The following is a 72089-nucleotide window of genomic DNA, read 5'->3' as shown; positions in this document are numbered from 1 at the left end:
AAAAATCAGCGAAAATTCTAAGCTAGTTAGAATTAGAATTTAAAGATGTTACACTACTGGTGAACAAAGTGGCCAAAATTTTGAAATGGCTTTCCTTCGTTAATTTGGGTTTTCAAAATTTTTCTTGTTAGTACAAAAATGTACAAAAATTGACAAAAATCCGAGCTAATTAAAATTCGAATTTGGAAATGTTACACTACAGGTGATCGAAGTAGCCAAATTTTAAAATGGCCTTCCTCGTTTATTTGGATGGTACAAAATATTTTGTTTGTGGTACAAGGATTGGACAAAATTTTAAGCTTAATAAAACTAGAATTTGAGCATATCACACAGATCGATGTGGCCAAAATTTCGAATGGCTCTCTCTCGTTTATTTCAATTTTACATATTTTTTTTGGTGGTACAAAAATGTACTAAAATCGAACAAAATTATGAGCTGTTTAAAATTCAGATTTTGAACATGTCTCACTACAGGTAACTGAAGTGGCCAAATCTTGAAGTAGGTCTTCCTCGTTTATTTGAATGGTACGAAAAATTTCTTGGTTGAAAAATATAGAATTGGATAAAATTGTGAGCTAGTTAAATTTCGAATTTGAAGATCTCGTACTACAGGTCATCAATGTGGCCAAATGTTTAAATGGCCCTCCCTTGTTTACTTGAATTTTACAAAAAAAATTCTTGGGTAGACAAAAATGAACAAAATTCTGAAATAGTTAAACTTCAAATTCGAAGATGTCGTACTACAGGTATTCAAAGTGGTGCAAGTTTTGAATTGTTCTCCCTTTATTAATTTGAATCGTGCAGAATTTGTTCTAGGTTGGACAAAAATGGACAAAAAGTGGACAAAATTCCGAGCTAGTTAAAATTTAGTATGAAAATGCACTACAACTTAATGGACCCTGTTTCAGGAGACAATTTCTAGATTTTTCTTTCAGTATTTTTGTCCTGCCACAGGACCACGCAATTTCAAATCCACACACAGACAACGGTAGCACTTTTAACTTTTTGTAGGTGAAAATTTTGTTGTATGTGATTTGACACCGTTATTTATATTTTCTATTTTAAAAAGGTGTCAATCATGTGACTGCTGGGAGGATCAATCATTCACCCTTTTCTTATTTTCCTTTTACGTGACCTTGGAAGATATTCGAAACCGACAACAATGAACCATTTCAAGGTTTTGAGTCTATTTATATTAGAATTTTGGAATTCCATTTATGAGGAAAGTTATTGCACATTAAAAGTTATCAATTTGGTCGTTTCTTTAAATATGCATTTACATGCAATAACAACATAAACATGCACTAACATCCGAAATATGCAAATATGTGCTCTCTAAAACTATACTGTTTTTTTCCCGAAAACAGCTGAAACAAATTTCTGTTTAAAGAGCATATCAGTAGCACATTAGGACAAAACATGCAAACATGCAAAAATCCGAAGTCTAGTAATAACCGGGAGATAATGCGGCTCTGCGAACATCTTCCTGGCCCCCAAAATAGAATTTGTCTGCTAGATATTTATTTAAACATGTTTACCGTAGCAAATGCATAACGTGTATAACAAAGCAATTTGAAGTGTCGGTTTTTCTCACAGGAAGAATAAAGTTTAATAAATATAAAACCAAAGCTTCGAATATTGGAGAAATTGCCCCTACGTTCAGTTTTCAAGTAGAATTTCTAAATCCTGCAATACATGATTACCTATTGTTAATTATATGTTTATTTACCGAATTTTATACCTCCAGCTCAAGGAAATCCTCACATTGGTCATTTTTGATAAAGAAACAATTTATTTAACACTAGAAATCGTCTCTTGTGGAGCCGATTTCTTAAAAACGCTGAAATATGTTTTCGGATGGTTTCAATTAGAAGTTTATATACGTAATTCCTCAAATTTAAGAGAATGTTGATATTTAATTTTTGTATACAAAAAATTGGAATTTTCCAAAACGTCGAAACAAGCATTCTCTTCTTTTTAATTAAGAGTTTAAATAACGAATTTTATATATCTAGCTTGAGTAAGTCATCACACTTGACAGTTTCACAATAAAGATTCGAAAATCGTAATATAGAAATTGCTTACTTTCCCATATTTAAGAATGGAGTTTTTTTAAAAAAATGCTAAACACATAATGAGTTACTTCTATTTTTATTGGGAAGGTCATATGCGGAGTTTCATCCTCATCACCTGAGATAGTTTATTTTCAAGAAAAGATATTTGAATTCCCTTTAAACTCTACTAAGATATGTATTGAAAAACTTTCTTATCTCTTGTTTTCATAATAAAAAGATTTTCCTGCCCAAATTGTATTTCTAGCTATAGTTGTACGCATGTGCGCTCACCCTGGATGAGATCGGTAAGAGGGCAATTGCTCTGCTAGATTTTGACATAGATTCGGTTTTTCGAGATACATGTCACAGCACATTAGATTTGGTTAGGTGTTTACTTTGTTTGTGCCGTTCTTTTGTTCCCCCGTTTTTCTTCGAAAAACCGGCTGGTGTTTCGGATAATATGATCTTTATGTTGATAAGTGAGTCACTTTTACTGCTTTATGTAATAGTATACATAGGAAAGAAAAATTCTAAACCACGTCAACTTATGATAATAAGTAGGAACTTATCAAGTACAATAATATAATTAATGCAATACTGGATAATGACATAGCCAGAAGCACATCATAGAGACCGGTTATAATTGCCTTACGAGGAGGAAAACTTGAACATACACATACACACCAACCAATATGTGGAGTCATCGGCTGAAATGTGAGCCATATGGTCGGCAAAATCTTCGTCGACTGCTGTGACACGAAGTTTAGTAATTTTTTTCTTTCAATAGGAAGAAGTAGGGAGAATTGCAATAGAGACAGATAGGAAGTATATTACATTTTTCATTCTTCAGTTATACAGATTTGAAATACAGACGATTTTTGAAATTAATATTAAATTGAACTTCATGGTGCAAAGGGTTTGTTACCAGCTGACCCACGTTCAACTAAGTGCTACGTGGGCAGCGCATCGGTTCCCAGCGCCATTATTTCTAGCTTTCTGGACTGGACCTTGTTACCTCATAATTTAGGCAGCACCCCAATTACCTCATGATGCTACGTCAATACTGGAGAACGTTAGTGCTCTCACAGAGAATAGAATAGGGATCATGCACACCGAGGTCGCGCACGCTGACAATTTGGTTAAACAGACGAATAATAATAGTAATAACTTTGAACATTCGCTTTGTAATCTCCACTCGCATGTGGTAAATGTTGATGGCTATGGTAGCAATAATAGTTGAAAAATATTAAAAATATTGTTTATTACTAATCTCCTGTAATCGTGTGAAGTTAAAGACTGAGTGGCGAGCCAGACTTCTTCCTACGCCACTGATTGATTAATCATCTACTTTGTTATTCTCATTTACCTAACTTCAGGTAAAGTTGCGAGTTTATTACCAAATTATTGCGTAAGACTTTCTGATACTGATTTTATTTTTTCATCGTATTCTTCGATTTTGTTCAACTTATACAAACCGGAGGTTCAACAAATGAACATACTAAAATTTTTCTTATGAATAGTTTATTGACACATTCCCTACAACTTATGACTAAGTTTTTACAATGTAAAATCAATCTTTCAACTGCAAATAATAATATATAGTTTCTAAGTTATTAATACTTTCACTCCTGATGCAGAGTGAGTTAATTAACGCTTCCGCATTCTGAAACAAGACTTTCGACTTTCCGAAACAAGACTTTCGCTTTTAGTTTGTAAATATCTGGACTCATGAAAAGATCATGGGGTCCCCCGAAGAAAAACTTGCTGGGCATATCCATGTGATATAAATACTCCTTATTGAAGTATTTTGTTCTATTTAATTTAATGTGTTATAATGTGCTGCTTTTCTTTCCGAAACAGGGATAGTGTAATGATTACTAAGTTTAAAAATATCACAAACACTGCTATAAGAATGGTTGTTCTTAAACACAATAAAATTTTAACAATCTCCGTTATCTTAATATGGACTAAAATAGAAGATAGTGTTCATATTTTCTTGCTTTTATCTCTTCACCTTTTTCTTTAATTCTGTATAAAATTAAGTAGTCTCCCCAATATTCATTTTTTAAGTGATCCTACTCATGATCCTGTCGGTGATCGGAAAAAATTTATTATTTCCCGAAAAGGAATTTTCGAAACATAACTATAAATTATTTTCATAAATTTTATTCATTGAAGTATCTTTTAGTGGCACGTGATGTTATTATTATTATTATTGTGCGATGCATTTCACTCTACTCTGCGCGTGAATTTCCTTTTGAAATATATTTTAGAATTATTGAGTAAATAACTTATTTAGCTAAGTAGCTATTTAACGTTCATTAAACTAGATAGTTTTTTTTCTCTGTTTCCTAACTCACTTTGTTAGTTTCTAGTTAAGTGCATCCTACACTGTTTGTTGACGATGATAAATTAATTATCGACTCCGTTCGAAACTATTCGCATAATTTAACGTATATCTTATTTTTATTATATTTCCATAATCTAATGCATTCCTTATTGTTGGTACTTAATTTAAATTTATAAATCAGAATTTTCAATTGTATATGCTCAGTGGCTCAGTGGCAAAGCCTTTCCTCTGGTGGGCCAAGGATGTTTCTGGTGGACAAGACCGTATCCGTGGGTTTTTGTAAGGGTATTTCCGCTTCTTCCCACTCTTCATTCCACCAATTCTACTAGTATCATTCACTCTCTTCAATCATTGGGCGCAGTAGCTCATTGGTATTAAGAATTGGTGGGACATTTAAGTTTGTGGTGTACGAGATCGTATCCTTGGGGTTTGACAGGGTACTCCCGTTTCTATACAAACATCATTTCACCAATTCTTCTATTATCATTCACTTTCTTCAATCCTTAGGCGCAGTGGCTCAGTGGTAAACCCTTTCCTCTGGTGGGCGAAGGAAGTTTGAGGTGGACAAGATTGTATACGTGGGTTTTGTAAGGGTACTCCCGCTTCTTCCCACATTTCATTCCAACAATTCCTCTATTTTTATTCACTTGTTTCAGTCCTTGGGCGCAGTGGTTCAGTGGAAAAGTTTTTCCTCTGGTAGGCCAAGTAAGTCTGAGGTGGTCAAGAATGTATCCGTGGATTTTGTCAGGGTACTCCCGCTTCCCCCCACATTTCATTCAACCAATTCTTCTATTATTATAGTCCTGATTCAATCCTTTTGCGCAGTGACTCAGTGGTAAAGCATTTCCTCTGGTGGGCCAAGTAAGTTTGTGGTGGACAAGATCGTATCCGTGGGTTTACTCAGGGTACTCCCGTTTCTTCCCACTTTTCTTTCCACCAATTCTTCTAGTATTATTGGCTTACTTCAATCATTGGGCGCAATGTTTCAATGGTACAGCGCTTCTCTTGTTGGCCAAGTAAGTTTGTGGTGGACAAGATCGTACCCGTGGCTTTTGTCAGGGTACTCCCGCTTCCTCCGACATTTCATTCCACAAATTCTTCTATTATTATTGATTTGCTTCAATACTTGGACGAAGTGGTTCAGTGGTAAAGCCTTTCCAGGGGTGGTCCAAGTAAGTGTGTGGTGAACAAGATCGTATCCGTGGATTTCTCAGGGTGCTCCAGCTTCCTCCCAAATTTTGTTTCACTTTTCCTCTATTATTGTTGACTTGCTTCAATTCTTGGGCGCAGTGGCTTACTGGTAAAACCTTTCCTCTGGAGAGCTTAGTAAGTTTGTGGTGGACAAGATCGTATCAATGGGTTTTTCAGGGTACTCAAGCATGTTCCCACGTTGTGGATCAGCAGTAAAGCCTTTCCTCTGGTGTGCCAAGTAAGTTTGTGGTGGACAAGCTTGCATCCCTAGGTTTATTCAGTTTACTCCCGTTTCTTCCCAATTTTCATTCCACCAATTCTTCTATTATTATTGGCTTACTTCAATCATTTGTTGCAGTGCGTCAGTGATACAGCGCTCTTCTGGTTGGCCAAGTAAGTTTGTGGTATACAAGATTGTATTCGTGGGTTTCTCAGCGTGCACCCGCTTCCTCCCACATTTCGTTACACTTTTCCCGTATTATTATTGTCTTGCTTGAATCCTTGGGCGCAGTGACTCAGTGGTAAAGCTTTTCTTCTAGTGGGCTAAGTAAGTTTGTGGTGGACAAGAACGTATCCGTGGGTATTTTCCAGGGTACTCCTGCTCTCTCCCACATTTCATTCCACAAATTCTTCTATTATCATTCAATCTCTTCAATCATTGGGCGCAGTGGCTTAGTGGGAAAACCTTTCATCTGGTGGGCGAAGGAAGTTTGAGGTAGACTAGATCGTATACGTGGGTTTTGTCAGGGTACTCCCGCTTCTTCCCACATTTCATTCCAACAACTCCTCTATTTTTATTCACTTGTTTCAATCCTTGGGCGCAGTGGTTCAGTGGAAAAGTCTTTCCTCTGGTGGGCCAAGTAAGTCTGTGGTGGTCAAGAATGTATCCGTGGCTTTTGTCAGGGTACTCGCGCTTCCTCCGACATTTCATTCCACAAATTCTTCTATTATTATTGATTTGCTTCAATACTTGGACGAAGTGGCTCAGTGCTACAGCCCTTCCACTGGTGGTCCAAGTAAGTTTGTGGTGGACAAGATCGTATCCGTGGGTTTGTCACGGGGCTCCCGCTTCCTCCCACACTTTGTTCCACTTTTCCTCTATTATTATTGACTTTCTTCAATCCTTGGGCGCAGTGGCTTACTGGTAAAGACTTTTCTCTGGAGGGCCAAGTAAGTTTGTGGTGGACAATATCGTATCCGTGGGTTTCTTCAGGGTACTCCCGCTTATTCCCACATTTCATTCCACCAATTCTACTATTATCAAAGACTTGCTTCAATGATTCTGCGCATTGCCTCGGTGGTACAGAGCTTGCTCTGGTAAACCAAGTATGTTTGCGGTGGACGAGATCGTATCATTGGATTTTGACAGCGCACCCCGCTTCCTCGCACATTCATTCCACCAATTCTTCTAGTGTCATTCATTCTCATCAATCATAGGGCGCGACGGCTCAGTGTAGAGCGCTTCCTCGTGTGGGCCAAGTCAGTTAGTCGTATAGGAGATTGTATCCGTCAGTTTTTTGGGGTACACCCGCATCCTCGCACATTACGTTCCACCAATTCTTCTATTATCATTCACTTTCTTCAATCAGTGGGCGTATTCGATCAGTGGTAGAGGCCTTCCTCTGGTGGGCCAAAGGAAGATTGTGGTTTAGAAGATCGTATCCGTGAGTTTTCTCAGGGTACTCCCGCTTCTTCCCAAATTTCATTCCACCAACTTCTTTATTATTATTGAATTGCTTCAATCATTGCGAGCAGTGGCTAAGTGGCAAAGCCTTTCCTCTGTTGAGCAAAGGATGTTTGTGGTGGACAAGACCTTATCCGTGAGTTTTTGTCAGGGTATTTCCGCTGCTTCCCACAATTCATTCCACCAATTCTTCTATCATTCACTCTGTTCAATCCTTGGTCGCAGTGGATCAGTAGTAAAGCGTTTCCTCTGGTGGGCCAAGTAAGCTTGTGGTGGACAATATTGCATCCGTGTTTTTACTCACAATACTCCCGTTTCTTCCCAATTATCATTCCACCAATTCTTCTATTATTTTGGCTTACTTCAATCATTGGGTGCACAGCGTCAGTGGTACAGCGCTTTACTGGTTGGCCAAGTAAGTTTGTTGTGGACAAGATCGCATCCGTGAGTTTTGTCAGGGTACTCGTTCTTCCTCCCATATTTCATTCTACTAATTCTTTTATTATTAATAATTTGCTTCAGTACTTGGACGCAGTGGCTCAGTGGTACAGCCTTTCCACTGGTGATCCAAGTAAGTTTGTGGTGGACAAGATCGTATCCGTGGGTTTCTCAGCGTGCACCCACTTCATCCCACATTTCGTTCCACTTTTCCCGTATTATTATTGACTTGCTTGAATCCTTGGCCGCAGTGACTCAGTGGTAAAGCCTTTCCTCTGGTGGGCGAAGGACGTTTGTGTTGGACAAGACTGCATCCGAGGGTTTTTGTCAGGTATTTTCGTTTCTTCCCACAGTTCATTCCACTAATACTACTAGTATCATTCACTCTCCTCAATCGCTGGGCGCAGTAGCTCAGTGGTAGAGTGTTTCTTCTGGCGGGTAAGCTTGTGGTAGACCAGATCGCTTCGTTGCCTTTGGTCAGGATACTCCCACTTCCCCCCACATTTCAGTACACCAATTCCTTTATTATTATTGAATTGCTTCAATCATTGCGCGCAGTGGCTTAGTGGCAAAGCCTTTCCTCTGTTGAGCAAAGGATGTTTGTGGTGGACAAGACCGTATCCGTGGGTATTTTCCAGGGTACTCCTGGTTTCTCCCACATTTCATTCCACAAATTCTTCTATTATCATTCACTCTCTTCAATCATTCGGCGCAGTGGCTTAGTGGTAAAACCTTTCCTCTGGTGGGCGAAGGAAGTTTGAGGTGGACAAGATCGTATACGTGGGTTTTGTCGGGGTACTCCCGCTTCTTCCCACATTTCATTCCAACAACTCCTCTATTTTTATTCTCTTGTTTCAATCCTTGGGAGCAGTGGTTCAGTGGAAAAGCCTTTCCACTGGCGGTCGAAATAAGTTTGTGGTGAACGAGATCGTATCCATGGATTTGTCAGGGTGCTCCAGATTCCTCCCACACTTTGTTCCACTTTTCCTCTATTTTTATTGACTTGCTTCAATTCTTGGGCGCAGTGGCTTACTGGTAAAGCCTTTCCTCTGGAGAGCCAAGTAAGTTTGTGTAGGACACGATCGTATCCTTGGGTTCTGTCAGTTTACTCCTGCTTCCTCCCATATTTCATTCCACTAATTCTTTTATCATTATTGATTTGCTTCAGTACTTGGACGCAGTGGCTCAGAGGTACAGCCTTTCCACTGGTGATCCAAGTAAGTTTGTGGTGGACAAGGTCGTATCCGTGGGTTTCTCAGCGTGCACCCGCTTCCTCCCACATTTCGTTCCACTTTTCCCGTATTATTATTGTCTTGCTTGAATCCTTGATCGCAGTGACTCAGTGGTTGAGTGTTTCTTCTGGCGGGTCAAGTAAGATTGTGATGGACGGGATTGTATCCGCAGGTTTTGACAGAGCACTTCCGCTTCCTTGCACATTTCATTCCACTAATTCTTATATTATCATTCACTCTCTTCAGTCATTGGGCGCAGTGGCTCAGAGGTACAGCCTTTCCTCTGGTGGCCCAAGTAAGTTTGTGGTGGACAAGATCGTATCCGTGGCTTTTGTCAGGGTACTCCCGATTCCTCCGACATTTCATTCCACAAATTCTTCTATTACTATTGATTTGCTTCAATACTTGGACGAAGTGGCTCAGTGCTATAGACCTTCCACTGGTGGTCCAAGTAAGTTTGTGGTGGACAAGATCGTATTCGTGGGTTTGTCACGGTGCTCCCGCTTCCTCCCACAGTTTGTTCTACTTTTCCTCTATTATTATTGACTTGCTTCAATCCTTGGGCGCAGTGGCTTACTGGTAAAGACTTTTCTCTGGAGGGCCAAGTAAGTTTGTGGTGGACAATATCGTATCCGTGGGTTTCTTCAGGGTACTCCCGCTTATTCCCACATTTTATTCCACCAATTCTACTATTATCAAGGACTTGCTTCAATGATTCTTCGCATTGCCTCGGTGGTACAGAGCTTGCTCTGGTAAACCAAGTATGTTTGCGGTGGACGAGATCGTATCATTGGATTTTTACAGAGCACCCCGCTTCCTCGCACATTCATTCAACCAATTCTTCTTGTGTCATTCATTCTCATCAATCATTGGGCGCGACGGCTCAGTGTAGAGCGCTTCCTCGTGTGGGCCAAGTCAGTTAGTCGTATAGGAGATTGTATCCGTCAGTTTTGTTGGGGTACACCCGCATCCTCGCACATTACATTCCACCAATTCTTCTATTATCATTCACTTTCTTCAATCAGTGGGCGTATTCGATCAGTGGTAGAGGCCTTCCTCTGGTGGGCCCAAATAAGATTGTGGTTTAGAAGATCGTATCCGTGAGTTTTCTCAGGGTACTCCAGCTTCCTCCCAAATTTCATTGCACCAACTTCTTTATTATTATTGACTTGCTTCAATCATTTTGCACAGTGGCTCAGTGGTAAAGCCTTTCCTCTGGTAGGCCAAATATTTGTGGTGGACAAGATCGTATCCGTTGGTTTGTCAGTGTTGTTCCGCTTCCTCCCACATTTGATTCCACCAATTCCTCTATTAGTGTTGACTTGTTTCAGTAATTTTGCGCAGTGGCTCAGTGGTAGAGCGTTTCTTCTGGTGGGCCAAGTAAGCTTGTGGTAGATCAGATCGCTTCGTTGGCTTTTGTCAGGATACTCCCACTTCCCCCCACATTTCAGTACACCAATTCCTCTATTATTATTGAATTGCTTCAATCATTGCGCGCAGTGGCTCAGAGGCAAAGCCTTTCCTCTGTTGAGCAAAGGATGTTTTCGGTAGACAAGACCGTATCCGTGGGTATTTGCCAGGTCACTCCTGCTTTCTCCCACATTTTATTCCACAAATTCTTCTATTATCATTCACTCTCTTCAATCATTGAGCGCAATGGATTAGTGGTAAAACCTTTCCTCTGGTGGGCGAAGGAAGTTTGAGGTGGAAAAGATCGTATACGTGGGTTTTTTAAGGGTACTCCCGCTTCTTCCCAAATTTCATTCCAACAACTCCTCTATTTTTATTCACTTGTTTCAATCCTTGGCCGCAGTGGTTCAGTGGAAAAGTCTTTCCTCTGGTGGCCCAAGTAAGTTTGTGGTGGACAAGATCGTATCCTTGGGTTTTGTCAGGGTACTCCCGCTTCCTCCGACATTTCATTCCACTAATTCTTTTATCATTATTGATTTGCTTCAGTACTCTGACGCAGTGGCTCAGAGGTACAGCCTTTCCACTGGTGATCCAAGTAAGTTTGTGGTGGACAAGGTCGTATCCGTGGGTTTCTCTGCGAGCACCCGCTCCCTCCCACATTTCGTTCCAATTTTCCTCTATTATTATAGCCTTACTTCAATCCTTGGGCGCAGTGGCTTACTGGTAAAGACTTTTCTCTGGAGGGCCAAGTAAGTTTGTGGTGGACAATATCGTATCCCTGGGTTTCTTCAGGGTACTCCCGCTTGTTCCCACATTTCATTCCACCAATTCTACTATTATCAAAGACTTGCTTCAATGATTCTGCGCATTGCCTCGTTGGTACAGCGCTTGCTCTGGTAAACCAAGTATGTTTGCGGTGGATGAGATCGTATCATTGGATTTTGACAGCGCACCCCGCTTCCTCGCACATTCATTCCACCAATTCTTCTAGTGTGATTCATTCTCATCAATCATTGGGCGCGACGGCTCAGTGTAGAGCGCTTCCTCGTGTGGACCAAGTCAGTTAGTCGTATAGGAGATTGTATCCGTCAGTTTTGTTTGGGTACACCCGCGTCCTCGCACATTACATTCCACTAATTCTTCTATTATCATTCACTTTCTTCAATCAGTGGGCGTATTCGATCAGTGGTAGAGGCCTTTCTCGGATGGGCCAAAGGAAGATTGTGGTTTAGAAGATCGTATCCGTGAGTTTTCTCAGGGGACTCCCGCTTCCACCAATTTCTTTATTATTATTGACTAGCTTCAATCATTTTGCGCAGTGGCTCAGTGGTAAAGCCTTTCCTCTGGTTGGCCAAATATTTGTGGAGAACAAGATCGTATCCGTTGGTTTGTTAGTGTTGTTCCGCTTCCTCCCACATTTGATTCCACCAATTCCTCTATTATTATTGACTTGTTTCAATAGTTTTGCGCAATGGCTCTGTGCTGAAGCCTTTCTTCTGGTGGGCCAAGTATGTTTGTAGTGCACAAGGTCGTATCCGTTTGTTCTTTCAGGGTACTCCCGCTTAGTCTCACATTTCATTCCATAAATTCCTATATTATTGTTGATTTGCTTCAATCCTGGGGCGCAGTGAATCACTGGTAAAGCCTTTCCTCTGGCGGGCCAAGGAAGTTTGACGTGTGGAAGATCGTATCCGTGGGTTTTGTCAGGGCATTCCTGCTTCCTCCGACTCCTCCACCAATTCTTCTAATGTTACTGACTTACCTCAATCATTGGGCGCAGTTTCTCAGTGGTAAAGCCTTTTCTCTGTTGTTCCAAGTAAGTTTGTGTGGACGAGATCCTGTCCGTGGGTTTTGACAGGGCACTCCCGCTTCTAGGCACATTACATTCTACCAGGTTTTCTATTATCATTCACTCTCTTCAATCATTTTGCGCAGTGGCTCAGTTGTAAACCCTTTCTTCTGGTATGCCAAATAAGTTTGTAGTGTACAAGATTGCATCTGTGTTTTTACTCTCGGTACTCCCGTTTCTTCCCAATTTTCACTCCACCAATTCTTCTATTATTATCGGCTTACTGCAATCATTGGGTGCAGTGCGGCAGTGGTACAGCGCTTTTCTGGTTGGCCAAGTAGGTTTGTGGTGGACAAGATTGTATCCTTCGGTTTTGTCAGGGTACTCCTGCTTCCTCCCTCAATTCATTCCACCAATTCTTCTATCATTCACTTTCTTCAATCCTTGGTCGCAGTGGATCAGTGGTAAAGCCTTTCCTCTGGTGGGCCAAGTAAGTTTGTGGTGGACAAGATTGCATCTGTGTTTTTACTCTCGGTACTCCCGTTTCTTCCCAATTTTCACTCCACCAATTCTTCTATTATTATCGGCTTACTGCAATCATTGGGTGCAGTGCGGCAGTGGTACAGCGCTTTTCTGGTTGGTCAAGTAGGTTTGTGGTGGACAAGATTGTATCCTTGGGTTTTGTCAGGGTACTCCTGCTTCCTCCCATATTTCATTACACTAATTCTTTTATTATTATTTGTTCCACTTTTCCTCTATTATTATTGACTTGCTTCAATTCTTGGGCACAGTGGCTTACTGGTAAAGCCTTTCCTCTAGAGAGCCAAGTAAGTTTGTGGTGGACAAGATCGTATCCTTGGGTTTTGTCACAGTACTCTGGCTTCCTCCCACATTTCATTCAACCAATTCTATTAATATTACTAACTTTCTTCAATCATTGCGCGCAGTGGCTCAGTGGCAAAGCCTTTCCTCTGGTGGGCCAAGGATGTTTGTGGTGGACAAGACTGCATCCGAGGGTTTTTGTCAGGTATTTTCATTTCTTCCCACAGTTCATTCCACTAATACTACTAGTATCATTCACTCTCCTCAATCGTTGGGCGCAGTAGCTCAGTGGTAGTGTGTTTTTTCTTGCGGGTCAAGTAAGTTTGTGGTGGACGATATCGTATCCGCAGGTTTCGACAGAGCACTCCCGCTTCCTCGAACATTTCAATACACCAATTCCTCTATTATTATAAATTTTCTTCTATCATTGCGCGCAGTGGCTCAATGGCAAAGACTTTCCTCTGGTGCGCGAAGGCAGTTTGAGGTGGACAAGATCGTATACGTGGGTTTTGTCAGGGTACTCCCGCTTCTTCCCACATTTCATTTCAACAATTCCTCTTTTTTTATTCATTTGTTTCAATCCTTGGGCGCAGTGGTTCAGTGGAAAAGTCTTTCCTCTGGTGGGTGAAGTAAGACTGTGGTGGACAGGAATGTATGCGTGGGTTTTTGTCAGCGAACTCCCGCTTCCTCGCACATTTCATTCAAACAAATTTTCTATTATTATTGTGCTGATTCAATCCTTTTGCGCAGTGACTCAGTGGTAAAGCCTTTCCCCTGGTGGCCCAAGTAAGTTTGTGGTGGACAAGATCGTATCCGTGGCTTTTGTCAGGGTACTCCCGCTTCCTCCGACATTTCATTCCACAAATTCTTCTATTACTATTGATTTGCTTCAATACTTGGACGAAGTGGCTCAGTGCTATAGACCTTCCACTGGTGGTCCAAGTAAGTTTGTGGTGGACAAGATCGTATTCGTGGGTTTGTCACGGTGCTCCCGCTTCCTCCCACAGTTTGTTCTACTTTTCCTCTATTATTATTGACTTGCTTCAATCCTTGGGCGCAGTGGCTTACTGGTAAAGACTTTTCTCTGGAGGGCCAAGTAAGTTTGTGGTGGACAATATCGTATCCCTGGGTTTCTTCAGGGTACTCCCGCTTGTTCCCACATTTCATTCCACCAATTCTACTATTATCAAAGACTTGCTTCAATGATTCTGCGCATTGCCTCGTTGGTAAAGCGCTTGCTCTGGTAAACCAAGTATGTTTGCGGTGGATGAGATCGTATCATTGGATTTTGACAGCGCACCCCGCTTCCTCGCACATTCATTCCACCAATTCTTCTAGTGTGATTCATTCTCATCAATCATTGGGCGCGACGGCTCAGTGTAGAGCGCTTCCTCGTGTGGACCAAGTCAGTTAGTCGTATAGGAGATTGTATCCGTCAGTTTTGTTTGGGTACACCCGCGTCCTCGCACATTACATTCCACTAATTCTTCTATTATCATTCACTTTCTTCAATCAGTGGGCGTATTCGATCAGTGGTAGAGGCCTTTCTCGGATGGGCCAAAGGAAGATTGTGGTTTAGAAGATCGTATCCGTGAGTTTTCTCAGGGTACTCCAGCTTCCTCCCAAATTTCATTCCACCAACTTCTTTATTATTATTGACTAGCTTCAATCATTTTGCACAGTGGCTCAGTGGTAAAGCCTTTCCTCTGGTAGGCCAAATATTTGTGGTGGACAAGATCGTATCCGTTGGTTTGTCAGTGTTGTTCCGCTTCCTCCCACATTTGATTCCACCAATTCCTCTATTATTGTTGACTTGTTTCAGTAATTTTGCGCAGTGGCTCAGTGGTAGAGCGTTTCTTCTGGTGGGCCAAGTAAGCTTGTGGTAGATCAGATCGCTTCGTTGGCTTTTGTCAGGATACTCCCACTTCCCCCCACATTTCAGTACACCAATTCCTCTATTATTATTGAATTGCTTCAATCATTGCGCGCAGTGGCTCAGAGGCAAAGCCTTTCCTCTGTTGAGCAAAGGATGTTTTTGGTAGACAAGACCGTATCCGTGGGTATTTGCCAGGTTACTTCTGCTTTCTCCCACATTTTATTCCACAAATTCTTCTATTATCATTCACTCTCTTCAATCATTGAGCGCAATGGATTAGTGGTAAAACCTTTCCTCTGGTGGGCGAAGGAAGTTTGAGGTGGAAAAGATCGTATACGTGGGTTTTTTCGGGGTACTCCCGCTTCTTCCCACATTTCATTCCAACAACTCCTCTATTTTTATTCACTTGTTTCAATCCTTGGCCGCAGTGGTTCAGTGGAAAAGTCTTTCCTCTGGTGGCCCAAGTAAGTTTGTGGTGGACAAGATCGTATCCTTGGGTTTTGTCAGGGTACTCCCGCTTCCTCCGACATTTCATTCCACAAATTCTTCTATTACTATTGATTTGCTTCAATACTTGGACGAAGTGGCTCAGTGCTATAGACCTTCCACTGGTGGTCCAAGTAAGTTTGTGGTGGACAAGATCGTATTCGTGGGTTTGTCACGGTGCTCCCGCTTCCTCCCACAGTTTGTTCTACTTTTCCTCTATTATTATTGACTTGCTTCAATCCTTGGGCGCAGTGGCTTACTGGTAAAGACTTTTCTCTGGAGGGCCAAGTAAGTTTGTGGTGGACAATATCGTATCCGTGGGTTTCTTCAGGGTACTCCCGCTTGTTCCCACATTTCATTCCACCAATTCTACTATTATCAAAGACTTGCTTCAATGATTCTGCGCATTGCCTCGTTGGTACAGCGCTTGCTCTGGTAAACCAAGTATGTTTGCGGTGGATGAGATCGTATCATTTGATTTTGACAGCGCACCCCGCTTCCTCGCACATTCATTCCACCAATTCTTCTAGTGTGATTCATTCTCATCAATCATTGGGCGCGACGGCTCAGTGTAGAGCGCTTCCTCGTGTGGACCAAGTCAGTTAGTCGTATAGGAGATTGTATCCGTCAGTTTTGTTTGGGTACACCCGCGTCCTCGCACATTACATTCCACTAATTCTTCTATTATCATTCACTTTCTTCAATCAGTGGGCGTATTCGATCAGTGATAGAGGCCTTTCTCGGATGGGCCAAAGGAAGATTGTGGTTTAGAAGATCGTATCCGTGAGTTTTCTCAGGGGACTCCCGCTTCCACCAATTTCTTTATTATTATTGACTAGCTTCAATCATTTTGCGCAGTGGCTCAGTGGTAAAGCCTTTCCTCTGGTTGGCCAAATATTTGTGGAGAACAAGATCGTATCCGTTGGTTTGTTAGTGTTGTTCCGCTTCCTCCCACATTTGATTCCACCAATTCCTCTATTATTATTGACTTGTTTCAATAGTTTTGCGCAATGGCTCTGTGCTGAAGCCTTTCTTCTGGTGGGCCAAGTATGTTTGTAGTGCACAAGGTCGTATCCGTTTGTTCTTTCAGGGTACTCCCGCTTAGTCTCACATTTCATTCCATAAATTCCTATATTATTGTTGATTTGCTTCAATCCTGGGGCGCAGTGAATCACTGGTATAGCCTTTCCTCTGGCGGGCCAAGGAAGTTTGACGTGTGGAAGATCGTATCCGTGGGTTTTGTCAGGGCACTCCTGCTTCCTCCGACTCCTCCACCAATTCTTCTAATGTTACTGACTTACCTCAATCATTGGGCGCAGTTTCTCAGTGGTAAAGCCTTTTCTCTGTTGTTCCAAGTAAGTTTGTGTGGACGAGATCGTGTCCGTGGGTTTTGACAGGGCACTCCCGCTTCTAGGCACATTACATTCTACCAGGTTTTCTATTATCATTCACTCTCTTCAATCATTTTGCGCAGTGGCTCAGTTGTAAACCCTTTCTTCTGGTATGCCAAATAAGTTTGTAGTGTACAAGACCGCAGCTGTGGGTTTTTGTCAGAGTACTCCCGCTTCCTCCCACATTTCATTCCATAAATTCCTCTATTATTGTTGGTTTGCTTCAATCCTTGGGCGCAGTGAATCACTGGTAAAGCCTTTCCTCTGACAGGCCAAGGAAGTTTGACGTGTGGAAGATCGTATCCGTGGGTTTTGTCAGGGTACTCCTGCTTCCTCCCACATTTCATTCGACCTATTCTACTATTATCATTGACTTGCTGCAATCATTTAGCGCATTGGCTCAGTTGTACAGCGCTTCCTCTGGTAGACCAAGTAAGTTTTTGGTGGATGAGATCGTCTCCATAGGTTTTGAGAGGGCACTCCTGCTTCCTCGCACATTTCAATACACCAACTCTTCTATTATCATTCACTCTCTTCAATCATTGGGCGCGGTGGTTCAGTGGGAAAGAGTTTCTTCCGGTGGGCCAAGTAAGTTTGTGGTGGACAAGACCGTATCCCTTGGTCTTGTCAGGGTAATCCCGCTTCCCCCCACATTTGGTTCAACCAGTTCAACTATTATCAGTGAATTGCTTAAATAATTGTGCGCATTCGCGCAGTGGTAAAGTCTGTCCTCTGGTGGGCGAAGTAAGTTTGTGGTGGACAAGATTGTATACGTGGGTTTTGTCAGGGTACTTCTGCTTCCTCCCACATTTCATTCTTCCAATTCTTCTATTTTTATTGTCCTGATTCAATCTTTTTGCGCATTGGATCAGTGGTAAAGTTTTTCCTCTGGTGGGCCAAGTAAGTTTGTGGTGGACAAGATTGCATCCGTGGGTTTACTCAGGGTACTCCCGTGTCTTCCCAATTTTCATTCCACTAATTCATCTATTATTATTGGCTTACTTCAATCGTTCGGTGCAGTGCCTCAGTGATACAGCGCTTTTCTGGTTGGTCAAGTAAGAAGGTGGTGGTCAAGATCGTATACTGGGTTTTGTCAATGTACTCCCGCTTCTTCCCATATTTCGTTCCACGAATTCTTCTGTTGTTATTGACTTGCTTCAATCATTGCGTGCAGTGCCTCTGTGGTAAAGCCCTTCCTCTGGTGGGCCAAGTAAGTTTATATTAGATCATATTCATGAGTTTTTTCAGGGTACTTTCGCCTCCTCCCACATTTCATTCCAGCAGTTCTTCTATTATCAATCGCTCTCTTCTATCATTGGGCGCATTGGCTCAGTTGCGGAGCGTTCTTTCTGGTGACCAAGTAAGTTTCTGGTGTACAAGATCGTATCCGTGGATTTTTTTAGGGTACTCCCGCTTGTTCCCACATTTCGTTCCACCAATTCTTCCATTATCAATGACTTGCTTCAATCATTCTGCGCTTTGGCTCGGTAGTACAGAGCTTCTTCTGGTACACGAAGTGTTTGTGGTGGACGAGATCGTATCATTGGATTTTGACAGCGCACCCCGCTTCCTCGCACATTCATTCCACCAATTCTTCTAGTGTCATTCACTTTCTTCAATCATTGGGCGCGGCGGCTCAGTGTAGAGCGCTTCCTCATCTGGGCCAAGTCAGTTAGTCATATAGGAGAATGTATCCGTCAGTTTTGTTGGGGTACACCCGCATCCTCGCACATTTCATTCCACGAATTCTTCTATTATCATTCATTTTCTTCAATCATTGGGCGTGTTGGCTCAGTGGTAGAGGCCTTCCTCTGGTGGGCCAAAGGAAGATCGTCGTGTAGAAGATCGTATCCGTTGGTTTTTCAGAGTACTCCCGCTTCCTCCCACATTTGATTCCACCAATTCCTATATTATTATTGACTTGCTTCAATAGTGTTGCGCAATGGCTCAGTGCTAAAGCCTTTCCTCTGGTGTGCCAAGTACGTTTCTGGTGCACAAGATCGTATCCGTGGATTCTCTCAGGGTACTCCCGCGAGGACCCTGATAAAACCCACGGATACGATCATGTCCACCACAAACTTACTTGCCCCACCAAACTAAACGCTCTACAGCTGAGCGACTGCACCAAATGATTGAAGCAAGTCAACAATAATATATAAATTGGTGTAATGAAATGTTTTAGGAAGCGGTAGTGCACTGTCATAACTGACGGATTCGATCTTGTCCATCACAAACTTACTTGGCCAACAAGAGGAAGCGCTGTACCACTGAGCCACTGAGCCAAATGATTGAAGCAGGTCAATGATAATAGTAGAATTTGTGGAATTAACTTTGAGAGGGAGCGGGAGTACCCTGACAAAAATCACGGATACGATCTTGCCCATTACAAACTTACTTGGCATACCAGAGGAAGCGCTCTACTACGGAGTCGCCGTGCCCAATGATTAAACTAATTTAATGATAATAGATGAATTTTTTCTAATGAAATGTTGGAAGAAACGGGAGTACACTGAGATATCTCAAGACACGATCTTGTCCACCGCAAGCTTAATAAGCTCAGAAGAGGAAGCGCTCTACCACTCAGCCACTGCGCCCAATGATTGAAACAAGTCATCGATAATAAAAGAATTGGTGGAATGAAATTTGGAAGGAAGGGAGAGTGCCCTGAAAAAAAACATGGATACGATCTTGTCCACTTCAAACAAATAGTACCCCACGCACGAGACGGGACGCTCTACCAATGACACACCGCGCCCAATAATTACAACAAGTGAATGATAATAGGATAATTGATGGAATGAATAGTGGGAAGAAGCGGGAGTACCCTGAGAAAACCCACGGATACGATCTTGTCCATCGCAAACTTATTAGCCAAATAGAAAAACCACAATACCTCTGAGCCACTGCGCCCAATGATTGAAGCAAGTAAATGATAATAGAGGAATTGGTGGAATGAAAAGTGGGAAGAAGCGGGATTACCTTCAGAAAACCCATGTATACGATCTTGTCTATCTGAGCCACTGCGTCAATGATTGACGGAGGTCAATGATAATAGAAAAATTAGTGGAATGTTATGTGGGAAGAAGCGGGAGTACTCTGACAAAACCCACAGATTCAATCTTGTCCAATTCAATCTTACTTGGCCCACCAGAGGAAGCGCTCTTCCACTAAGCCCCTGCGCCCAATGATTGAAGCAAGTCAATAATAATAGAAGAATTGGTGCAATGAAATGTGTGGGAAGAAGCAGAAGTACCCTGACAAAACCCATGGATAAAAACTTGTAAACCAAAAATTTACTTGTTGCACCAGAGGAAGCGCTCTACCACTTAGACACAGCGCCCAATGACAGACGAAAGTTAGTAATAGTAATAGAATTGGTGGAATGAAGTGTGGAAGGAAGCCGTAGTACTATGACAAAACCCAAGTGTACGATCTTGTCCCCCACAAACGTACTTGACCCAGAATCGAAACAATAAAGACCAGACACACAAGACGAAGCGAGCTACCACCGATCCACCGTGCCCAATGATTAGAGTAAGTCAGTGATAATAGAGGGGTTGGTGGAATGAAATGTGAAATTAACCGTGTTATCCTGAGAAAACACTCGGATGCAATAATGTCGACCACAAAACTTACTTGGCTGGAGATGGAAACAAATGGTACCACACGCAAGAGACGGAGCGCTTTACTAATGACACACCGCGCCCAATGATTACAACAATTGAATGATAATAGAAGAATTGATGGAATGAATAGTGGGAAGAAGCGGGAGTACCCTGAGAAAACCCACGGTTACGATCTTGTCCATCGCAAACTTATTGGCCAACCCGAAAAACCACAATACCTCTGAGCCACTGCGCCCAATGATTGAAGCAAGTCAATTATAATATAGGAATTGGTGGAATGAAGTGCGGAAGGAAGAGGGAGTACCCTGGCAAAACCCACGGATACTTTCTTGCCCAACACACACTTACTTTGCCCACCAGAGGATGCGGTCTACCACTGAACCATTGCGCCCAAGGATTGAAGTACGTCAATGACAATAGTCATTGGTGGAATGAAATGTGGGAGGAAGGGGGAGTAAATTGACAAAACCCACGTATAAGATCTAAGCCACTGCGCCAAATGATTGAAGCAAGTCAATAATAATAGGTGAATTGCTGAAATGAAATGTGGGAAGAAGCGGGAGTACCCTGGCAAAACCCACAGCTAGAAACTTGTAAACCAAAATGTTACTTGTCTCAGTAGAGGAAGCGCTCTACCACCTAGCCACAGCGCCCAATGACTGAAGAAAGTTAGTAGTAGTAATAGAATTGGTGGAATGAAATGTGGGAGGAAACCAGAGTACTCTGACAAAACCCAAGGATACGATCTTGTTCACCAGAAACGTACTTGGCCCGGAATCGAAACAATGAGGACCACACGCACAAGACGAAGCGAGCTACCACGGATCCACCGTGCCCTATGATTAGAGTAAGTCAGTGATAATAGAGGGATTGGTGGAGTGAAATGTGAGAGGAACCGGGAGTACCCTGAAAAAACACACGGATAAGATCCTGTCTTCCACAAAACTTACTTGGCTGGAGATGGAAACAAATAGTACCCCACGCACGAGACGGAACGCTCGACCAATGTCATACCGCGCCCAATGATTACAACAAGTGAATGATAATAGAAGAATTGATGGAATGAATAGTGGGAAGAAGCGGGAGTACGCTGAGAAAACCCACGGATACCATCTTGTCCATCGCAAACTTTTTGGCCATCCAGAAAAGCCACAATACCTCTGAGCCACTGCGCCCAATGATTGAAGCAAATCAATGATAATTTGAGGAATTGGTGGAATGAAGTGCGGGAGGAAGAGGAAGTACTCTGACAAAATCCACCGATACGTTCTTGTCCAACACACATATACTTGGTCCACCAGAAGAAGCGTTCTACCACTGAATCATAGCGCCCTATGATTAAAGTCAATTGTGATAGAGGAATTGGTTGAATGAAACGTGGGAAAAAGCGGAACCACCCTGAGAAAAAACACGGATACGAACTTGTCCACCATAAACTTACTTGGCCCACCAGAGGAATCGCTCTGCCACTGACACACTGCGCCCAATGATTGAACCAGGTCAATGATAATAAAAGAATTAGTGGACTGGAATCTGGGAACTTACGGATACTATTTTGTGGACCACAAACTTACTATCCCGGTAATCGAAACAGTAAGAACCCCACGCACCAAATGAAGCGTTCTACCATTGAGCAGCCGCCCCATGACTAAAGCTACTCATAAGATAATAGATGAATTAGTGGAATGGAAAGTAGGAGGAAGCAAGATTACTCTGACAAAACACACTGATACGATCTTGTCCAGCACAAACTTACTTGGCACACCAGAGGAAGCGCTCTAACACTGAGTCATCGCGCGCAATGATTGAAACAAGTCAATAATAATAGTTGAAATGTTGGAACGAAATATGGGAGGAAGCGAGAGTACCCTGACAAAATACACGGTTACAATCTTGTTAACCCGAAACTTACTTGGCCCACAGAGGAATGAGAGAATTACTTTCTTCTTATATCTGTTTCTTACCATTCATCTTGTTTGAACTGCTTAAGCATGTCATTTTGTAACTTTTGATGCCATCCAACTCCGTCACAAAATAAAATTGTCATTGTTAACAATTTGTTTTATTCTCTTATTTGCAGTTTGTCACACTGATATATTTGTGACGAAATTGAGGTTTAGTCTATCTACTTTCGAATTTGCAACCAACCCAACCGCCGAACTTTTTGGGTTGCTGCTATTGCAGAAAAAGGAGAATTGCATGTGGTAATGTAATTTTGGAGTCGTCTATAAAAAACCAAAGCGTCTGAGACATTTTCTCAGGTCACTATGTTCTCTCAGATGACGAATTATGGACCGTATCCTATCATGAATTTCATGAATATATAGGTTTCTAAATCAGAATATATCCATAAATCAGGTCACGAGAAAAATGTTATTGAAGTTGATTTCTTTGGCCTCAATAGTTTGTGATATAACGATAATTTATTCTCACCTGAAATAACAGTCACTAGCAGGATAAGGAAAATTTGAAATGCCTTTTAAAGTTCAGAAAACACAAATATAAGTTCAATTTATAAAATTCGTTGTGAAGATCCGCGAAAGTAGCAGCACATACACAGACTTATACACTTGTTTATTTTTGACAAAATTACAACTAATGTAATCAGAGTAGATTGTAATTAATTTCTTGATTGCGTCACTGCCATCCAACGTATTCACTCTGAGAATTACTGGAAAAGAAAAAGTCTAATTTCTTCACACATAGAATCCACCTGAGATACAATCTTGTGTACGATTACATAAAAAAACTCGCTAAAGCTCGCTGGGGGCTCCGCACCCAGACCCCCGGTCGTGGCTTTGCCATGAGGTGTCAAGTTCTAGGAAGCTATTTCTTGAAGAATTCATTTCCCTTTACAGCAGACACCTGTTACCAACACATAGTTCAATTCAACCACTATTATTTCTTCCATTTAACTTCGAAGAGCAAACACACAATTTATTAGAAAGAACTCTATTACTATTTCTACTCTGGCAATCATGTACATGGCTTATTATGCACACTTTGCGCACATCTATACATGATAGAGACAATAACATAATTTATTTTCTAAAATAAACAGCGGACAGTGTCTTGCAATAGCCTACCTATTAAACCTTGCATTTTCCGTAAACACTCACGGTTTACAAATGTGAATTTTTGCAGCCTTTTAAATATTTATTCGTAGCATTTTTTAAATATTACGTTTTGCAGTGTAATTTAGCACAATTTATTATAAAAGTGTCGTTGTTCTTAATTGTACAAATTACCTGCAGGAAAAGTAATTCATATCTGTGATATAAGAGTGGGAAAATATTTCAGGCTTCCTGCATATTCATTCTTGTGTTTACAATGAAGACTACAATTTACTAGGTAACTTAAAGATATGAATATTGTTGGAAATTATTTAATTTTTATTCATAGCACTTGAGTGAACACTACGTTTGTACTGTAATGTAGTATAGTGGATTATAATTGAAACCTTAAGCATAGTTGTACATATTACCTGCACCAAGACTTTTTGAAAAGCTTCATATATACTGCACAAAATCTTGCAGTCCTCCTGTATATTTATTCTTGTATTTTCAATGAAGACTACAATTTGTAGGTGACTTACAAATATGAAAACTGTTGAAGGCATTTTAAATATTTCTTCGTAGCATTTGAGAGAACACTACTTTTGCACTGTAATGTAGAAAAGTCTTATAGAATGGAAACCTTCGACCTAGCAATACATATTACCTGCAGCAAAACTTTTTGAAATATTTAAAATTTACTGGACAATTTCTTGCAGTCTACCTGTATCTCTCGTCTTGTATTTTCAATGAAGACTACAATTTTTAGATAATTTACAAATATGAATTTTGTTAAGGCTTTTTAAACATTAGTTCAAAACATTTGATTGAACACTAGTTTCTGCACTGTAACGTAGTACATTGTATTATAATGTTGATAATCATAATCTAAATTACCTATTAAATAATCGTCTTCATTGAAAATATAAGAGTAAAAATACAGGAAGACTGTACGTGGTTGCTAAGTATATATGAAACATTTCATGAAGTCTTGCTGCCCAATAAGTACATTTGTACCAAAGGACACCAACATAATACAGTGTACTACGGTACAGTGCAGACACTAGTGTTCAATCAAATGTTATGAACTAATGTTTAAAAAGCCTTAAGAAAACTCATATTTGTAAATTACCTAAAAATTGTAGTCTTCATTGAAAATACAAGACGAGAGATACAGGTAGACTGCAAGGAATTGTTCAGTAAATATGAAATATTTCAAAAAGTCTTGCTGCAGGTAATATGTACTACCATGTCGAAGGTTTCCATTCTAATTGACTTTTCTAAATTACAGTGCAAAAGTAGTGTTCTCTCAAATGCTACGAACAAATGTTTAAAAATCCTTCAACAATATTCATATTTGTAAATCACCTACAAATTGTAGTCTTCATTGAAAATGCAAGAATATTACCCGATCATCCCTACGTACTTTCAATTACGAATTAAGGTCAAAACATAGGACGGACACTGGGCACCAAATTGTATAAAAGGGGGGTTCAGAGGAGATTCATAGCTACGCCAAAAGCTACGAATCCATCGTTGTGTTACAGAGTCTCCAATGAGAAGAGCATTATATAAGTCGCACATAAACAAGGTTTGGCATTTAAGGCAAAGGTGACCGAGACTTTATCCCCCACGTAAACGCGCAAGGTAAAGTCGAGTACGGGGAAAGCAGGAAAAAAAACGCGCCAAATATGCCAAAGAAACAGGGATTCAAACTTAAGTACGTACAGTTCCGGTAGGGGGTAGACTCTCGCCCGGTACCACAATTTGGTCGCTACATAAACGTTAATAAAATGAATACGATGCTATAGATATAGTCTTCGAAAACGCATGGAATACAACAATTGACATCCTTGTGATAACAGTGGGGACCAATTCTCATCATAATGCTGAGTTGGACAGCACGTAAAGGGAATTCCTATAATTGTTTAATACGTGACATGAAGTAAAGGTGGTGCACCGGGGGCACTTGTAGGAAATTTAAAACCATGAAACTGTAGAACGTGAGTCTTACGTGTATTATGGTAGAGTCCAGAACAACGCGAAAATGGCTGCTAAACTGGAAAACATTCCATCATAGCCGCGGGATCGACTCCGGTTATGTTCAGATCATCAGCATATGCAAAGATATTTTGGATGCGAAACATAGAGGGGAAAGGAGGCAATAATGTGGCCAACCGCCGAAGTAAAGAGTCTAACACCAATGCAAAGAGCGTGAAACTCAAACTGCATCCCTGACGCAAACCTCGTTTTAACTGAATAATGGCTATTAATCTGAATGCGAAAGTTCCCTGTAGCATACAGATTAGAAATGACCCGCCGGAAGGCTAACGGTAAACCTGGCTCGCTAAGAGTCAACGCTAAGAAGCCATGATCGACGCTATCATACGCTTTTTCCAGGTACACCGCCAGTGCACCGCCGGACATGACGTGAATGAAAATACGCGAAAAGATCTCTGAGTGAACGTAAAGTATACTGAAGGTTATGGTTCTCGTGAGGTATCGCCTGAAAAGGACTCATAAAGCGGCTAATAATTGGCCGTAGTCGCGAGGCGACTACCTTCGTAAAGAGTTTGAGGTCAACTGTCACTAAAGAGATACGTCGGAAATCTGAAACCTCACGTGCGGAAGATGATTTAGGAATAAGTACAAGGACGGCGGTGTTGTGCGAAAACGCGACTCTCGATAATAGATCGTTAAACCTTTGAGCCAAGCTAGTATGTTGATTTATGTTGGATATATTATGCTTAACATAGCACATAACAAGGGAGATCAAGCCAATTGAACAACATGGCAACTTTGCATTCAATATGGTCACTTCTCCAATGATTTGTTTCTTCATTTAAACTGCACTACATCCTTAATAATATAGCTAAACCTGGTTTACCTACCGTGAGCACAACTTACAATTACAGATTTTTGAGGCGCCATATTGCATCGAAGATGACGACTTTTCCAACATGTCCGAATTCAACTTTTACCTACGGTGTAATATACACATTTAAACGAAACTTGTCTAGAATTGTCTAGAATTAGACGCACACCTATAACATTCCTAGCACTTTCTTACACCGAAGATGACATTTATTTCATGTTTAAGGACGGATTCGCAAATTACGCATCAGAATAAACATCAGCTCGAAATTTCGACGTTCAAGCAACACCCATTATAAATTTCACATTTTCTAGATTTGCAACGCCAAACGAAAAAGAATTTTAATGCTCTTTTTTCCAACAGAAACTACATTCCTATCTTCACTGCCTGTCAAAATATGACGTTTCTATGAAGTGCGCAACGAGGCATTTCGAAACGACGAATAATTTCGACACTTCATTTACATGGAAAACGTCGCATTTTTCACGATATCGCAATTTTCCCATTACTCACATCACATGACGGAATGTATGCAAAATTTGGTGCTAGTATGTTTTGGGGAAGTACACAAACAATTAAGTGCGATTGCGACTTTAGACGTATATAATTCCATAGATGGGGACCCCTCATGTACTATGTAGGCAGTTAGTAGAAACTTGAAAATGTGTAAACTCAAACGGTTCAGTAGGCCAGTGGAAGCATCTCAAACTACTGCGGGGAGACCTGGGTTCGATCCAAATCTATTTTTTCTATTTTTTTCTTTTTCCAACTTTTACTTCGTTAACATATATTGATTGTTAATAAGGTTGGGTTTATTATACACTGCATTTCATTCTTACCTTGCCCGCCAGAAAACTATTTATTCCAAAGGTCCACTCTTTCACGTAGCTCATATATTATAACTATATACCCTGGCCATCATATAACTTCCAAATGCGTTTGTGTGTATGTGGTCAAAAATTAAAATGTTACGCTTTTGAGCATTTATTATTATTACTATTTCCCAAACAGTTGTTCCGATACTAACGTACTTCCGATTTGGAGGCTAGATGTGTGGTATACATTCTAAGCTTGTTATACGCATGTATTATAACGAGAATCAACGACGAGGATAAAAGGGGATATTTTGTGCGATCATTTTTCCAGTTTCTTGCATCGTTTCTAAGATATCAGTTAGTTTCCGGTTAGAATAACACACTGTTATCACGAGACATTATATCCTAGAGGTGATGCCCTTGTTTCTTCCAAACATGTATTTCTTTAGGACGAGGCAGTGCTGGAGCTTTGAGAGTGCCTCTTGGAGTACATGAAAATAATCCCTCTTATAATAAAAAACGTGGAACTTCTGAACAGGAGACCTGGGTTCGATCCCAATCTAGTTCTTTTCTGATTTTTTCTTTCTTCAAAAATATATTTTTATAACATATATTGATTGCCAATAAGCTTAACTCTTATATACACAGCATTTCATTCTAACTGGTCTCGTCACACAAACTATTAAATCGAAACACTGTTGTTGGAAAAAATGTATTAATGTCTCCTATGGATACTATAACGTGAAAATGATGATCAATGTTTTCCAAAGAGTTCTTTCCGACTCATTTTGGGGATCACTGCCTCCTCAGATTGCCCCTGGAGAAGACCAAAATAATACGTTTATAATAAATAATAAATAGAATGTTATAAGAAGTCCCCCGGGCTAATAACCCCCCCCGGGACATTGCTACCGAAATAAACAATGGTGATTCCATTTCCAAAGCTACATATATTTGATTTTAAATACTTCAGTATCGTTTCGAAACTTCAGACGAACATACTACTTCATTTCGTCACCATCTCAAAAGTTGCGTATAAATATATCTTTTCTATCTATGTATGCAATAACGAAAATATTTTGTTCGTGCAATACGAACAGAAATTACATTGCTAATACGAAGCAATGGAGATAAGAAAGAAATACAAGACAAAAAAATGTTTAGTCGGGACCGAACCCAGGCCTGCTACTTAGAAAGCACACACGCTACTTTTGAGCAAAGCTAGTATGTTGATTTATGCTGGTTATATTATGCTTAACACAGCACATAACAACACATGTTTAGCCAATTCAACAGCATGGCAACTTTGCATTCAAACTGGCGATCTCTCCAAGGATTTGTTTCTTCACTTAAACTGCACTACATCCTTAATAATATAGCAAACGCTGGCTTACCTACTTTGAGCACAACTTACAATTTTCATGGTTACAAATATTTAGCAGCCATATTGTATCTAAGATGGCGCCTTTTCCAACATGTCCGATTTTTTCCCTTACTTACGCTGCAATCTACACATTTGAACGCAATTTCGCGTTTGCACCATATCTATAAGTATTCTAGTATTAGACGCACCCATAAAGAAGTTACACACTTCATTTACATGGAAAATGTTGCCTTTCTCAAGATATCGGAATTTTCCCATTAGTCACATCACATGATGAACATGTATGCGATATTTGGTGTTTCTATGTTTTGTGTAAGTATGCGAACAACTAAGTGTGATTGCGAGTTTAGAGGTATATAATTCCATAGATGCCGGCCCGCAACGTACCAGTACTATGTGAACAGTAAGTAGAAAGTCTCAAATCTACGGTATTTCTGTAATGTATGGGAATGACGTAAGCCTACTTGGCTGGAGACCTGGGTTCGACTAACAACAATTTTTTGTAGCATATATTGTTTCCCTATAAGCTTAAGTCTATTATACATCGCATTTCATTATAACCGGAACTGCACACAAACTACTGAACCGAAATGGGCACTTTTCCACGTATCTCATATATTATAACTATATACGCTGCCGGCGAGAGAATTTCCAAAAGGCTTTAAGAGCTATAAAATTTATGCTCTTAAACTTTTTCAGACTTCAAACTTGTTATACGCATGTATCTAAACAACTAGTATAAAAAGGGAGATTGTTTGCAATATGTCCATGAAGTTAGCAGGCCATATATGGCAGGCCAGAAATTCGACTTCACACATCGTTAGTGCTTTGTTAGTGCTCGTTAGTTCCGCAAACTCCATCACTAGTGCTACAAAAATAACGTCTGAATGTTAATAGTTACTACCCAAACAGCACAATGCACGTACAGTACCCGTAAAGTACATGTATAATTGCACGGATGCAACATGTGAATCATCTATATAAATGCACGTCTGTACATGTGATGCACATATACCTCACAAGTCCTATTCAACATCTTCACGTGCACAGGACATGTGCAATGCACACTTACACGTCCAGTACAAGTGATTTACACGTATTGCGCAGGTGATTTACAAGTAGCACGTATTCGACTTACATGTAGTGCACAGGTGATTTACATTTAGGAGAGCGGTGATTTACACGTAGACATAGGTGATTTACACACAGCACCCAGATGATTTACAGGTATGATAGAGGTGATTTACAGGTAGCACACATGTGATTGACACGCAGTACCCATGTGATTTACATGTAGGACAGAGATGATTTACACGCAGTACGCAGGTGATTTTCATGTAGGACGGAGATGATTCACACGCAGCACCCAGATGACTTACAAGTAGGACACAGGTGATTTCCTCGTAGTGCAGAGGTGATATAAAACCATATTCGAGATGCAACGAAAAACAGAGTTTATATATTTGGTGGCTTACGCATTAACACCATCTATAACACCAAAGACAGAACCTTCAAAGTATATGACAAGTACCTAATAATTGTCAGTGAGAATACTACTTTTGGAGTTTATTATTTGCAACGAGCAAAGCTTTAATTAGCATCTTTGACATGTTTGCCAAGTAACAAATAACGCAACATATTCTGCTGTAATCGGTCACGAAAATAATTTTGTAAATCTATGAACTGTCTGACAGTAGTTACAACAGTACAATGCTGCCACCTGTTGATCTCGTATCCTAGCTGAGCGGATGTTATGGATTTTCTACAATCATTCAGCTGCCATTCGTCGAACAGATTCTATAACACCGCCTGGAGGAAAAACGACACCTACCAAAATTGAAGGTTACTTTATATTGTTGATGAGAATGATAGTAAAAGAATGAGAGTAAAAGTATAGACTTGCACGGTATTATGGACGTCTCATACACGCGTGCAGTAGTCGTACAAATGCACATGTGCACACAACGGCTTAAAACCGGTAATTTAAATGTACTTCATCTTCGCAAATGCACATGTGCACATGTACGGCTCAAGCATGGGTTATGTACGTGCGCTGCATCCATGCAAATGCACATGTGTACATAACGCCTACAGCACGGGTTATATAAATGTGTGATTCATCCATGAAAATGCACATATGCACATAACGGATTAAGCACGAGTTCTGTATGTGTGCTTCATCCACGCAATGCACATGTGCACGTAATGGCTTAGGCACGGCTTATATAAATGTGTGCTTTATCCATGCAAATGCATATGTGTACATGCACGACTTAGTCACTGGTTATATACGTGTGCATAACCCACGCAAATGCACATGTGCACATATACGAGTTATGAATGTGTGCTTAATCCACGTAAATTCACGTGTACGGCTTATGCACGGGTTATGTATGTGTTCATCATCCACACAAATTCACATGTGCACATGTACGGTGTATGCATGGATAGGGCACATATGTCGTACACGTATGTGTTGTCTGGGTATTGGCCTGCTAACTTCATGCCAGCAGGATAATATATGAAAATCACGCCATAAGTGAAATTGCCGGTAAAAGCAGCGTTAGTGCTCGTTAGTGCTATAAACATTAACGTTATTGCTTCAATGTATACAGTTTTTAAGATAAGAAAATGTCCGTTTTATGAAGCTGGCATGAACTTAGCGGGCCACCTATGGTAGGCCAGAATTTTGACATCACACATCGTTAGTACTTCGTTAGTGCTCGTTAGTGCCACAAACCCTATCGTTAGTGCTACAAAAATCACGTCTCAATTTTTAACAGTCACTATTGGCCTGCTAACTTCATGCGAATGAACCTGGCAGGCCACCTATGGCAGGCCAGAATTTCGACTTCATACATCGTTAGTGCTTCGTTAGTGCTCGTTAGTGCCACAAACACTATCGTTAGTGATACAAAAAATACGTCTCAATTTTTAACAGCCACTATCGGCTTTCTAACGTTATGGCAAAGAAGTTGGCAGGCCACCTACGGAGGGTCAGAACTTCGATTTCACACATCGTTAGTGCTTAGTTAGTGCTCGTTAGTGCAGCAAACCCTATCGTTAGTGCTACAAAAATGTCTCAATTTTTAATATCCACTATCGGCCTGCTATCTTCATGGCAATGAACTTGGCAGGCCAGAATTTCGACTTCACACATCGTTAGTACTTCATTAGTGCTCGTTACTTACGCAAATTCCATTGTCAGTGCTACAAAAATAAAGTCTGAATACCTAACAGCCACTATCGGCCTACTAACTTCATGGCAATGAAATTGGCAGGCCATTTATGTCAGGCCAGAACTTCGATTTCACACATCTTTACTACTTCGTCAGTGCTCGTTAGTGCCGCTAACTCCATCGTTAGTGCTACGACAATAATGTCTCAATTTTAATAGTTACTATTGGTCTTCTAACTTCATGGCAACGAGCTTGGCAGGTCACCTATGGCAAGTAATAAGTTCGATTTCACACATTCTTAGTGCTTCGTTAGTGCTCGTTGGTGCCGCAAACCCCATCGTTAGTGCTACAAAAATAACGTTTCAATTTTAAATAGTCACTACTGGCCTGCTAACTTCATACTAATGAACTTGGCAGGCCACAATTTTGATTTCACACATGGTTGGTACTTCCTCAGTGCTCCTTAGTGCCGCAAATTTCATTGTTAGTGCTACAAAAATAACGTCTAAGTTTTCAACCGTCACTATTGGCGTGCTAACTTCATGCCAATAAACTTGGCAGAACACAATTTCGATTTGACACATTGTTAATGGTTCGTTAGTGCTCGTTAGTGCCGCAAACCCGATCGTTAGTGCTATAAAACCATCTCAATTTTTAGCCTTCACTCTTAGCCATCTAATTTCATGCAAACAGGCCAACATCAAAATCACCCCATAAACGAAATTGCAGATTCGAGCAGAATAAGTGCTCTTTAGTGCTATAAATTAACATTAGTGCTTCTATATATAAAGTTTTTTAGGTAACAAGAGTGGTCCGTTACATGAAGCTGACAAGCTACTTATGGGAGACGAGGATTTCAACCTTTCATATCCTTATATAAATCCATTTTCTCCACCTAATCGACACGCCGCACAGAACATAGAGCGGACAGCAATCACGATTTTACGCGTCGTTAGTGCTCCATAAATATCGCCTACAATTTTGAAGAAACAATTATTTTCCTGCTAACTCGTGCCAGCAGACCAGAGACAAAACATACTCCAGACCACAATTTCTATTACTCCCATGATTAGTGCTTCGTTAATGCCCGTCACTGAAGGATATTGCATCGCTAGTGCTCTACAGATAACGGCTACGTATTTTCAATAAAGCCTTATTGGCCTGCTAACATCGTGCCAGCAGGCCAGGGACGAAATCTGCGACAGATGACATCCGTCATTAGTCTTTCGTTAGTACTCGTTACTGCCGAGTATTATATCGTAAGTACTCCATAGATAATGGCTACATTTTTTAAATAATGGCTACATAATGGTTTAGAAAAGCCAAAAATTTCCTGCAGCATTATACCAACTAACAACGGACGAAATGTACAACAGAACACAATTTCGACTACACCCGTCATTAGTGCGTCATTGGTACTCGTTAGTGTCCCATGTTCCATCCTTAATGCTCCGCGGATAACGGCCCATTTTAAGAAGGCATTATTCACCTGCTAATTTAAGGCCAGCAGACCAGGGGAAATCTACAGGAGAACACAATTTTTATTACACCCGTCATTAGTGCTCGTTACTGTGGCATATCTTATCATTAATGCTCTACCGATAACGACTACATTTAAAAAAAATCCATTTTAGCCTTCTAATTTCATGCCAACGCGCCACGCACGAAACCTATAGCAGACCATAATCTTGATTTTATCTACCATTAGTGCTTTGTTAGTACTCGTTAATGCTATATATCATATCGTTAGTTTTCGACATATATCAGCTACATTTTTTAGAAACCATTATGTGTCTGCTAGGTTCGTTACAAAAGACCACTAACGAAACCTGTCGCTAACAATTTCATTTACAGCCGTTGTTAGTGCTTCGTTAATACAGCATATTGTATCGTTTCTGTTCCAGAGATAACGACTACGGCTAAGTCGTTACTACTTTGGTATGCCGTATACACCATCATTAGTACTGACATGTAATGCCTATTTCTTTAAAAAAAACACTATTGTCCTTCCAACTTCCTGCCAACAGACCTGGCACGACATCTACTTCAGACACAATTCAATCTCACTTGTCGTTTGTGGTTCATTAGTGCTCGTTAGTTCCCCGAACTTCAACGTTAGTGCTCCAAAGAATACACCTACATTTGTTTTAAAAAAATCTTCATTACTGGCCTACTAACTTCATGACAAATGGCAGGCCAATAATGAAGTTAGTAAGCCAATAATGAATTTGTTAAGCGATATAGGTGTTCTCTGTGGAGCACTAACGATTAAATTTGCGCGACTAACGACGTGTGAAGTTGAAATTGTGGTCTGAAGTTGGTGTCGTCCCAGGTTTATTGGCAGGAAGCTAGAAGGCGAATAATGGGTTTTCAAAAATGTAGGCATTATACGTGTGAGCACTAAAGATAGAATATGCGGCATATGAAAGCAGTAACGTCCTAGTCGTAGCCGTTATCTGGGGAGCAGTAACGATGCAATATGCTGCAATAACAAGCACTAACGACGACTGTAAATAAAATTGTTATTAGCAAATTAGGTTTTGTCCTTGGTCAGCTGTAGCGAAGTTAGCAAACAAATAATGGTTTCTGAAAAAAATAGCTGTTATGTGATTAGTATCTTGTTGGTGGCCCCACCACTTATGGACGGAGAAAAGTAAATAATGCTATTCGTTTGTGCTACGTTAGTGATGGTTAGTGCCCAAATTTCAACGTTTGTGCTATCGAAAGCAAAGATATGAACAATTTAAATTTCGAGACCAACTTGAAGTCAAGTTGGCCCCGCCTTTTCCCTAATTGAGATAGAATTAACTTTGTAATGCCGAACGTTTGTGCTATATTAGTGATGGTTAAGGTCCAAAATTGAGCGTTAGTGTTGTTCTATTAACGCCGGTTAAACGAAATTATATTCCGCTAAGTTGCCCTCCTTTTTTCCTTAATTGAGGTAGAATTTAATTTTATAATGCCATGCGTTTTTGCTTAGTTAGTGCTTGGTCATGCCTCTACTCGTATTTGTAAAATAGTGGTGTTTAAATTTTTACGTTCGTGAACATGGCCATGGTACTAAAGTTAGTGTTTAGTGCACAAATGTGCACCCTATATGTAAAACGATTTAGTAGCATTTGAGAACCGTGCAGAGCTAACATTAGAAACGTCGCATTTTTCATTTTGTAAAATTAACGCCAAATTTAAAAGCACTAAAGACCAGTATTGTAATGGTTACTACTTCGTTGGTATTACTTATTGCAAAACTCCCAACATCAGTGCTTCAGTAGTATGGACGCTATAAAATAGAACTTAGGGAATGCTAACTACACGCTAGCTCCTCCCCACAAAAACATTCACGATGAGAAGCTCTAATGTTCGGACTTTGTGCACTAGCACCACTAACGATTGGACTAGAAGGTAACTATTGCCTTTGAACTTTGCGAGAATTTGACCAATAGAAAAACTAAGATGTTTCTCTTTTGGGTGTTCCGTGACATATAGTTGGCTACATCTACAATAATATCGAAGCACTAAGGAAACTATTTGCGTTTTAGAAGTACCAAGGATGCACTATGAAAACGAACTTATTTTTTCGTTAGAGCTTATAATATGGCTCATACTGTAATTATCCCCTGTTATTGTTTTGGCTCTAGAGAATTTAATAGTGATGCACTAACGTCATTGGTTGGCACACTAAGAAGCAATAACGATTCACTAATGAAGGCACTAGTTTTTCGTTACTGCTTGAAGTGGAGGCAGCGTGAACTTGGCTCCCCAAAGGTTTTTATAATTGTAGCATCTACATAGTAGTATGAAAGAACTTTGATGTAGACAATAGAACAACAGGGGGTATATTTCGTTCTGTTACTAACGACATCCTTGTCTGTGGGGCCACACCGGCCCTGGGTAGGAGCCTGGGTTAGGAAGATTTATTACCTGGGCAATAGAACGGGATTTGAGGGTCTTGGAAAGTGGAATGAATTCTTTTCCTGTTGAAACATAATCGTACACGATTCTTTAACCGAAATTTTAAAAATTATATTCAAATTAAAAATAAAAATATTTTTCAGATTATTAGAACTCAACTATAACCCTTGGAACGCGATCCCTAGCTCCCACAAGTTTTCCCCCTTAATTTAATTATGATTTTACTGAAATATTTAATTCGATCCATCAAAATGATATTATTTTAATTTGTTTTCTTTAAAATTATTTCCCTCATAATAAATTATTCGAACACTTTTATTTGACTTGTAATTTTAAAATTATTTTTCTCGTAACTACTCGAACATTTTGTGTGAACGTATTAAGAACTCCTTGTAAGAAAATGTTCCGAAAATATTTTTAAAAAGTATGATTTTTTAATGGATTGTTTTTGGTTCGTTTTACTACGTAATGTCTTAAGATGAGCTACGGTAATTTGAAAACTTTTTTCTGAAAATATTAAGAGAACAGAACAGAACAAAATAGAAATAAGATATGTAGGAACGGGAAAGGAAAGAAATGAATATTTATTTATTTATTTATTTATTTTTGGTTGCGAAGCAAACTCCAGATTTGTAGCAACAGATACCCACATCCGCCGCTTTGCTTAGATATCTCCCAACTGTGTTCGCTACAAAATCGAAGATACATCTATCCGCCGTTTAGCACTCTCATCTGCTACAGAATTTTCCTAGCGATCTGATTGGCAAGCCAAGTCCTGTTTAGCCACACCTCTCACTGCTTGATCCAGGGGAGATGTTTACTTGTCAATCACTTTCTTTCGTTGTGAGTGAACGGAAGTTTTCATTTTTTCTTCCCTTTCGCCTATTAATGTTCATAGTTTGTTGTTTGCACAGGTAAATTTCCACCTTTCCCCAGTATGATTGACTACCTATGTTGTTTTCCCATTTTTCTTTACCACTGAGTGAACAGAAATTTGGTATCGCGAATGGATGAATGATTTTTTTCTCATACTTTGACCACATGTCTGTGGGAAGCAGGTCATTTTCTCACGCCTTTCTTCTCCTGTGGCTGACGAAGTGCATTTGTAGGTTACTTTCCCCCGCCTCCCGCTGTGTGCCTGGCTTTGTCTTTGTAAACAACTGAAAAAAAAACACCTGCCTTTGGATTCCAAATTGGCGCCCACAAACAGTGTTTAAGACAATATTATAACTAGTTGAATTATTTATTGCTTTTGTGTATTTAGAGACAAAAATGGTTGCTGTGTTCTTTGTGGCAAGAATACAACACTTATTGAGATATACGTCGAAATGAAGACCATAAATTTCAACAATATAAAGCTGACATTGGTTTTCATTCCTTCGTTCAAAATTATAACTCATTAAAATTAAATTATTACGAAAATTGCGGGTTGACCTCGCATTAAGGAATTTTCTAGTTCTTTGTAGTTATTAGCTCGGATATTTGGTGACGCGCCATATGTTATTAAATCTCCGTCAAACTGTCTACTGTTGGTACCAATGTGCTCACGAATCCAGACATACATACTGGGGAACTACAAAATAAAATTTGGTGACTACAAAGTTTAGACACAGTATGGAACTGTCTATAAATGATTATTTCTTTGAAGATATTCATATTTAATGACCACCTACCACCATAAGTCTTCTGCGAAACTCTGTAGAAGTATTGAAAAGGAAAAAATGATAAATTGTTTGTTCACCCGACGACAAAAGATTGAGCCCTCATTTATTATAGTTGATGAACAAGCATGAGGAAATCGGAATTGATCTAATTTTTCTTTTCTTTAAAATTAGCATAGCGGAGAAAGGATGAAAGATATTCGTAAGTGATCATAGATATGAGAAGTGGGGAAATGAACTACCCCATTGAATGGATTGGGGTTTATAACCAAACGAACGAGCCAAGCAGTCTTTATTATTCAGCTAGCACAGACAGTATCCTAAAGTTTTCTTTTCTTGTTCTTAATTAAATTTTTCGGAGATATAATTTGGGTGTTTGATTGCAGTGGTAGCAGTATTGCCGACGAAGACTGTTTCAGCTCTTTTGCGGAATAAAGCTAAGAAAACTTTAAGTAATTTTATACATAGGAAATATACAATTAGATATTTGCAGAGATTGTTTAATTTATGAAATTGATATTTCGTTTTCAAAATTTGTTTTTTTTTTATAGAAAAAGATTTGTTTCATCAAGATGACTTAATTTTAGTTTATAGTCCCGTTCAGCAGTGAAGCTATTTTTGTAGTCCTTAGAAAATTGTTAGACTTTGAAGTTTTTTAAAGTTTCCACCGGGAACCGAACCCTCAATGAATATGAACACCGGAAAGTGAGATTGGAAATTGCTTGGTAGGAATAAAAAAATAAATTCCGAAGGCGCGTACGTTAACCGCTTATGAAGAAAGAAGCTCTATTATTATTATTATTATTATTATTATTATTATTATTATTATTATTATTATTATTATTATTATTATTATTATGCAGTACAGAATTAGAATCAAAGGTTGTAGGAAAACTTTCTTTGTTGAAGCGATTTTATTGGAGTTTAGTTGTCTGAGATATGGATTTTTGTTTTACGTTGATTATTCCATCGCGTTGGTGTTTAAGGTTTTCTAACTAGGAATCAATTTAAGATTATATATAAACAAAATCCTTTGTTCAGCGAAGAACATTAACTATGAGTTATTTCGTTCACCTCCATTGCCTTTTATCAACATTACGTTTTGTTTTCCTTATTTTTGTAATATGTCCACCAAATTGTAACGACAGTTCTATAAGATTACATTTTATGATGCTCCCCTATGACCAATGGTTACAAAACTTCATATTGTCGACTCAACATAAGGGTATTAGATTTTTATTATATTTTATTGATAATAGTGTAGTTTTATATGTTTGTATAAAGTAATGTCTTTATATGATACGTAGCATTGTTGTTACACGAATTCCTGCTTGACAGAATAATTAAGTTTTAAAGGTTTTGAATTCTAAAATTTTGTGTGAAACCAATGGCATATTTTAATGGTAGCAGTAAAAATGAAGGGTGTCTGCCTATGGACAAGACATGAGATGAAATTGCGGAAGTTTGTACATAATTTGCATTAAAATCTAGAATGTTATGGATTGACTTTTAGTTGTGATATTAATAATAAATGCCGTCAGCGTTCTAGATCGAAGTTCACTAGTTTTAATTTTTCGTTAAGAGTTTACGATTATTGACCGGTATATATTAGCCTTGTAAACGAAGAAACTGGAATTTGAATTCTATTTCCCATTAGATCTTTCCTTGATCCTCACTCATCGAAAATTTGCTTTTCAATTTTACGGTTATAGAGTAAAATTATGTTTAAAGTCCAAGATAATGCATATAGTTCATTCATCACTAAAGCTATATGCTGGAGGGCATAGTGTTGTTTGCCCATTGATGCGGTCTCCCGCAACTAAGGCGCGCACGTTAGGCACTCAGCAAGGAACAAGTTCTATTATTATTACTTTTAGCAGCTAGGCTATATGAGACATGGACCTGTATTTTATTATATCCGTGAACCACATGAAGTAACATTGGTGACCTCCACCATGCTAAAGCCGTATATGCTAAATCTGAGGTAGCTTAATACCTTATAAACGTTATTACTTTGTGGACGCATGTCAAATTAAATCTTGTGGATGAATTTGAGGTTATTATATCTTAAATGAAAGTAGAAATTGCGTAGAGTCGAATGAAGGTTAATAATTTATTGGGTGTATTAAACTATTAGTCATAGAAACTTTAGTGTGAAAAAAAGAAAAGATTCATGACTGCTGAAAGCGTAATGCTGATGGCATTGGCAGTTAAGGAAATTGGATATAGTAGATGAAGTAAGTTAATTTGTTTTCTAAAATAGGGACTTCCAGTGTCTGAGACATAAGTTTCAAAGTTATGGCTATTTGAGACATGACCCTCCAACACTATAATTCCATGAAGCATTTAATATATATGAATTATGAATTACTAACTAAGTCATAAGTTATGAATTACTAACCAAGTCATATATTATTGAATTAGTAGTGCAGCTTTGTTTGATTTGAGATCTTAAAGGTTGTTAGTAATTTAAAACGGACGGCACATATGGATTTTAAAGTTTTGGACATTGGTAGAACAAATTTAAAAAAACATATAAGATTTCCCCTAACTTTGTGTACTGCATCATATTGTTTTAAAATTTAAGTCGCCCCAGAAAAAAACTCTCAGCCGTAATAATTTGGAGAATTATTCCACCTTTTGCAGTTATAGTTGATAAGTTGGGGGAGACGGTGTTGGTTTTGCTCACTTTACGAGGCTCCTTTAAAATAGGGAGATCCCCGAAAAAATCTATGGACACGCAGCAGAAACTGTTATGAAAGTAGGTGCTCTAGTTTGCCTTAGAAGTAAGCACTCTACCACTGAGCCCTGAAGTTAAATAAATATAGGAAATATTTTGGTATGAGAATAATAAATGTTGGAAAGATCAGCAGCTAGGCTATATGAAAGGGGAGTTATACTGAATGGCTATTTAGACTAATCACATTGCATTTTAGTTTGTACATTGCATTTTATTAGGAAATAGTGATGATTACAGAGTCCGAAGACAATACTTTAGATATATATACTTTGAAAGAATTGTAGTATATTTTAGAAAATATGCTTTGTAATGTACTCCTGAATTTTTGTTCGTTAACGTACTATCTGACGTTACTGAATTCAACTTGAAACTAGTATTCCCTGAAACTAAATTTGATTTGTACCCGATTAAGTTTCAATATTATTGGATACGTAATTTTATCTTCAGACTTATCACCGTACTTATGTAAAATAAGTTGAACGGTACACATACATTTTTGGGAGACTTGTTTACAGTAATATTTGAATATTAGCGTATATACATTACCGCGATTTGTTTTTTTATATCTCTTCCCGTTTGATAATACAAATGAGAAAAAGTTTAGGCGGTCAAAAAATTTAAAATAAAAGTTGTTAACTAGCGATTATGGTCTTTAGCTCTTTTAAAATATTTGATGCCAGTGAGAAAATGTCATAACACTCATCAATATTTTGTAAAGTTGATTAGGGAAATACATAATTGAGTTATTTTATGTTCAGGACAATAGTTGTAACTCAGAAATACACATAGAAATAGAATTAAGATTTTAGACTTTCTAGGCTCCATTCGATAATTACCTTATTTGAGGAGAGGAAAACGCGCTGGGACTTGTATATTTTGACATTTAAAATGACTAGCGTACAACAGTTTTTGACTATACAGGGAAGAAATACATATTATACTAATGGAACGGTATCGAATATATTTAATAGAAAACTGCCTGAAATCTTATGTAGACTAGCTAAAGACTTATTTAAGGCTCGGTTGCATACAACCAAGGATAACATAGACCGGCAAATAATCGTAGACTCCTCTCATTTTTACTGTTACCATTAAAATATGCCATTGGTTTCACATAAAATTTTAGAATTCAAAACCCTTAAAACTTAATTATTCTGTCAAGCAGCAATTCGTGTAACAACAATGTTACGTATCATATAAAGTCATTACTTTATACAAACATATAAAGCTACACTATTATCAATAAAATATGATAAAAATGTAGCAGCCTTATGTTGAGTCGGCAATAAAAAGTTTTGTAACCATTGGTCATAGGTGAGCATCATAAAATGTAATCTCATAGAACTGTCGTTACAATTTGGTGGACATATTACAAAAATAAGGAAAACAAAACGTAATGTTGATAAAATTCGATGGAGGTCAACCAAATAAGTCATAGTTAATGTTCTTCGCTGAACAAAGTATTTTCTTTATATATAATCTCAAATTGATTCCTAGTTAGAAAACCTTAAACACCAACGTGATGCACTAATCAATTAAAAACAAAAATTCACATCTCACACAACTAAACTCCAATAAAATCGCTTCAACAAAGAAAGTTTTCCTACAACCTTTGATTCTAATTCTATATTGCATGATAATAATAATAATAATAATAATAATAATAATAATAATAATAATAATAGTAATAATAATAATAATAATAATAATATTAGAGCTTCTTTCTTCATAAGCGGTTAACGTACGCGCCTTCGGCATTTAATTTTTTATTCCTACCAAGCAATTTCCAATCTCACTTTCCATTGTTCATATTAATTGAGGATTCGATTCCCGGTGGAAGCTTTAAAAAAATTCCAAAGTCTAACAGTTTTCTAAGGACTACAAAGTAGCTTCACTGCTCAACGGGAATACAAACTAAAATTAAGTCATCGTGATGAAACAAATCTTTCTCAATAAAAAAAAAACAAAGCTTGAAAACGAAATATCAATTTCATAAATTAATCAATCTCTGCACATATCTAATTGTATATTTCCTATGTATACAATTAATTAAAGTTTTCTTACCTTAATTCCGCAAAAGAGCTGAAACAGTCTTCGTCGGCAATACTGCTACCACTGCAATCAAACACCCAAATTATATCTCCGGGGGAGACATTATAGGTAGTCAATCATAGTGGGAAAAGGTGGAAATGTACCTGTGCAGACAAGAAACTATGAGCATTAATAGGCAAAAGGGAAGAAAAAATGAAAACTTCCGTTCACTCACAACGAAAGAAAGTGATTGACAAGTAAACAACTCCCCTGGATCAAGCAATGAGAGGTGTGGCTAAACAGGACTTGGTTTGCCAATCAGATCGCTAGGAAAATTCTGTAGCAGATGAGAGTGCTAAACGGCGGATAGATCTATCTTCGGTTTTGTACCGGACACAGTTCTGAGATAGCTAAGCAAAGCGGTGGATGTGGGTATCTGTTGCTAGAAAGTTGGAAGAAAAGAGGGAATTCGTTCGCAACCAAAAATTAAAAAGTAAATAAATAAATAAATGTTCATTTCTATCCTTTCCCGTTCCTACATATCTTATTTCTATTTTGTTCTGTTCTGTTCTGTTAATATTTTCTGAAAAAGTTTTCTAAGTTACCGTAGCTCATCTTAAGACTTTAAGTAGTAAAACGAATCAAAAACAATCCATTAAAAATCAGAGTTTTAAACTATTTTCGGAATGTTTTCTTACAAGGAGTTCTTAATACGTTCACACAAAATGTTCGAGTAGTTACAAGAGAAATATTTTTAAAATTACAAGTCAAATAAAAAAATGAAATGAAATCTTTGAGTTTTACTTCCTATGCTTATGTCGGTTAGTCTAAAGGAGACGGTGATGATGAATAATAAATGAAATGGTGGAATGAAGACAGTGGACGGAAACGGGAGAACCCGGAGAAAACCAACGCACAATGTTGACCACAAAGTTCCCTTGGCGGGGGCTGGGATTGAACACGAAACCCCAAGAACCACAGGTGAACGCTCTACCACTGACCCACCGCGGTCCCACAAGTCAAATAAAATTGTTCGAATAATTTATTATGAGGGAAAATTTTTAATGAAAATAAATTAAAAGAATAACATCTTTTTAATTGATCTAATTAAATATTTCAGTAAAATCATAATTAAATTAAGGGGAAAACTTGTGGGAGCTAGGGAACGCGTTTCAAGGGTTATGGTTGAGTTCTAATAATCTTAAAAATATTTTTAGTTTTAATTTGATTATAATTTTTAAAATTTCGATTAAAGAATCGAGTAGGATCATATTTCAACAGGAAAAGAATTCATTCCACTTTCCAATACCCTCAAATCCCCTTCTGTTGCCCAGGTAGGAAATCTTCCTAACCCACGGCCGGTGTGGTCCCACAGACAAGGATGTCGTTAAGTAACAGCTGAAATAGACCCCTTGTTGATCTATTGTCTATATCAAAGCGATTCCATACTACTGTGTAGATGCTATAAGTAAAAAAAAAAACTTTGGGGAGCCAAGTTCACGCTGCCTCCACTTCAAGCAGTAACGAAAGATTAGTGCCTTCATTAGTGAATCGTTATTGCTTCTTTGTGCGCCAACCGATGATGTTTGTGATTCAGTAGTGAATTCTCTAGAGCCGAAACAATGACAGGGGATAATTACACTATGAGCCACATTTTAAGCACCTAACGAAAAAATTAGTGCCTTTTCATAGTGCACCGTTGGTGCTTCTAAAAACGCTAATAGTTTCCTTAGTTATTATTGCAAATATAGCCAATTGCATTTCACGGAACTCCCAAAAGAGAAACATGTTAGTTTTTCTATTGGTCAAATTCTCGCAAAGTTCAAAGGCAGTAATGATCTCTTCTAGTCCTATAGTAAGCGGTTGCTAGTGTACCGTGGTAGTGCTTCTCAACGTGAATGTTTTGTAGGGAATAGCTAGCGTGTAGTTAGCATCCCCTAAGTTTTATTTTATAGCGTCCATGCTACTGAATCACTAATGTCGGGAGTTTTGCAATAAGTCCTACTAACGAAGTAGTAACCATTACAATACTGGTCTTTAGTGCTTTTAAATTTGGCGTTAATTTTACAAAATGAAAAATGCTACGTCTCTAAAGTTAGCCCTGCACGGTTCTCAAATGCTACTAAATCGTTTTACATATTTAGTACACATTAGTGCACTAAACACTAACCTTAGTACCATGGCCAAGTTCACGAACGTAAAAATTTAAACACCACTATCGGACAAATACGACAAGAGGCACGACCAAGCACTAACGCATGGCATTATACCTCAATTAAAGAAAAAAGGAGGGCCAACTTGGCGGAAAATTATTTCGTTATATCGGCGTTATTAGGACAACACTAACGCTCAAATTTGGACACTAACCATCACTAATATAGCACAAACGTTCGGCATTACAAAGTCAATTCTATCTCAATTAGAGAGAAGGCGGGGCCAGCTTGACGTCAAGTTGGTCCCAAAATTTAAATTTTTCATAACTTTCTTATTTTGATAGCACAAACGCTGACATTTGGGCACTGACCAGCACTAACGTAACACAAACGAATGTTATTATTTATTTTTCCCAGTCGAAAAGTTGTTGGGGCTAACTTGATACTTCATTGCTTTGTGTCGTGCACTAACGATATAATATACTACATTAACGAGTACTAACGAAGCACTAATGTTACATAAAATCAAAGTTGTAGTCTGCTGTAGGTTTCGTGCGTGGCGTGTTTGCATGAAAATGGGTTTTTAAAAGTATAGGCGTTATGTGTACGGCATGAACGATTAGATATGCAGCACTAGTCAGCACTAATGACGGGTATAATACAAATTGTGGTCTACCGTACATTTCACCTCTGGTCTGCTGGCATGAAGTTAACAGGTCACTAATGGTCTTTAAAAATGTAGCCGTAATCGGTGGATCACTAATGGTGGGATAGCGCCAATGGAAATATTTAAGAAGCACTAGTAACAGGTGTAATCAAAATTGTGTTCTTGTGCGGATTTGGTCTATGGTCATTCTGCCATAAAATTAGCAGGCCAGTAATGCCTTTCTTAAAAAATATAGCCGACATTTGTGCAGTACTTATTATAAGATATGTAGCACTAACGAACACTACCGATGGGATGTGTGGCACTAAAGAAACACTAATGACAGATGTAATCAAAATTGTTGTCTGCCGTAGATTTCATCCCTGCTCTGCTGCCTTAAATTTAGCAGGCAAAAGATGTTTTATCTTAAAAGATGTAGCCGATAGCTTTGAGGAGACAACGATCTGACATGCGACACTAACGAGCACTCGTGAAGCACTAATGAGGAGTGTAATATAAATTGCAACATGCCTTTGATTTCGTCCCTATTCTGACTGTATCAAGTTAGCAGGCCAATACTTGCTTCTTTCGTGAAGCATTAACGATGGAATATGCGGCACTAATGAGCACTTGTTAAGCACTAATGAAGGGTGTAGTATAAATTGTGGTCTCTTCTGGTCCCTAGTATGCTGGAATGAAGTTAGAAGGCTAGTAATGACTTTATTAAAAATGTAGCCGATATATATGGAATATTAAAGATGGGATATGAAGCACTAACGAACATTAACGATGTGATGTACAACACTAATGAAGAAGTAATGACAGATGTAATCAAACTTGTAGCCTCCAGTTGATTTTGTTCCTCGTTTACTGGGTTGAGGTTAGCATGGCAACAATGGATTTCTTTTAAAAATGTAGCCGTTATATATGCAATGCTAACGATGGGATGTGCGGCACTAACGAGCACTAACGAAGAACTAGTGACATATGTAATCAAACTTGTGGGTTGCAGTCTATTTCGTCCCTCGACTACTGGCACGAAGTTACCAGGCCAATAATGGTTTTCGTCAAGAATGTTGCCATTATCTCTGAAGCACAAACGACTGGATATGGCGCACTAACAAGCACTAATGATGAACTAATGACGGCTGTAATCAAAATTGTGGTCTGTTATAGGTTTAGTGGGTGGCCTTTTAGCATCAAATTATGAGAGGAAAATGAAGTTTGTAAAAATGAAATTTGTAGACCTTACCTATGTGAATGATGGGATACGCAGCACTAGCTAACACTAACGAATCACTAATAACGGGTGTAATCAAAATTGTGGTCTGCGTAGATTTTGTCTTGATATGCTGGCGTGTAATTAGCAGGCAAATAACGTACTTCCTTAAAAATATATTCGTTTTCTGTGAAGCACTAACGGTGGGATATGGGGCACTAACAACTACTAACGACGCACTAATGACGGATGTGATCGAAATTGTGGTCTTTCGTATATTTCGTCCGTTGCCTGCTGCCGTTATGTTGCAGCCATTAATTTTTTTTTTAAATGTAGCCATTACCTATGAAGCAATAACGATATAATAATCTTCAGTAACAAGTACTAACGAAGCACTAATGACGGGTGCCATCTGTCGTATGTTTCCTCAATGGCGTGCTGCCACAAGTTAGCAGGCCAATAACCGTTTCTTCAAAATTGTAGGCAATATCTATAGAGCAGTAACGATGGGGCATGCGCCACTAACGACCACTAACGATGTAATACCGATTGGTGCAATCGAGATTGTGCTATAGGGTAAGTTCTGGGCGACGTGTTCACATGAAGTTAGGTGAGTTAAATCGATTTCTTAAATATTATGTATATCCGTTGTCTTTGAAGCATTAACGAGCACGAACGAAGCACAAACGATAAGTGAGGTTGAAATCGTGGTCTGCCATAGGTGGCTTGTCAGCTTCATGAAACGGACCCATTTTGTGCTCAAAAATCTGCATATATATAGAAGCAGTAACATTAACGTTTATAGCACTAGCAAACACTAACGCTGCTCGAACTGGAAGTTTCACTTATAGTGTGATTTCGATATGTTCGCCTGCTGGCATGAAGTTAGCAGGCCAATCAAGACAATACTAACTACTAAAATTGAGACGTCATTTTCGTAGCACTAACGCTGGTGTTAGCGGTACTAACGAGCACTAACGATGTGTGAAGTCGAAATTCTGGCCTGCCATAGGTGGCCTGCCAAGTTCATTGGCATGAAGTTAGCAGGCCAATAGTAACTATTAAAATTCAGACGTTATTTTTGTAGCACTAAGATGAGGTTTGTGGCTCTAACGAGCACTAACGAAGCACTAACAATGTGTCAAATCCCAGTTGTGGCCTGCCATATGTGACCTGCCAAATTCAATGGCATGAAGTTAGCAGGCCAATAGTGACTGGTGAAAATTGAAGCCTTATATTTGTAGCACTAACGATTGTGTTTGCGGTACTAACGAGCACTAAAGAAGCCCTAACGATCTGTGAAGTTGAAATCCTTACCTGCCATAGATGGCCTGCTAATTGCATGCTAGCTTCATAAAACTGACCCATTTTGTTACCCTAAAAACTGTATATATAGAAGCACTAACGTTAATGTTTATAGCATTAACGAGCATTAACGATGCTCGAACCGGTAATTTCACATATGGTGTGATTTTGATATGTTCTCCTGCTGGCATGAATGTAACAGGCCAATAGTAACTATTAAAATTCAGACGTTATTTTTGTAGCACTAACGATGGGGTTTGTGGCACTAACGAGCACTAACGAATCACTAACAATGTGTCAAATCCCAGTTGTGGCCTGCCATATGTGGCCTGCCAAATTTATAGGCATGAAGTTAGCAGGCCAATAGTGACTGGGGAAAATTGAGGAGTTATTTTTGTAGCACTAACGATTGGGTTTGAGGCACTAACGAGCACTAACGAAGCCCTAACGATCTGTGAAGTTGAAATCCTGACCTGCCATGGATGGTCTGCTAATTTCATGCTAGCTTCATAAAACTGACCCTTTTCGTTTCCCTAAAAAACTGTATATATAGAAGCACTAACGTTAATGTTTATAGCACTAACGAGTACTAACGTTGCAGTAACCGGTAATTTCACTTATGGTGTGATTTTGATGTGTTGGCCTCCCGACATGAATTTAGCAGGCCAATAGTAACTATTAAAATTGAGACATTATTTTTCTGGCATTAATGATGCGGTTTGCGGTACTAACGAAGCACTAACGATGTGTGAAGTCGAAATTATGACCTGTCATAGGTGGCCTGCCAAGTTCATTGGCATGAAGTTAGCAAGACAATAGTAACTATTAAAATTCAGACGTTATTTTTGTAGCACTAAGATGGGGTTTGTGGCACTAACGAGCACTAACGAATCACTAACAATGTGTCAAATCCCAGTTGTGGCCTGCAAAGTTCATAGGCATGAAGTTAGCATGTCAATAATGACTGGTGAAAATTGAGGCGTTATTTTTGTAGCACTAACAATGGAGTTAGCGGCACTAACGAGCTCTAACGAAGCCCTAACGATCTGTGAAGTTGAAATCCTGACCTGGCATAGAGGGCCTGCTAATTTAATGCTAGCTTCATAAAACTGACCAATTTTGTTAGCCTAAAACTGTATATATAGAAGCACTAACGTTAATGTTTATAGCAATAACGAGCACTAACGTTGCTCTAACCTGTAATTTCACTTATGGTGTGATTTTGATATGTTGGCCTGCTGGCATGAATTTAGCAGGCCAATAGTAACTATTAAATTTGAGACATTATTTTTGTAGCACTAAGGATGTGGTTTGCGGCACTAACGAGCACTAACGAAGCACTAACGATGTGTGAAATCTCAGTTGTGGCTTGAAATATGTGGCCTACCACGTTCCTTGTAATGAAGTTAGCAGGCCAATAGTGACTGGGGAAACTTGAGGCGTTATTTTTGTAGCACTAACGATTGGGTTTGAGGCACTAACGAGCACTAACGAAGCCCTAACGATCTGTGAAGTTGAAATCCTGACCTGCCATGGATGGTCTGCTAATTTCATGCTAGCTTCATAAAACTGACCCTTTTCGTTTCCCTAAAAAACTGTATATATAGAAGCACTAACGTTAATGTTTATAGCACTAACGAGTACTAACGTTGCAGTAACCGGTAATTTCACTTATGGTGTGATTTTGATGTGTTGGCCTCCCGACATGAATTTAGCAGGCCAATAGTAACTATTAAAATTGAGACATTATTTTTCTGGCATTAATGATGCGGTTTGCGGTACTAACGAAGCACTAACGATGTGTGAAGTCGAAATTATGACCTGTCATAGGTGGCCTGCCAAGTTCATTGGCATGAAGTTAGCAAGACAATAGTAACTATTAAAATTCAGACGTTATTTTTGTAGCACTAAGATGGGGTTTGTGGCACTAACGAGCACTAACGAATCACTAACAATGTGTCAAATCCCAGTTGTGGCCTGCAAAGTTCATAGGCATGAAGTTAGCATGTCAATAATGACTGGTGAAAATTGAGGCGTTATTTTTGTAGCACTAACAATGGAGTTTGCGGCACTAACGAGCTCTAACGAAGCCCTAACGATCTGTGAAGTTGAAATCCTGACCTGGCATAGAGGGCCTGCTAATTTAATGCTAGCTTCATAAAACTGACCAATTTTGTTAGCCTAAAACTGTATATATAGAAGCACTAACGTTAATGTTTATAGCAATAACGAGCACTAACGTTGCTCTAACCTGTAATTTCACTTATGGTGTGATTTTGATATGTTGGCCTGCTGGCATGAATTTAGCAGGCCAATAGTAACTATTAAATTTGAGACATTATTTTTGTAGCACTAAGGATGTGGTTTGCGGCACTAACGAGCACTAACGAAGCACTAACGATGTGTGAAATCTCAGTTGTGGCTTGAAATATGTGGCCTACCACGTTCCTTGTAATGAAGTTAGCAGGCCAATAGTGACTGGGGAAACTTGAGGCGTTATTTTAGTAGCACTAACGATAGGGTTTGCGGCACTAACGAGCACTACCGAAGCACTAACGATCTGTGAAGTTGAAATTCGGGTCTGCCATAGGTGGCCTACTAAGTTCTTGCTAGCTTCAGAAAACACACCCATTTTGTTATCCTAAAAACTGTATATATAGAAGCACTAACGTTAATGTTTATAGCGATGCTCAAACCAGCAATTTCACTTATGGTGTGATTTTGATATGTTGGCCTGGTAGCATGAAGTTAGCAGGCCAATAGTAACTATTAAAATTGAGACGTTATTTTTGTAGCACTAACAATAGGATTTCCGGGACTAACGAGCACTAACGATGTGTGAAGTCGAAGCTCTGGCCTGCCATAGGTGACCTGCTAACATCATGGACATATTTGCAAACATTTCCTATTTTAAGCACACAGTATTTTCGCGAGACAAAATGTGTTTTTGTCTCGTCGATACTATATCGTGGAAATGATGCTCAATGTTTCCTCAAAAATGTTTTTGGCGGTACACTGCTTTCTTGGGTATCTTAGAGTGCTCCAGCAAGAGACCAAACAATAAGTGTATAATAGAATAATAAATATAATATTATCAGCAATGCCCCTGGGAATACTAACTGTGATCCCCCGGAACATTAATTCTGAAAGAAAGACTGTTGATGCCCCATCTCTAATCCTATATATGTTTCTTTTTAAATAGTTGAGTATCGTCTCCAAGCTTCATACGAACATACTGCCTATTTTTGAAACCAACGAAAATATTTTGTTCACACAATACCAACAGAAACTATTTAGGTTAAACGAAACAATGGTGATAAGAAGAAAACGCAAGATAAAACAAGGTTCGCCTGGGAATCGAAACCAGACCTGCTACTTAGAAAGCAGACGTTTTACCGCAGAGCCAACTTAATACCTTGACTTCAGTTTGTTCTATTATCCTCAACATACGACATAACAGGACAAATGAAGGTAATTCAAAAATATGGCAATTTTGCATTCAAGATGGCGACTTCTCCATGATTTGTTTCTTCTCTTAAACTCCACATCATCTTTAATATTATAGGAGAACCTGACTTACCTACCTTGAGCACAATTTACGATTTTCATGGTTACAAATTTTTCAGCCGCTATATTGTATCGAAGATGGCGACTTATCTAACAAGTCCGATTTTTATCCCTACTTACGCTGCAATCTACACATTTGAACGCAATTTCGCGTTTCCACCATATCTACAAGTTGTCTAGAATTAGACGCACCCATAAAACACTCCTAGCACTTTCTTACACCGAAGATGACTATTTCTTTCAATTTGAAGCACGCTTTCGGAGACTACGCATCAGAATAAATATACTCTCGAAATTTTGAAATTCTAGCAACAGCCATTAAAAATTTCACATTTTCTCGATTTGTGCCTCCAAACGAAAACGAATTTTTATTCTCTTTTTTCTAGCTCAAACTAGGTTCCTAGCTTCAGTGCTTGATAAATTATGACGTTTTTATTATGTGTGCAACTACTATAATAACCAGGATTTCGAAACGACGAATAATTTCGACACTTCATTTACATGGAAAATGCTGTCTTTTTCAAGATATCGAAAGTTTCCTCTTACTCACATCAAATGATGAGCATGTATGCGAAATTTGGTGTTTCTATGTTTTGTGTAAGTATGCGAACAATTAAGTGAGATTGCGACTTTAGAGATATATAATTCCATAGATGCCGACCCCTTATGTACTATGTAAGCAATTAGTAAAAATTGTAAATGTGTAAACTTAAACAATTCAGCAGTCCAGTGGATATACTGTGTTTGGTTGTTGAAGTGAGTAGACGCGTCTTCGCTCTGTGCAACAAGCTCTGACGTGTTTACCTTCGACGGTGCTTTCCATAGCATTCAGTTTTGCTATTGTTCTCTTTTCGTTCTTTTTTACCTCTGTTATTTTTGGGAGTGAATTCGTTGAATGAACCATGTCGTTAAAGAGGGTCAATACATTAAAATATAATTTTGGTGGTGTTTCACAGCGACCAAGTATCTTGAGTTTGCATCAGTGGCTCAGTTATTCTTTCAAGTTTTCTGTTGATGATGTCTTGAGTATTGAAATGGATGTTCATCGTAAATTGTTGTACGTGACACTTCGTACCGAAGAATTTTGTGAAAACGTTTTGCGTGCTTCCGACGGAACTATGTACTATAGTGATACAGATTGTCAACATGCGGTACTAGTTTTGTGGGCTGATGTGCAAATTGTAACAGTTAAATTGCTTTGTACACCAATGGAATTTGAAGATTTTGAAATTAAGAAAGTTCTTGGGGACTATGAGATCATCTCTAAAATTTCTGATGAACTATATTCCGTTGATCATGTTTACCCTCTACGAACTGGGCGTAAATTAATACATATGGAAGTAAAAAAAGTATTCCATCTTTTGTTGCCATCCAAGGACATAAGTTTTGTGTCACGTACCCCAACCAGAACCGAACATGTATGAAGTGCAATAGAGCTCATATGTACTCCATTTGTCCCCTTCGAGTTGCCAGTGATCCGAACAGTTATGCAGGGAAGGTAGCTACTATTTTTCGCATAACAATCCTGCAGAGCATCTTATGCCTACATTTACAGTTTGCCCATTCCTTCCAGACACTGGAAAAACCCACCACTAGTGTATCGTGCTCATCTGATGAAAATGTACCTACAATAGATGCTTCTGAATTTCTGGAACTACGAAGTACGAATGTTTCCTACGAGCCGAACGGTGCTAAGGGTGTTTCCTCAGAATTGTCCGGAAGTGCGTGTTTTAGTTGTTACACTGAAAAACACGATGGTTCATAGCCGTTAATACTCCCATCTGATGCACCTTTATCTAATTCTGTTTCTGATCTCGTAACACTTCCTGGGGGACAAGATCTCTCTACTGCGCCGATTTCTACTACAGTTAATCGTAATTAGAGCTGCTCGCCTGGCTCCCAAGAAAAGTGTGGTTCGTCTGAAGAAAGGTTTCATACTCCCTCCCTCCTCCATCTCAGTCTAGTGAGTCGGAGGTCGCTTCTCCTATCATGGAAGTAAGTAAAATTAGTGACGACAATCGAAATCGACGCAAGCGTACGAAACGTAATGAATTGAGTCAAAAGTTATATAAAAATTCCGAAAATGACACGAATGCGTCTATTCTGTCTCCAAATGCTGACATTACGTCGTAATATGGTTCTTAACACAGTACATGTGCTATATTTTAATGAATTCAGTTTAAGTATCTTACAATACGTTAGTCTCTTCTTCTATAATACGTTAGATTGGTATGTATGTCATTTAGATGTTTCAAGCTTTATTTTACTGTTTCTCTTGTTAGAAATTATGCCGTTATAATTACTTTCACTGCTTATTCTTTTGTGTCGGTGGTTTTCTGTGCTTACCAGTGTGATAATACTTAACATTGCTACGATTAACATTAATAATTTGCAAAGTTCCGCCAAGCAGTTTGTTCTTTGTGTCTCTTTGCGCATAGAGGGCATTGACGTTGCCCTTTTACAAGAGGTGTTCAGTCCATCTTATGCTGTAGAAAATAACTTTGACAATAGTGGGACAGGTACAGCTATTGCTTACCGACATTCAACAAATTTTTCTTCACATGTGTTCCATCCATCTGCTCGAATAATACGGGGTAATCTAGGAGACATCAATCTTGTCAATATTTCTTCTCTGAGTGGTTCAGAAGCTCGCGCCAGGCGAAATGCTTTATTTTCCCAGGACGTTGCTCGGTCGCTTGGACCCAATGTTGACAGGTTAATTTTGGCTGGAGATTATAATTGCGTTTTAAGACCTGAAGATCAAACGCCGGGATTTAACTAATGCCATACCCTCCACGAGTTAGTCAATGGACTTCATTTACGAGACAAGTGGATCTGTCTGAAGCCACAAGCACGGGATTACACATAAATATCACAGCAGAGTGCCTCTCGCCTTGATCGCATATATGTATCTCCTGTGTTAGTACCATGCACTAAGCACGTTGAAGTTGATTTTTTGATCACTCAGCCTATATCGTATCTTTCACCTTTCCTGATCTACTTGTTGAACGAGATAGGGGTTATTGGCAATTCAATACATCGTTATTAGAAGACGATCAATTTTGTGCTGAGTTTCAGTCTGAATGGCGTTACTGACTTAGACAACGTCAATACTTTCGCACCGTAGGCGAATGGTGGAATACTTATTTCAAACCACGGCTTGCAAGTTTCTGTCGGTGGTACTCATCTGAAAAATCCAGTGATCTTCGTAATCTGTTTTACTTTTATACCAGGTGTTTGCGAGTAGCTCGCTATGCTGCTGTTTGTGACTTATCTATGTTCTCTCAAGTTAAGCGATATCAAGCTTTGCTTCTCAATTTGCATCGCCGCCGTGTAGCTCACAACAAGGTCAGAAGCAAGGTTCCCATAATAGATGCTGATGAAGAGCCATCATTACATCATGTCCTTAAAGAAATCAAACGAAGCCAAGGAAAATGGATTCATCAAATCATAGATGGCGAAGGACATCATCATAAGGATATTGCTTCCATTAAACATGTGTTCTTTAATGCACTACTCAGAACTCTATAGTATTGCAGACACTACTACAACGTCCGGGGAGGGGCCGCGGTGGCTCAGTGGTAGAGCGTTCACCTCTGTTGCTTGCGGTCCAGGGTTCGATCCCAGCCCCCGCCAAGTGAACTTTGTGGTGGACAAACACCGTGTGCGTGGGTTTTCTCGGGGTTCTTCCGTTTCCTCCCACTTTCTTCATTCCACCATTTCATTCATTTCTCATATTCCCCGTCTCCTTTAGCCTAACCGGCATAGCCGTGGGACGTAAAACTCAAAGATTTCATTTTTCAACGTCTGGGGAATTATCTGCTTCACTTTCTGGTATTCTTGATGATGCAGCACAGCAATCTTTTGTTCGAGCTTTTAGTATTGCAGATGTACATTACGCTGTTCTCGCAGCTCCGAAAGGTATATCTCCAGGACTAGATGGCATATCTGGAGAATGGTATGTTAAGTTTTTCCCTCTGGTGAAACACTTACCTGTCTCGTTAATGAATATTTCAGCAATAACCCGCAGAGACTGTATAGAAGTCCTGGTGTCACAGTATTTATACCTAAGTACGTACACCCTAGAAGTGTTACTCATTATCGAACCATCACTCTCCTGAATTGAGTTTACAAGTTGCTTTGCTCGTTGTTTGAACAACATACTCTCCCACTATATTGATATTCTCGCTGGACCATTTCAATATGCACAAGTCGGAGTGAAAAAATATATATCACGTACTTCAAAATGTTCCAGATGTTATTGCAGATTTTCAGACTCACGCTACTAGTCGTGCTTTGCTAGCCTTAGATTTTAATCAAGCTTTTGATCGTGTAGATCACAATTAATTGTGGTCAGTATTGAACCATATGGGCGTTGGAGACTTATTGTCCGTTGGATTCGCGTCCTATATGGTGACGCTCAATCGAAATTAAAAATCAATGGGTTCCTAACTACACCTCTTAAACTCAAACGCAGCGTTAGACAAGAATGTCCATTAAGTATGACTTTTTTTAATAGTTTCCATCTGTCCCTTCCTCCACAGCATTGCGTAACGTATCAAAGGCCTTACTATCTGCAATGTTCCTGTTAAGGAGTACAGTTTTGCTGATGACGTGCATGTTTTCCTTCGTGATCCCCAGGATTTAGAAGTAGTTGAAGATTGCGTTCACAAGTACTCTGAACAGTGAGGAGCACGTTTTAGTCTCTTGAAATCTAAACTTATGCCACTAGGGAATGGTTTTTCGAATACATATACCAATTTTCCTCAGGTAGTGAAGGTTATGAAAGTACATGTTATTTATTTTTCCTGCAACTTGGATGAGAGTATAGCAAAAAATTTTGAAGATGTTTTCTGAAGGTTCGCTTTGTTTTTCATCAACACACCTGTCGTTGATATCTCGTGTCTACTTTGTGAATATATATGCATTTTCCAAGTTGTGGTACATCTGTCAAATTATGCCTATGCCTACATTTTACATTCAGATGTTTACGAGCATTGGTAACTGGTTTGTGTGGACAGTATGATTTTTTAAGTACGATATCCAACTCCATGTTTACCATATCGTGCAGGAAGGGTCAACTTGATTCAAGGTATTGGAGATCATTTCAGCACGACCGTTCATTCGTCTCTCGTAGCTACCAATAATGGAGTACAACCTGTGAACTTATCTCAGATTCCTCCCGACTTTTGTTATTTTAAAGATGTAATATGTAATGATATATACCTTTCTGCCCGGGACCTTCAAACCTTACCTCACAGAGTGAAACTTCTCTATAACTTGTTTCTATAAGAACACCCAAGCCAATGTCCTCACATAGTTACAAAATTCCCATCTGCGCATTGGCAACGTATTTAGAGAAGAATTTCATCTACTGTTGTGTCAACCTCAGCCCGCTCTTTATGGTAAAGAACTGTTAATAATATTATAGATGCTAAGGCTAAACGACATCAACTTCATATTACAGATGACAACCAGTGTTCTCTTTGTGGACAAGTGGACAACACCGTCTCACCACCTGCAACGGATCGACCTTAGTTTGGAAAGCCTATAGAGAAATGGTTCAATATTTTTGTAAAATAACCATGGATTCCATTTCTTTTCAGATGTTTTTGTTTCCTGATTTTAAGTTTTTTTTCCTAATGAGAAGGAAAACTCTGTTGTATCGCTCACTGCTATTGCCATTCAATTTGTTCTGCCCTCTAGTTCTCCTCAAGCACATCACACCTACAAAGATTTCCTGCGTTTACGATATGGTAAATTACCACCACCAAGAAAGAAAACGGTTTTTGTACATTACCTGAATTACCTCTTGTGTGGCTACGCACTATAATTGACGTGTAAATTTCTTGTTATTTGCTCTACTATATATATTCACTTTGTAACTAGAAACTGTATCAATGTGTAGTCTTATTATTTTTCTGAATTTTGCGCTGATTTTTAACATCATTTATTGACAATTAATAAGTAAAAAATAAATAAAAAATAAAAAAGTGGAAGCATCTCAAACTACTACGGGCGAGACCTGGGTTCGATCCCCATAATTTTTTTCAATTTTTTCCTTCTTCAATATTTTATTTCGTTAACATATACTGATTATCAATAAGGTTGAGTCTATTATACAATTCATTTCATTCCTACCTTGCAGCCAGAGAAACTATTGAATCGAAAATACTACTTTTCCACGTAGCTCATATAGTATAACTATATACGCTGCCCACCACACAACTGCCAAAGGCGTTTGTGTGTATATGGTCAAAAATTAAAATATTACGCTTTTTGAGCATTTATTATTATTACTATTTCCCAAACCGTTGTTCCGATACTAACGTACTTTCGATTTGGAGGCTAGATATGTGGTAAGTAGTAGGGGTCCGAGTGTATCTCCCCGAGTCAAAAAAAATGTAATGACGTCATAGGTCAAAGGTAAATTACCTTGGCCCAGGCTCAATGTCGTAGGGGTACTTAGGACTATCCTCTGCAGATTTTGGCATCGGGTACATTGACCCGCCCCGTAAAATTTGGCAAGGGTACCTAGGACTACCCCATATATTTTTGAAATTGCCCAATCTAAAAATTTAGGACTATAATATGTACATCTAGTAGTATTGCGGGCCAATGTCGTTCCCTTTTTATGGGTAAAAAATTGCCAAAGGGTTAAATTTTGGGTTTCTTTGACCTAATTTATTCCTTTGATGAGGTGTTATTAACCTATATGGTTATACAGGCGTATATAGGGGTCCATTACCTTTCATAAGAAGTGTGTTTATTAATGGACCCCTTTAAATTTTTGGGAGGGGTACCTTGGAATACCCCTTAAATTTTTGAAACTGCCCAGTTTAAATATTTCGTATAATAGTATTTGGTGCTAATATAGATCACTAAAAATTTGGGTGATCCACCTCGTATTCTTTTAGGGATACAAAATTGCCAAAATATAAACGTAAGCAATACGTTGTACACGTGCTTGGTTTTTGACCTAATTTATCACCTTGGATGGGCTCCTATTACCTGATATGGTTTTATTATCATATATTGGGGTCCATTACCTATCATAAGAAATAGGTACGTTTGTGCACCGCTTTAAATTTTTGGGAGAGGTACATTGACCCACCTCTTCAATTTTGGAAATTCTCCAATTTAAGCATTTGGTATCATAGTACAGGACCTCAATATGTATCATGATAAATTTAAATAGTCCAACCTGTTCTCTTTCATGGGTACGAATTGCCAAATTTTAGTATCAATGCTAAAGAACTAAGAAAAAAAATTCCAAGGTTATTGACCCCACCCCTTGGACGAAGTCTTATTAGCTTATATGATTATATGGGCATATATACGGGTCTATTCTATTTTGCAAGATATAGATACATTGGTGCAACCTTCGAAAAATTTGAAGGAGTACACTGGCCCGCTACCTTAAATTTTGGAGATTGCCAAATGTAAACATTTAATATAGTACTATAGGACCCTAGTATGTATTAGTATAAATTTGGGAGCTTCATTTTGTTCCCCTTTATGGATAAAAAATATTAAAAATTCAAATTTCGGAGGTTATTGACCCCTCTTTGATGTAGTTTTATTACCTTATATGAATATATGAATGCTGTCAGGGACCTATTTTCTTTTATAAGGCAAGAGAACATCGATGCTTCCATTCTAAAATTTGGCAGAGGTAAATTGGCTCACCCTTAAAGTTAAGAAATTGCCCAATATGTATAATAATACTGGCCCTTTTAAATTTCGTTTCCTTTCAGAGGAAAAATGTCACAAATGTAAATTGGCCCTTTGATAAGGATGAATGAGTACAGAGGTTTATTACCTTTACATTTTTATATTCCCTTTTAAATTTTGTTGCGGTACATAGAATCATTTCTTAAATTTGGGAATTATCAAATAACAAGTAGGTGTCCCTCTTATAGAGAAATATTAAAATTTTGAAGGTTAGTGAACTATTGTGTCTTTCTTGGTACGGCTTTATTATAGAGTAAATACATTATTTATTACCTTCTTCATAAGGCACAGGTGTATATGTATAACAATCTTTAATTTTGGAAGGGTACATTTCTTATTGTGAAATAAATAATTGGTAATTGTTCTTAAAATTTGATGGTATGTTATTCTTTAGGTAAATCATTGTCAAATATTAGTATGATTACGCGGTCAGTTATTGACCTTTGATGGAATTAGGAGTCCTGGACATTGATACATTGAAACTTTGTAGGATAATTTGAGAATTGTCAAAATAAAATTACGTTATTAGTTTTGATTATTCCAGCCAAATATAAACGTAAGCAATATGATGTACCACGTGATTGACCTTGATGATATAGTGTACAGGGATTCATTTCCTTTGTCGTGGTACTTCTTAAGTTTGAGTACACACTTCTAGAAACCAGTTGGTTGTATTAAGGTAAACAATTGACGAACATTATTGAAGTTATTGAACATATAATGATATGGTTAATTTTAAGACAGATATATCGAGAGAAGTATTCTTTAAATTTGGGAATTGTGATAAAGAGAATTTTAACATAAGATGCGAAATTTGAAACAATACTTTGAACTTTAATCACAGCTCATACTCTATGATCATTGGTGTTGTTTGATTTGACCTTGAGCTTTAGAAATCTGATGGCTAAACTTATTGCACCTTATGACTCATAGTCTAAACACAATACAGGCTACAACACTGAAATTTAGTCACAAGGTGATGAAATCTGACACTGGCAAAATTATTGTTGATACAATTTGTTTGATGTATCACTATCTTTCGTGCAATCTGACTGGCTGATAACTATCTCGGTTTCGTTCTGGTTTCGTTCAACATTTTGCACTCATTGATAAATATGATGTAAACCGTTTATTTGTTAGTCGATTACTTAAAAACCGGATGAAGTTTGACGGTTTACCGTGAATCGTAAAATTTTTCATTTTAATATTTTTAATTTGAATATCTTGTAATTTTTTGTTTTAATATTTTTGAAATTTTTTGTTTGAACTTTTTTCGTTTCCAAATTCTTTTTCAAAATTTTTGTTTGAAAATTTGTATGTAATTTTTTGTTTCAAATTACTTCGTTTCAAAATTTTTGTTTAAATTTTTTTGGGACATTGTTTTGAGAATTTTGTTTCCAAATTTTTGTTTGAAGTTATTTCGTTTTCCAAATTCTGTTTGATTTTTTCGTTTTCCAATATTTGTTTTAAAAATTCTGCTTCAAAATTTTGCTTGATATTTTTGTGAAATTTTTGTTTGAAATTTTTTTGTTTGTAATTTTTCGTTGAATTTCTTTTTTCGTTTCAAAATTATTTTTCAAAATTTTTTGTTTGAAATTTTTGTTTCTAGGCATTTTGTTTAATATTTTTATTTCGAAATTTTTGGTTTCAAATTTTTAAGTTTGTGCACTCCTTGATAAAGAATCACGACTGTTTAGAACAAAAACATCTCACAACACTGTTTTTCACGTGCAATAGTAAACGTCAGAACATGGTAAATCAACATCATCAGTTTTGCATCATCGTTCAAGTTAGTATTCTTAATGACTAGTTTTCTACAGTTTCTAAACACACGTATTGTTTCTAAACACAAACAAACTATATGCTGAGCAAAACAATATATTCACATAAAAAACTACATGCGTGTTACAGTTTCGCCAACTAACATTTTGGCTTCATCAGACACTATGAGATACATAAGAAACGTGCAGTCTTATATACACACAAGAGCTGAGACATCTTGATTCTGATTGGCTCCTGACAGCAGCCAATCCCCTTCAAGTATTCTAATTTGTATTTCCCTACACCGAGGCTTCCTATCTGTTGTAAATTACACACACATAACAAGGACGATTTTAGCACAACTAATCTAAACTAACAAATAATTGACATAATTATATAAATATATATAAATAAATAAATAAAAAATACACATAAATAAATAAATATATAAATAAATAAACAGATAAACATACAATAACGCATATGCTTAAAAAGACGACACACACATACAGTATATACACATACACTATAGAACCACATATATATATAAATATACCATTACATATATGCATATATACACACACGTATAGATATAATTAATATAGACTAATATATACATAAACACGTGTGAGACAATCAAAATATATATATATATATATATATATATATATATATATATATATATATATACAACAACCATAATAGATATGTGTATTCCGAATCTTATATTTTAAGCTTTTTTAACAACCTATTCCACTGTTGGTCGATGATCAGTCCTGAGTTCCAGTTCATAGCTTTATTACCCTCCATTTCTATAAACCATGCCTCCTTCCATTTCCTAACTATGCTTCTTTCTTCCTCGCTTAGAATTTTCACTTCATTCCAATTAACTGAATGTCCCGTGTCCCTTACGTGTTTGTAGACCGCATTTTTGCTCCTTTCTAGCCTAACGTCATCCTTATGTTGTCTTATACGCTCTCTTAGTCTCTTTCCAGTTTACCCAATATAACACATATCACACTCGCCGCACTGAATGTACACGTATTGTGATGAAATCATTTACCGATTTGCAACAGAACGTTTTATATCGAATCTTAGCTAGCCAAATAACACCTACAAAGTTTGGATTAAGAAGTTTGAAAATAAGAAAATAAGTTTGAAAATAAATACCAGAAAGATATTTACCCATGGAAGTATCAAAACAAGAAGAACTGTTCCGTTTCCTAAATACTGGATCTGTATCTTTATGTTACAAAGATTCGTTGGTCGAAGTCAGCAATTTGAATTTAGTACACAGCCGTATCAGGGAATTTGGTTTCGTCAGCAATTGTGGTGAAATAATGAATTCAAACGTCAGGACGTTCCTTTGCAATGACGCCAGCAATAACTATTAAATCAGCAAATACCGTGAAATGATTTGAGCAAGTTCGTTTCAGCAGGAAAGATGTGTACTTCTAACGATAAAGAATTCATCTTCGCAAGCTATCATCCAATAAATATATTTAAGACAAAACATGTGATTATTGGTATCAGTGCTACAACATTTGAACCTGATATTCGATTGGGCAAAGCAGAACAATTTGGAGTACGACTGACCTGTGAAGAATGGCAAATATTATATTCACGAATCGACCAAATGAGTGATTATTTTCATGATGAGCTAAATGTGACCATAGTAAAATCATTAGACTCAAATCATGAAGTGGTGCTGCGTACAGTCCTCGAAGAAAAGATGGTGCTGTTACGTAAAAAAGTACATTGCATGTCCCTCACAACATGGTGTATCTAACGCAAACGGAATGGATCAAATTCATCAATGTATTCCAGTGTGTAAAACATTCAGTGTAAGTGTGCAATAAAACAAGTATATTTTTTGAAAGTACTATTTTGAAAAATGTGTCATATATATTGTGCAACATGTATCTAGATGTTGTGATGGTTGTCAACATCGTTCGTGGGTGCATATCTTATTGATAAACAGTTTATTTTGATCAAATGGACATTGAGTTTCCAAAAATTGACATTGCAATATATCATAAAATACTTCAATTCGAATTAGAATTATACGCTAAAGACAAATTAGTGCAAGAAGTTCAAAAAGCATTGTATCGACACTATCCAGATCCTTTATCTGGTATGGATGTATGTGATCAATCAGTAGAGTGTAATAAAATGATCCATTTAATGATTTGTGTTCTTTCAGATACAACCTCATGTTTTGACGTTTGCTATTGCATCATGAAAAAACAATGTTGCTACAGGTTTTTGTTCTAAACAGTTCTTTATCAATGATTTCAAAAACTGAAAAATTTGAAACCAAAATTTTGCAAAAAAAATTTCAAAACAAAGTTTACAAACAACAATTTCCAAAAGAATTATGAAACAAAATTTTTAAAAAATTTTTGAAACGAAAAAATTGGAAAGGAAAAATTTAAAAAATGTTCAAACAAAAATTTTACAAAAAAAAATCAAGCAAAATTTTGAAACGAAAAAGTTTCAAAATAAATTTCAAACAAAAAATTTCAAAGAATTTTAAAACGAGAAACTTCAAAACAAATTTTCAAACAAAAAATCCAAACAAAAATTGGAAAAAAATTACAAAAGAATTTTCAAACAAAAAATTTCAACTAAAACAAGCTCACGTTTCACGGTTAACCGTAAAATTTTATCCGGCTTTTACCTATTCGATTAACAAATAAATGGTTTTGATCATATTTATCAGTGAGTGCAAAATGTTGAACGAAACCGCGATTTTTAAATGTTAAACAAAACTTAAAATGAATGCAGCAAAGATTTGAAATTCATCAACCAATCAGATTTCACGAAAGATAGTGATCAGCCAATCAGATTGCACAAAATATAGTGATCAACCAAACAAATTGAATCAACAATAACTTTGCCAGTGTCGCATTACATCACCTTGTGACTAAATTTCAGCGTTGTTGCATATATTGCTTTTAAACTATGAGTCGTAAGGTGCAATAAGGTTAGCTATCAGATTTCTAAAGCTCAAGGTCAAATCAAACAACACCAATGATCATAGAATATGAGCTGTGATTAAAGTTCAAAGTATTGTCTCAAATTTCGCACCTTATGTTAAAATTCTGTTTATCACAATTCCCAAATTTAAAGAATACTTCTCTCGATATACCTGTCTTAAAATTAACCATATCATTATATGTTCAATAAGATCAATAATGTCCGTCAATTGTTTACCTTAATACAACCAACTGTTTTCTAGAAGTATGTACTCAAACTTAAGAAGTACCACGACAAAGAAAATGAATCCCTGTACACTATATCATCAAGGTCAATCACGTGGTACATCATATTGCTTACGTTTATATTTGGCTGGAATAATCAAAACTAATAACGTAATTTTATTTTGACAATTCTCAAATTATCCTACAAAGTTTCAATGTACCAATGTCCAGGACTCCTAATCTCATCATAAGGCAATAACTGACCGCGTAATCATACTAATATTTGACAATGATTTACCTAAAGAATGAGATACCTTCCAATTTTAAGAACAATTACCAATTATTTATTTCACAATAAGAAATGTACCCTTCCAAAATTAAAGATTGTTACACATATACACCTGTGCCTTATGAAGAAAGTAATAAATAATGTATTTACTCAATAATAAAGCGTGTACCAAGAAAGACACAATAGTTCACTAACCTTCAAAATTTGAATATTTGTCTATAAGAGGGACACCTACTTGTTATTTGATAATTCCCAAATTTAAGAAATGATTCTATGTACCCCAACAAAATTTAAAAGGGAATATAAAAATGTAAAGGTAATAAACCTCTGTACTCATTCATCCTTATCAAAGGGCCAATTTACATTTGTGACATTTTTCCTCTGAAAGGAAACGAAATTTAAAAGGGCCAGTATTATTATACATATTGGGCAATTTCCTAACTTTAAGGGTGAGCCAATTTACCTCTGCCAAATTTTAGAATGGAAGCATCGATGTTCTCTTGCCTTATAAAAGAAAATAGGTCCCTGAGAGCATTCATATACTCATATAAGGTAATAAAACTACATCAAAGAGGGGTCAATAACCTCCGAAATTTGAATTTTTAATATTTTTTATCCATAAAGGGGAACAAAATGAAGCTCCCAAATTTATACTAATACATATTAGGGTCCTATAGTACTGTATTAAATGTTTACATTTGGCAATCTCCAAAATTTAATGTGGCGGGACAGTGTAGTCCTTCACATTTTTCCAACGGATGCAAGAAAGTATCTATATAAAAAAGTGCCCTATATATGCCCATATAATCATATTAGAAATTTCCAAAATTTAGTGGTTGGGCGAAGGTACCCGTCCCAAAAATTTAAAGGCGTGCAACAATATACCACTGTCTTACGATAGATAATGGACCCCTATACATCACCATATTACCATATAAGGTAGCAGTACCTCATCAAAGGGGATAGAATGGATCAAAATCCAAGCACGTGGTACAACGTATTGCTTAGATTTATATTTTGGCAATTTTCTACTAATAAAAGCTAACGAGGTGGACGAGCCAAATTTATCATGATACATATTAGGGTCCTATACTATAATACCAAATGTTTAGAATGGGCAATTTCCAAAATTAAATGGGTGGTTCAAGGTACCCCCCTCAAATTTTTAAAGGGGTGCATCAATGTACCTATGTCTTATAAAGGAAATGCACCCCTATAAATGACCATATAAGGTAATTAAAGCTCATCCAAGGGGATACCTTAGGTCAGAAACCAAACACGTGGTACAACGTATTGCTTACCTTTATATTTTGGCAATTTTGTATCCCAAAAGGGGAACAAGGTGGGCCACCCAAATTTATAGTGATCTATATTAGGGTCATATACTGTTATACGAAATTTTTAAATTGGTCAATTTCCAAAATTTAAGGTGTGAGCCAAGGTACACCTCCGAAAAATTTAAAGGGGTGCATTATATATCGACTTCTTATGAAAGGTAATGGACCCCTGTATACGTACATATAGGGGATAACACCTCATCAAATGTATTTCTATAGCATATAGGGTAATAACACCTCATCAAAGGGATAAATTAGGTCAAAAAACACCGAAATTTAACTTTCTGACAATTTTTATCTATGAAAGGGAACGACATAAACTCCCAATACTACTAGAGGTACATACTATGGTTCTAGGCTACGATACCAAATTTTAGATTTGTAAATTTCAACAAATATATGGGGGTGGTCCTAGGTACCCATCCCAAAATTTAGGAGGTGGGACAATTTTACCAATGCTAAAATCTAGACGGTTGGGCTTACTACCCCTAAGTCATTGGCACTGGCAAAAGGTCATTGACCTTTGACCTATGACGTCCCTAAATTTTTTGCTGACACGGCGAGATATACTCGGACCCCTACTACTGTGGTATACATTCTAAGCTTGTTATACGCATGTATAATAACGAGGATTATCAATGAGCATAAAAAGGGATATTTTGTGCGTTCATTTTTCCGGTTTCTCGCTTCTTTTCGGAGATATCAGATAATTTCCGATTTGAATAACACACTGTTATCGCGAGACGTTATAAGGTACAAATGATGCCCAGTGTTTGTTCCAAACCTGTATTAATTTGGGGCGAGGCACCGCCGGAGATTTGAGAGTGGCTCTTAGAGTACATCAAAATAATACCTCTTATAAAAAAACGTGGGACTTATGAACAGGAGAACTGGTTCGATCCCAATCTAGTTCTTTTCTGATTTCTTATTTCTTCGAAAATGTATTTCTATAGCATATATTGATTGCCAACAAGCTTGACTCTATTATACACGGCATTTCATTTAACAGTCCCGTCACGAAAACTATTAAAACGAAAGAGGCACTTTTCCGTGTATCTTATATATTACAACTATCTACGCTGCCGACGACACAATTGTCAAGAGGTGCCCATTTGTGTGTGTGTGTGTGTGTGTGTGTGTGTGTATTTCTTTAAAATTAATAACTTTATACTTTTCTCTTGTTGTATTGACTTCAAACTTGGTATCCGCATGTATCTTAACGAGGAACAAAAAAGGGTGAAATTTTGCAATCATTTTCGATTTGAAGCAAACACTGTTGTAACGAGAAAAAAATGTATTATTGTCTTCTATGGACACTATAATATGAAAATGATGCCCAATGTTTTCTGCAGACTCTTTCAGGGGACAGTCCCTCCTCAGATTACCCCTGGAGGAGACCAAAATAATACGTTTATAATATAATAATAATAAGAATGTTATCAGCAGTGCCTCCGGGCTAATAACCAACCCGGAAAATCCCCACCGAAAGAAACACTAGTGATTCCATTTCCAAAGCTACATATGTTTTATTTTAAATACTTCAGTATCGTTTAGAAACTTCACACGAACATACTGCCTCATTTCGACACCATCTCAAAAGTTGCCGAATAAATATATTATTTCCCTCTACGTATGTAATAACGAAAATATTTTGTTCGCGCAATACAACCAGAAATTACCTTGCTAATACGAAACAATAGAGTTATGAGAATGATGCAAAACAAAAAACAGTTTAGTCGGTAATCGAACCTAATCCTTAGAAAGCACGCACCGTACCTTTGAGTTTTTATTGTATTTTCTGTCAGAAAGTAAACGTACATCTATTTTTCGAGTCTGGCTATCTTGCGCTCCATCCGTGAAGAGTATGAGAATTAAATCAATGAAACGTTTACTGACGGGCAAGAAGAAAAGGCTAATCTGAATAAGACATTGCAGAGGGACACAAGCTGTGAATACGAATAGTGCATAGTGGAAATAAAGGACGACACCGAAAGAAAAAGCCAGAAACAACTGCTAAACAGAGAAAAAGAGTACTAATTGTCGAAGTGGGAACATAAAACACAAATACAATAAATACGCCCACAACTAAACATTCACCATGCCATGATTTTGGTGCAGTGTTTAAGAAGCTGGCTTACAAATGCAAAGGAAGCTACTTCGAATTCCCGGCAAGAACATTTTAAAAATTTATGTTAATATTACATACAGCTCATGAGAGATGGTATTTAGTCTTTCCTAGCAATTATTATTGGTAATGTTCAGTACTGATAATACTTTATGTCTTTGTGTATTGCTTTTATTCTTATCTTCATTTCGATAGAGAAGAATATCCGAACAAATGCCACTAAAATTCCTCTTACTTTGAATGTAAACGCCATTTGCAATTAGTAAAGAATAAAAATTGAACGTTCCGACGTAACTGCAAAAAGTTAAAAAAAAAACAAAAAAACAAGAAAATGGAAGGGTTCGAACCCTTACTCCTGGATATTAAAAATACAATCACTACATGCCTTACACCTCTGACGCAGCACAGGTGCGGAAAGGGAGAAGGGAGCAAAACACTTTTTCTCTCTCCCTCTTTGTGTCTATCTATCTATCTCTCTATCTATCTATCTATATCTATATCTATATCTATCTATCTATCTATCTATCTATCTATATATATATCTATCTATCTATAAGTCCCTGCAGACAAATATTTTAGAAAAACAGGAAAAGTTACTCAAACTTTCTGAATACCTATTTTTGGGCCAAATTTGGTTTCCTTGGAAGTTTTTGAGGGTTTTAAGAGCCGCCATTTTGAAGATTTTTATCTGATTATTGTGGTTACGAACTCATTGAAGAAATTTCAACAATTAATGTTTGTGCCAAGTATCGTCTTAAACCGCTGAAAATTAGGGTGGTTATGACATTCACAAATAACGTTATATATATATATATATATATATATATATATATATATATATATATATATATATATAACGTTATTTGTGAATGTCATAACCACCCTAATTTTCAGCGGTTTAAGACGATACTTGGCACAAACATTAATTGTTGAAATTTCTTCAATGAGTTCGTAACCACAATAATCAGATAAAAATCTTCAAAATGGCGGCTCTTAAAACCCTCAAAAACTTCCAAGGAAACCAAATTTGGCCCAAAAATAGGTATTCAGAAAGTTTGAGTAACTTTTCCTGTTTTTCTAAAATATTTGTCTGCAGGGACTTATGCTCTTTTATTGAAATATTTTACCCGATTAATAGCATAAAGAAGGTTCACGCCCTTTCGCTACGGTCAGGCATTTTTTTTTTGCAGGAGGGGAGATATTTTCCTATCGGAAAAAGATGATTGTTAGTGATGATATGAAATTACACATTGAAAGTGAAATAACTTGTGAAATGTGTTATTTGAAAGAATAATATAATAAATGTGCTTTCCCCTAACACAGAGAACTTTAAATCATGTATTTCGTGTTGCTGAGCGTGCTTTGCTTTTTAGTAACACATTGCATTGCAAATAAGGGTAGGCAACATTAGTGGTAAGTAAAACAATAATATTAATAATAATAATAATAATAATAATAATAATAATAATAATAGGTGTTGTTCGTGGCAAGGCAATATCTTCCTCAATTCTTTTCCAAACGTAATGATTGTAACGCCATACCTCCCTTACAAACAAAATATTAGCAGTTTATATCCATAGAACGGAAAATTATAGAGTGATGGGAGCGACATTGGACAGTATGTTTCATGGTACTCAGAGCGATAGTAAAATAAGGGATTTCTATGCAAAATGAACGAAGAGTCATTATCATGGGGTGTAATGGGACCTTGACAGAGCCCTCTTTAGGCAAAATGTCGATAATTTATATCGAAACAACAGGAGGTGATAGTGGGATGTGACCAACGTTGGGCACCGTTGACCCATAAGGCGTATCGAAAAAATTGGAGGGAGCGCCAGCCAGCCTTAGTTATTTCCACATAATAATATAAAATTGTATTGTCGAAATATACACACGAGTTAGCTAGTAATATTTCATATTATTATTATTATTATTATTATTATTATTATTATTATTATTATTATTATTATTATTATTATCAACAGCGTCTTTTCATTACGTGTGCATGTTTGACATGAAACCAAAGAGAAGATTCATCATTCGTAGAAAGAATAAGAACAGCCAGTTACTTTAACTACGAAGGAAGGCGAAAAATACGAAAGACGACCGGGGAGGGCACCTCTCACCTCCCGTGTCGTTCGGGATTACCACCACTGTATTGCCATCTATAACTTCTGTTAGTTGTATACTATGATCACATGTTCCTTCTTTGCTGGAATAGTTAAACCTACATTCTATGTAATACATGAGTTATTTAGACATACATGCTCTTCATATAATGTAATAAAAGGGAGATGCTGGGGATAAGAAAAAGAACATTTCTTGGATAAAACGGAAAATATTGGCATCTGAAATATATATCTACGAGGCATGCACATTAGTATAATTCAGAATAGTTACTGCTTAGTTCAGTAAACGAAGAAAGGGGTATTAAAAAGCAAATATGTCGCATCAACGAGATCGACCATAGTTGACAGAGGCGCAAGCATATGTGTAGTAATACAACAACTTGGTTAAATTGATAATTCGTTCTGTATCCTGTAGTAGATCGTTTCACAACCTTACGGGAGAGCAGAGAAAGACTTTCTAACGCTATCATATAGTTAGCTTTAGTAACACAATCATATAGACACAAGTGGATGTAACTGTGAGTACTACAACTTGGATTTAACGACAGCCGTTTAGATATTCAGTTGTTTGTAGGGTTGGCTACTAGCTTACTGTTCTGAAAGGTTGTGCATAAACTAGGGATGGCAAATTTCGGGACTTTTACTTTCCGGACTCCTAAAAGTAAAACCGGACAAATACCGGAATTCGGGAAATTCCGATTTTGGAATAATTCCGGAATTCGCAAAAAAATCCGAAATTTAGAAATTTCTGATTTCGTTAACATTCCGGAATTTGAAAAAATCCGGATTTCTTTCGAAATCCGGAGTTTTACTCAATTCCGGAATTTTCTAAATTCCGGATTTTTTCCAAGGTCCGGAATTCTTCTGAATTCCGGAGTTTAACTGAATTCCATAATTTTCGTGCTGATTTACTAGTTTCAACTTAGCTGGCTCGAACCGGTTCACATGAGCCGAGTAGGTGAAACATCCCAACCGAGAAAGCAAGAGCCATCGGCTCAATTAAACCGGTTCTATGGCTCATCCCATCTGAGCCGACTCGAGCTGTTCGCTCAGTTGATACGAGTCAAGCCGGTTGATATCACTACCTTGGTTGGCCTTCTGCTTGGGCTCAAGAATTCGACCGTGCAGGTCTCAGCCTTGATTTTAAGAACTACAGTATATACTTATATTGGTGATTACAACATTTGAAGCTGCCTCGCAATAATAAAAAAAAACTCTTCTCCTCTCGTTATCAAGACGAGACGAGATACACTAAAATTGCCCCACGATATGCACTAAAATTACGAGACAAGTTGCACCGCTGTGGTGAGCAACACTACAATTATACCACATCACTGCATACATTTCTCATGTATTTCGCTTTCTAGTTTAATCAGGCAAAACGAGTTAAAATGAGCTGAACGAGCGAGCGAGCCATTATCAAACTTGACTCAACTCGAAACTCGACCTCGAAAACAGCGACTTGGCTCGGAACTCAACTCGGAATTTTGGCTCAACTTGTGCTCGTGTTCGTATTCGTGTTTGTATTTTATGTTTGTACTTGAACAATTTCTACTCTTTTCTTCACCGTTTACGTGCTGTTTCTGTATTTCTCTGTCGGTGTCAACCTATATTTACAACATGCACTATTCTTATTCCCAGCTTGTGACCCACTTCAATGTCTTATTCAGTTTAGTCTTTTTTCCTTACCTTGACTACACATGTGATTGATTTAATTCTCACTTTCCGCGCAGGACCGATGAAAAATTATTATTATTATTATTATTATTATTATTATTATTATTATTATTATTATTATTATTATTATTATTATTATTATTATTATTATTATACTATTGAACTTCCACGGCAAAATTACTGTATACCACGATATCATTTCTGTAATTTTACTCCATTGTACGTTATTTAGTTTATTAATGGGCACTAAAATATCTCCAGATCATCGAAGAAATTAACTTCGGCATGCAGTTTGGTGGAAATATCATTACAGGAACATTACCGGTTCGTTCCAGACATCAGGGCTGAACTTATCAATATTTAGCTTATGATTGTTGCATGAGAAGATAATGTAGGGGTGAAGTGCTGGACTTGTGAATAATACAGCTAATCAATATAGCTTCAAATCGTTTTCAAGTATTTTTTTTTCAAAGCAATCGTGAAGAATCATAGAGTGACTTCTTATACTAAATGAGCAATCCTTAAGATATTGGACACAAATACTTGTATCATGATAGAGACTATTTACGCATGTTAATTGGGAAAGGGCAAGGGAATTACTAGGAAACTCGAAACACTTCGTACATCTGCAGTATTCACTTTTTAATTTATCGTTCTAAGGAAAAACACTACACTATTTGTTAAACTAACTTTGGCTAGTGCAATCGGTGCAGAATGATGGTGTCTGCAGTAGCCACATTTCTGAAGAAGTTTCCCTATTCTAGAGACTCACATGTGTGAAATTCGAAAAAAAATTATTTTTATCGATCACCACCCTCTGATTCAAACCGCTGATTAGATATAAGTGCTTCCTCGTTTTCATCGTGTCACTTCTCTAATAAATATCACTGGAATTTTCACCTCGCTTTCACTTAACATCTGAAACGGGTAATACGTTCTCTTTTA

Source organism: Thermobia domestica, chromosome 4 (genome assembly GCF_964235325.1).
Source record: "Thermobia domestica chromosome 4, izTheDome1.hap1.1, whole genome shotgun sequence".
NCBI lineage: Eukaryota > Metazoa > Arthropoda > Insecta > Zygentoma > Lepismatidae > Thermobia > Thermobia domestica.
Note: the sequence above shows the minus strand (reverse complement) of the source record.